Genomic DNA, 65,075 nt, shown 5'->3' on the forward strand with positions numbered 1-65,075 from the left:
ACACCACCCTTTCAACTAATGATGGGGAAACTGAGGCACAGACCAGTGAAGTGACTTGGCCAGGGTCACCCAGGAGGTCACAAAGAACTGGGATAGAACCCAGAAGTCCTGACTCCCAGTCCCCTGCTCTACCCATCCTGAGCTAGCACCGAGGCGTTTCTCTGGGACGGAGGTACTGCAATCCCCGGCGCTCCTGCTGCCCTCAGGGAATTGTGCGTAAAGAACGCGCCGCAGGAGGTGCGGGGGACGGGGGGAGGTTGATGGAAGGGAGGGTCCAACCCCTCAGCCAGAGCCATGTTTCTGTCCCACCCTTCCAGCAGGTCACGCGTACACTGCAGCTTGTTCCCTCCCACGTTAAGGCAAGACGGGAACAACAAATGGCTTGTTATGAACGCTCCATTTCCCATCAGATCGGCTGGCGGCTGCAGCTGCCGACAGCAACATAGCGCTCTTCTAGAACCTTCCATCTGTGAGGAGCTTGACGGATCGGTTCTCCACAGACACACGCACCCCTGTTCACAAGCTGGGGAAGCCTGGCTCACTTTTTGCCGATGGGGAAACCGAGGCAGGGGGCAGGGACTTGCCCAAGGGCACAGAAGATGTCGACACCAGACCAGGGAGTAGCCCTCAGAGGGTTCCTGGCACCCAGAGCTTGTACTCGACGGCATTTCTTGGTTTGTCTAGCATGTGATCACTTTGAAGCCCTGCACATGACCAGTTCCTAAATTCCAGGGGTCCCTCTGGGCATCAATGAGCCGAACAATGTTAATTTGGGGGGGCAACCAGAAAACCAAAGGCGAGGCCACGGGGTCCCCTGCCATCGGATTAGCACAGCCGGTGCTTCATGCACCTCTGCAACAGTTTATAGAGCCAAAAACCACTTGGTGGCCCCATGAACGCCTAACAATAGCCCTGCTCAGGCTCTCAAGAGTGGACACCCTGAATGACTTATTTCCCAGGCAAAAATAACCATGGGGGGAACAGGCACTGGGGTGGCAAAAGGGGACCCTACTATGGGGGGAGAGAAGGGGGAATGGAGGGGACTCAAAATCTCTGGTAGGGGGAAGGAGGTGCACAGAGCCCCTGGTATCACAGAGGAAGGGGGGCTATGGTGGGGGGATTTGGGGACACAGGTGTGAGGCTAGCAAGGCATAGGGGTGCAGCAAAGCCCCAGCCAGGGGGGACCCATGAATGGGGGCACAGCACACAGAACCCCAAAGCAGGAGAAATGGGGGAAGGACAATGGGGGGGACTGGGGGAGCTGCAGGGAGCCCCCACAATAGAGGGAACCAGGAGGGTGGTACCCAGGGAGCTCATTTGAGGAACAGAGGGGTGCAAGGAGCCCAGGCACCTTCAACCAGCTCAGAACAACAGAAGCTACAAAGCCTGCAGCCCTCAAGCCTCACTCCACAGCAGGAGTTACTCTCCTTGTAACACCTCACATGGGACAGTTCACCTGCTTTTCCAGCCCAGCCTCACTCTTACCTGCAGCTTCTACCCAGGGCTGTCTGCTCTGCGGGATCATCTGCATTTCTCCCACAGTTTGGAGGCCAAGGCACTTTCAAGAGACAATCTGCTCATCAGCACAGAGAGGCAGGACTCTGAGAGAGAGGGTGTGGCTTAACCACTCTCCTTTTATACAGGCTGCCTAGCAAACACTCCGCCTATTAGGGTGGAGCTTGGAGCAATCCATCCAATAGAAAATGAAACCAGGTGGATTCTTTGATCCTATTGGCTAGAAGAGGCAGGGATGGCTACCCACCATATTTAAAAGACACAGGTGGGGAGAGACTGGGGAATTGACCAGCTGCGATGTCATAGGAAGCCAGTGGGAGGCCGGCATGGCTGGAAAAATTAGGCCCAAGGTTCCCAGCTGCGTAGAGCACTTGCCCCCCAAGGCCTGTGTCTCCTCTCGCGTGTCCCAGCTGGCTTTGAGGCAGTTAGTTCTGATTTACACCAGTGCCAATAAGATCAGAATCAGGACCACAGTCATTAAAGGGACAGCAGAGTATCAATACTGCTGGGACCGGGGTGGGGAGTTAGTTATTTAGGGGTCTCTGTTCTATTTTGGGGTGTCTCATCTCCATTTAGGGAGTGGGTTTCCCATTTCCCCCCCTGAAACTATTGTTCTGCCCTGTGCCACTGCTAGGCGTCTGTCTGTCCAGCCTAGGTAGTGGTAGCGTGCCCATCACTCTGGTATGAGACCAAGGCCTGTATGGTTTGTCAGGCCAATTGAATATCGTTGACTCGAGCTGATTACTTAGGCATCTGTCTGCCTGAGATGCGTATACAGCCTTCATGCTCTGAGCGTCTCACGTTTACCCTCACCGCGCCCCTGGGAGGCAGGGCAGTGCTGTTATCCACACTGTACAGATGGGGAAACCGAGGCACGGAGCAGGGACGTGATTTGCCCAAGGTCACACAGGACATGTGGGGCAGCGTAGGGACTTGAACCAGAGCCCTAACCACTGGGCCAGTCTTCCTCCACTCAAACTCTGCGTTGGGGGCGGGGGGGCCCGGATGGCAAACTAGGGATGTATTTTTTACGCTAGCCCCCAGCCCTTTGCTGAGTGCTCTTGCATTTGCATTCCTCCCCCCATGTCGAGCAGCCTCTTCCTACCCCGTCCCCCTGCCCCACTGCAGCAAAGCCAGAACCGGCGCCAGAACGCTGGTTAAATCGGAAAAGGCACATGCAGCTTCTCAGCTGATATGGGGTGGGGTGGGAGAGGAGCCGGACTCCTTAACAAGTTAAACGGGAAGAAATAAGACACGGGGCTGCCTGGCTGGGCAGGGAGCCCCCTTCCCTCAGCCCCGCCTCTCCCTCTGGGTCTCCAAGCAGATGGGCCAGGGACCCCCAGCTGCCTCGGCCCTGCAGGCTGCAATGCTGAGACAAGCTGCGGCTTAACGGGGGGCAGCACGGCCCCTTGCCGAGCAGCTCTCGGCTCCATGACGGCGCTGCTTCTCCGGGGTGGACAAACCAGCCATTCCTCCGTCCTGTGGGGCTCTACTGGCAGGTCTGCAGGGCCCCATACGCCATACTCTGCTGTACCCGCAGAACATGGCTACCCAGCACGGGCACAAGCGCTGTGCTGCTGCCTTCGGTTGGGGATATGGGGGCTTGGCCCTGCTGGAATCGGCCCCCCACCCCCGTGTTCAGCGGGGCAGAGCTCCCCACCACTAGCTAAGGATGGGCTGGGTTTGGCGAGCACGCACGGAATAGTCCCCTTGGGGTCAGAGTGCCCGGCGAGCTGGCAGACCCCCCGGCTCTGCTAGGGACTGGGGCGGGCGACACGAGGCTTTGGTTGCAAAGTGCTCGGCTGGGGAAGCACTTGCCAAATAGCGCCCATGGCGTGGGGCTGCTGGCGCCCCAGTTCTGAGCCCGCCACATCCTCAGTGCATAAGCCTGGCTCTTGGCATGCTCAGCAGAGGGGGGGGGGAGGGAGCACTGCTGCCCAACAAAAGCGGGTATGTGGGGGTGCAGGGGGGGTGTAGCGGGAGCCCCAGCCAGGGAACAAACATCTCAAAGTGCCTCCCGCCCAGCTGCAAGGTCTTTGCACTGAACTCGGCTGCGCCAAGCTGGGGCTGGATGGGGGCAGCCTGGTGAACTGACTCAGCTGTAACAGGGCCGGTTAAAGTTCAGTCGCTTTTGTGCCACCCCCACGAGCCCGAGGGAATCATTTCCATGTGACCCCACGTCCACACCAACACTGTCCTGAACCAGTCCAGCTGCACTGCCCGTGGGGTACCTAGTGCACCCTTCCGAGCTCAGCTCCTGGGAGCAGTGCATTCTGGGAGAGTCGACAAGGCTACCAGTGCATTATGGGACAGCAGTGGGAGGACAAGTTGAATTGTTCCAGTGCATTCTGGGAGATTTGTCAAGGCTACCAGTGCATTATGGGACAGTGGTGGGAGGACAAGTTGAATTGTTCCAGTGCATTCTGGGAGAGTCGGCAAGGCTACCAGTGCATTATAGGACAGCAGTGGGAGGACAAGTTGTATTGTTCCAGTGCATTCTGGGAGATTTGTCAAGGCTACCTGTCCATTATGGGCTAGCGGTAGGAGGACAAGTTGAGTCAGGGCAGCGCATTCCCAGTCACACGGGCAGTGCCTGGCTTCGCATTGCCTGCCGAACGGGCACCTGTTCAAACCGGTGACTGGGCCTGTAAGCCAGCTGTGGAGCAGGGGCAGGGAGGGGCAGTCGTCTGTGGCCACAAACTCTCATTCCAGTCTGACGTCCACAGGACAGGCCTGTGCGTTACCAAGCTCCCTCCCCACAGCGATTTATAGCACGGGGCAAGACAGAGCCCCGATGAGCCAGGGCAGTGGCGTTACCCCATCGCACTGGTGGGGAGAGGCACAGCAGGAGGGGCGGGACTCGCCCGAGGCCACCGAGGGAATTGGTGCCAGACATCCCTAGTGCCCGGGCCTGTGCTCACCCCACACCCGGAGTTGTGCGTTGCTTTGCCATTGCTCATGTGCCCCCAGCGACACCAGCTGGGGGTGCTGGCTGGGCGTAGCAATGGAGCAATCACACATGGAACCACAAGGAACATAAATTCCTGGGTCCTAGTGCAACTATTCCACCAGCTGCAGGGAACCACGGAAAGGACCAAGTTGTTTTAAGGGGTCGTCCGGGGCTTGGCTTGCAGATTTGCCCCCTTTCTGACAGCGGTGGTGCTGGAGGCGTGCAGCAAAGTGATCAACTCCCAGCTTGGGGCTTGCTGCTGGCCACAAACGAGCCCTGCCAGGATCTAGGTACCACCACCCAGCCTCAGCCCTGCCAGCCCACATGTACCCCAGGCCATGACCCAGCCACAACCCTGCCAGGACCTAGGTACCCCGGCAATGACCCAGCCCTGCCAGCCCACACGTACCCCGGGCCATGACCCAGCCACAACCCTGCCAGGACCTAGGTACCCCGGCCATGATCCAGCCCTGCCAGCCCACACGTACCCCGGGCCATGACCCTCACCTTGCTCTCAAATTGTGTGTTCCTCTGCTTGTGCCCCTCACCTGTACCTACACTGCAGTGCTGAGCCCCTCGGCCTTCGCCCTAAATCCCTCGCCCTGAGCCCATCCCCTTCCATTTCACACCCCCCCCCAGCCCCTGTCACCAGATGCACACGCACGCACCCGGCGGGGTGAACGTGCCACCAGCAGAGGCAGCGCAGAGTGGGTAGCGGGTCAGCGAGCCGCACGGCCCCGGTGACCGAGGACTCATTCTGGGCTGGGACGGCTGCTTGAGGCAAGCAAATGAATGAGATGCCGCTGCCGCCTCCAGCCACGTTCCTCTGCCCGGGGACAGCAGAGGCTTTGCAGCAGAGCTGGGCCCCGGCGGAGGAACCCACACACCAGCTCCAGGGAGCAGGAGTCCAAGAGGAATCCCGTGGTTAAGGCACAGGTCAGGGTGCGGGACCCCATGTGAGCCCAGGCAAGTCATCGCTCTCTGCCTCAGTTTCCCCACCTATAGAACGTCAGCCTGGCTCCCCGCGTGACCGGGGGGCTTTGAAGCTGAAATACGCCAGTGAGGTGCTCCGGCTTGATTCCCCAGCTCCCAGGGGCAGGGAGGATCTGCAGCCCTAGATCGAGGACAGACCATGGGTCCCCGCTTTCAGCCGCTGTATGATGTTCTGTCTCTCCCCCACAATGCACAGGGGCACTTCACAGCAGGAGGGAGAGAAACAGGCAGCTCAGTGGGGTTTTAGGAACAGTTTTTGGGATGCCCAGGGGCCCATGCTGAATGTTGCCTGCCCCTGTACCCTATACGCCATTGGCACCGGCTCAACTCCCTCTGCCAGCGGCCCTGCCCGCTTCAGCTGCTGCGCCCCGCCCGGAAACCAGCAAAGGGGAGTATGGATGGTGCATAGCCTCCTGGTACCAGAGGGATGGAGGGAGCGGGGTAGGGGAGGTGCAGCCCCCTGATCCCGTCCCCGCATGGCACCAGCGCTGCAGGGCGATGGCGACGTTGCTCGTATGAGAATCCCGACACGCCAGCCCTCCAGCCTTTGAACATCTTCTCTGGGCTGCGCCCCCCTGCAGACCCAGTGAGAGCCGGCAGCAGATGGGGGGGGGGCACATTCACCTGCAACATGCAAATCTGCAGTGTGCAGAGCAGGTGGTGTGGACATGGGACAAGGTACCTTTACCCGGGCTTGAACCCAAGGGCTCGGAGCTGCTGGGAGTGGAGCGGGGTGGGGCTCAGTGCAGGGGGCTCTTCCCCCATACGGTCAGGACTGACCCCAAGTCCCCAGTGCAGTGCTGGAGTGGGCTCTCCCCTCAGTCAGTGCTGACCCCAATTCCCCAGTGCAGTGCTAGCTGGCACTGTGGCGCAGGCGTGACTGATGATTCAGCAAGAGGTGCCTTCCCCCAAGTCGGTACCAGACCCACTGCCCCAGCATAGCATCGGACATGCCACCCTGCCAGAAGAGCCGTCTTTCCCGGGAGGCCCTGCCCGCTCATGGCTATCCTAAGGGCATGGCCTACGTCTCCGAAGGAAGCAAAGTGCCCGTTGAGTGACTCGGTGGAACGCCCGGCAGCTCACTAGTGCCGTCGCCACAATTGGGCTCAGGTGGGGCACTATCAGGGTGGCAGCACCACTGGGCGGGGGCTGACAGCATCCCTTTCCTCCCCCCCCCCCCCCCGTGCCTCAGCCGCAATCTCCCCCGTCTCCCACCCAGCACAGCGCCACGCCCCAAGAAGCTGGGGGTTCCCTCGCTCGCCCCTTTGGCAAGATGCCGTCCGGCTCCGCCGGCAGGTGGGGTGTGTCCAGCGCGATCCCTGCACCCACCCTCACCAGTCGTGGGTGGAGCCGGACGCACCCGGGCCCGCCTGCTGCTGGGCAGCCTGGAACTGGCCCCAGCAGAGGCCGCTGGGAATGGAGGCAAGGGGACACGTGGCATGGGCTGTTTCCCGCCAGCCTAGGGCTGTAGAAAGCATCCCCGCCCTCTCACGCGAGCACCAGGGGGCATCTCCTCGCCCCACGCCAGCCCTTGTGCTTTTAAGGGGGGGGAGGAGGTGGGGCGGACGCAGAACAGCCTGAGGAAGCAAAGGACGCAGGTGGCAGGGCCCCATGAAGCGCCCACAGCTGGACTGCAGGCCGGGAGCACGTGCAGGGCACCCTCCACTCATGCAGCAGGAGCTGGTGGGCAGGGGCTCCCTGAGCAGGGAACGGGGGATCTGCTTCCCCCCACCCCCGCCTGGCACTGCATGAGGCTGGCGTGTTGCAGGAGGGAAAACAGCCCCGGCAGCAGTACCCGCTCCACCCCGCACAGTGCCCAACGAACCTGTGCCTGCGCCTGCCCCCGCCCCCCAGCACAGCAGACCATGCCCCACACCGAGCAAAGGAGGCGAGCGCCCCCGGCAGCAGAGATCCACAGAGAGTGAACTTTTATTTTCAACAAAGACAGCGCCTGCCCCATGAGATAGAAAGGGGGGTGTGGGGAGGGGAGGGGCCCCTCCCAAGGTGGGCTCTGGGGTCTAGGGGATGGAGAGAGCCCCCTCCCGTCTGGGGGGAGCAGGCCGAGCAGAAGTGTGACTAGGAAGAATGGTGCCGGGGGCAGCGAGTGGTGGGGCGGGCGCCCCCCGCGGCGGGCAGGGGGCGGGGCTGCGTCAGTGGGTGTGGGCGTCATTCCCAGGTGCACACGGTGCACTGCGTGAAGAGATGCCCAGGTACAAAAGAGTTCCGAGCCGGCTCCCCGGCCCCCGCACACAAGTCGGGTCCTGCCAGCACCCGCAGAGAGCGGGGCTGGTGGCACTGCCCAGGCAGGAGCAGGTGGGAGGCCGGTTGGCGTGCGCGTGACCCTACATCCGCGGGCGTGTGGGTGTGTCTCCAGGGGGGCGAGTCCCCCGGCGGTGACGACGTCGGAAGGGAAGAGAAGAAAAGAAAGCCCACAACAAAAGGCGAAAGGAGGATGGTGCGCCGGGGAGGGCACGGCCCCCCTGGCACGGGGAGCAGAGTCCAATGGCCAAACGAGGAAAACAACCCCCCACAAAAGGGAAACAAAATCCGATTGTCCTTTTGTTTGCTTTTCCCTTCTGCAGCGTGGGGCTGCCCGGGCCGGGCCCGGCTCACACCTCCGTCTGGAAATCCCCTTCTGACACGTCCAGGTTCATGCACGGGGGCTCCCAGGTGGCGCAGTGCAGCTCCAGCTTCTCCCGCTGCTTGGGGGGCAGGGAGCTGAGCGTCATGGCCTTGAAGGTGCTCCAGGTCTTCTGCTGCTGCTGCTCCTCCGGACTGGTCACTTCCTGCGCGGGGCGGAGGAGAGAGAAGCGTCAGGGATGTAATGGCGCCAAAGCACCGGTCCCGCTGGGGCTCAGCTCCCCCGCTGGGCCTGGGGAGAAAGAGAGCTCCCTTCTCCCACCCTTGGCCTGCTCTCCGCAGGCTGTGATGGCTGGGGGACTGGGGCTGTCTGTCTCCCTGGGGCTGGGCAGCTGGGTCTCTGGGGCATACTGTGATACAGTCATTATTAATAATAGTTTGGCTACTCAGCCTAGCAGCACCTGCAACAGAGAACTGGGGGGCAGGCCCCCCATGCCAGCCTGGCAGTGTAAAGGGGCCTTAGACTGGGCAGGAGCCCAGAGAGCCACCCGGGGCAGGGCACAGCTGGCGTAAGGGCTCTGCACTAGCCCAGGCCCCCGTGCAGGGTTGCCCTAAGTGCACCGCACCACGGCCAGAGGGAGCGCCGAAAGGCACCACGGCCCTGGGCAGAGAGGGAATGAAACGCTGCCAGCAGGATGTTTAGCACCCATTTTGTGCAGCTTCGAGGGGACACGTGAGGGGCAGGGCAGCGGGGACCCAGGGCCGGGCAAGAGCAGGCTGGAAAGTCCCCTGCTCTCCTCTGCGTTCCTGTTCCCTGCGCAGGGACCAGCTAGCAGGCTCAGGGCCAGAGAGCAGATGCTTTGGAAGCCACCTGGAGAGAAGGGCAGGCAGCCAGGGTGCACGGCCAGAGGGCGGGTGGGTGGAAGGCCTGGATGTAGCCAGAGGGCGGGTGGGTGAAAGACCTGGACTAGCCAGAGGGCGGGCAGCCGGGGTGCACGGCCAGAGGGCAGGTGGGTGGAAGGCCTGGACGTAGCCAGAGGGCGGGCAGCCGGGGTGCACGGCCAGAGGGCGGGTGGGTGGAAGGCCTGGACGTAGCCAGAGGGCGGGCAGCCGGGGTGCACGGCCAGAGGGCGGGTGGGTGGAAGGCCTGAACGTAGCCAGAGGGCGGGCAGGCGGGCTGGACACACAGAACAGCCAGAGGATGGGCAGGAGGCTGGGGCGCGCAGCCAGAGGGCAGGTGGGCAGAACAGGGAGAGTAACTGAGGGTGGCTGGGCAGGATGGGGTGCATGCCCAACGGCAGCTGGGCAGGATTGGGCACGAGGGCAAGCGGGCAGGCATGATGGATGGGGCACATGCCTGAGCGTGGGCGGGCAGGATGTGCCCAAGGGCAGGTGGGCAGGATGGTGTGTGTGCCTGAAGGGAGGCGGGCAGGATGGACGGGGCGCGTGCCCGAGGCCGGGTGGGCAGGACAGGGTGTGTGCCTGAGGGCGGGCGGGCAGGATGGACAGGGCACGTGCCTGAGGGGGGGCAGGCAGGGTAGGGTGTGTGCCTGAAGGCGGGTGGGCAGGATGGACGAGGCACATACCCGAGGGCGAGCGGGCAGGACGGTGTGTGTGCCTGAAGGCAGGCGGGCAGGATGGACGGGGCACGTGCCCAAGGGGGGGCGGGCAGGATAGGGTGTGTGCCTGAAGGCGGGCAGGCAGGATGGACGGGGCGCATGCCCGAGGGGGGGCGGGCAGGACAGGGTGTGTGCCGGAAGGCAGGCGGGCAGGATGGATGGGGCGCGTGCCCGAGGGGGGGCGGGGGGCTGGGAGCGAAGCATGGGACAACATGTATCTAAGCCCTGAGGCGCATTAGCATGAGATGAAGATGGAGCCTGGGGAGGGAGGGGCCCCGGGACGAGAGCCAGGAGGCTGCAGGGACAGCATGCAGGGGGAGGGGAGGACACGACACTTAGGAAGGGGTGGGGGGAGGCTGGGGGGGGCGAGGAGGATGGACAGACAAGCTGGGAGGCTTTGTATGAACTACAGGGTCACAGGGGCAGCACCGCAGGAGGCCTTCATCCTGCAAGGGACTGAGTGAGGATGAGGATGAGGTGAAGATGCCGACATGCCAGGATCCCTGCGAGCGGACGTGACGACTCCATGGGGGGACCTTCCGGGGCACAGGGCTCCCGAGGGGCAGCAGCTCCGCACTAGCTCACCCACCCCAGGGAACCCCCCTCCCCATGGGCTGGTGCTGCCGGACCCACGGCTGGGGGTGTCCAGGCACTTACGCTGGATGTGCTCTTCTCCCCGCCACCGGAAGAGACGCTCCACCGCTTCTCTCTCTGCGGGGGAAGGACAGGAAAGGCAGCTGGCGTCAGACACTAAGGCACAGGCCCCCTCTCCCCACGGCTACTGGTCATCACCCATTCAGGCACCTTACAGGTGTTATGGGCCCCCAGGCAGCCCCCCGGCTTGGGGGGAGGGGAGGGCTGCGAAGCACAACGACACTGACCTCTCAATTCGACCATCTGCCTAAGCCCATCGCGAAGGGGTCCCTCCCAGCAGGGGGAGATGAAGGGAACGGGGTGAGGCACCCCAGAGAGACCCCCCAGCCTCTGCAGTCCCAGCCTCCCCAGAAGGAAACGGCCTAGCAGTGCTGGCTGCGGAGCAGCCACTCCGGCCAGCAGGAGGCGCTGCTGTACGTGCACTGGATGCAGGGCGGTCTCGCAGATGTCCTAGCCTCCACAATAAATGTGGTGTGGGTGTTTTAAACACACTAGGTCCGTGAGAGCGCCACGGCAGTCCAGCCCCAGCTTCTCCCAGCAGGAGGCGCTGTGCAGCACGGCTAACTGTGCGCCATCGAGGTACGGATGATCTCGGTGCCGTCCGTGCGAGACAGCAGACACTAGCCGGGGAGCGACAGGCAAGGGCTTCCGCAAAGGACAGCGAGCGGTAGCGGCCTCAGTCGGTAACGCAGCCCTGTGCCCATCCCGCCCGCCGCTGTGTGGGGACGTAGGAACAGATCAGCCCTGCCCGACACCGACAGCCTTACCTTGGCAGCATTGGTAGCAGGTGCCCGGTACCGATCCATCGTGTGGAATTTCTGGTTCAGCTCATGGTAGAGTTCGGAGTGGCGCTTCCTCGTGTGCATGACTTTCTGCAAAGGGATGGGGGGGAGGGGAAACGTACATACGTCTAGTCAGTGCCGCTTCACGGACACACAGCATCATCCCCTGCCCCCTGCGGCCTGCTCCTGGGCTATGGGAATAATGGTGGTTACTTTACTCGCTACAGCAGGGGGAGCTCACACACTGGATTTCTGTAGGACCCACAAGAAACAGTAGCTATCATTGGTTTGTGTCTGACATTTCTTGGCAACAGAGTGGTGGGAGGGACTCCAGCCCCCCGTCACCCGCCCCGGCGGATCGAAACAGTCACACACGTGCAGCAGAGCAAAATGTAGGGGCTTAAATAACTCGGCAGTTCCCCCTTCCCACCAGCTGAAATGACACTGCCTGATTGGGAGCATCAGCTCCTGCCATGAACCTGGCAAAAATATTCCCAGCAGCCCTCCGGCGTTTTAATCAACCGTGAGCGCTCTTTATTGCCTGGTATAAAACTCCTCGGAGCTCAGCTCGGCTGAAATCGGGCCAGGGATGCGGTTGCAGGAGAGAAATAAATAGAGATTTTATTCCCCAAACCCGGACAAGCTCCTTGCAGGGCTCCTCCCCGGCCCCCATATCTCTGCAGAGACCAAGCACCAGCCACCCTCGATCCCTCTCTGCTTCGGGCAGGACGGCGCTCACCGTACCGCGAGTCGCCCGAAGCCCGGAAGGGAGCTCGGTCACCGCGCTGGTGCCAAGGCACCGGGAACCGCCGCACCAACCGCAGAAGTGGGGCGGGTCTCAGCGGCGCTTACCTCAAAATCCAGATCTGAGTATCGTAACCGCTTCCTCTGGGGGTGAAATATACGCGCCGGCCAAAGCAAACCGAAAAGGGGGAGGGGGAAAAAAGAAAGATCTTTATTGGTTTATCTGGTGAAGAGGGGGAAGAGCACACGCCGCGGCGCTGGGGCGAGGGGCTGGGAGAAGGACGGCGACTCAGACCTGACTTCAGCAGGAGATACCCCAGCCTGCAAAAACTTGGTCCAGGAGCGGAGGGCAGCCAAGCTCCCGCTTTTGGCTGGACTTCCCATAGCTGCTCCCTCTGTGCTCGTCTGCGGGACGGCCCCACCGCACGGTGCTGTCTAGGCTCCTCCCCTGCCCTCATCTGCATATGTTAATTAGCCACAGACCCCTGACAGGCTAGCTGATACCTGGGCTGCCCAAAGTGTTAGGGGGTGGGTACCACTGCTATGGCAACCGTTACTATAGCGCCTAACCATCTTTTAATGCAGTTAGCTTCCCGCCCCCACTCTGATGTGGGTATGTGGGTAACGGCTACTACCTCATTTTAGAGCTGGGGATTGAGTGACTGGCCCCAGGTCACACCCCCAGTCTGCGGCAGAGCTGGGACGACCCAACCTGGTGCCCGAAGCACTGGGCCAGGGCAGCAGACGCTTGCCCTGTGCTGGGGTGAGGATCACTCCAGCCCTTAGGACTTTGTGATTCCTCGTTACTAGCTGGGAGGGACGCTAGGGACCTGGGCAAGCCCCAAATCAGACCTGCTTTAAAAGAGAATCCAGCAGGGAAATGTCCTCTAGCCGCACGGCTTCTGTCTCTCTTTGGCTTCTGTCTCACTCTGTCACCAAGAAGTTGAAAGCGATACTAACCCGGCACTCACACCGTGCTGGCGCCTTTCCTCGGAGGAGGTGAAAGCACCAGCCAGGTATTAACTAAACCTCCCCAGCCAGGCCAGGAGCATTATCCCCACTTTGCAGCTGGGTAAACAGTGCAGTGAAGTGGCTAGCACAGAAAAATGAGTGGCAGAGCCAGGACTAGAAGCCAGGAGCTCCGACTCTCGCAGACCCCACTCCCAACAGCAAACAATAGCCACCATTTTGACGTGTCACACAGAAAAGGGATGTGCAAGCGCCCCCTGGTGCTTTGCAGCCAGCAGTTAGTGAACACACACTATTCCCAGAGCAGGGCCTTTGTTTGGGGGGGACACCAGCAATGGGGCTGGGGCTTAGCCAGGGGAACACACTGGCTCCTTCTCCTGTTCAGACGTACACTGGGGAAAAGTAGTGAGCTAAAGGGAAAGTAAATGCAGCAAGGGACAAGCGCTGCATCCGGGCTCCTCCCCAGGGGTGGCACACGCCCGAGCTGGCAAGGAAGTGCTCAAAGCCGGGTCACCGCACGGATGTGCGCTGGGCGGGATGGTCCTGGGTACAAACGAATCCCAGTGAGAGAAGGAACGAGAGCCCCCTGCGCCCAACAGCACTATCAGCCCCCGAGATGCAGCTTCGCACGCCCTGCTGTGCACACACTCGCTCTCACACACACCTTTGCACGTGGCCTCTCACACGCTCGTGCATACGGTCAGTCACACGTGCTCACCAACGTTCACTGTCTCTCTCACATACTCGTGGTCTTGCACATGCAGTTACCACTTGTGCACTCTTGCACACCCACACCTTCTCTTGCACATACACACGTAGGCACACACTTTCTCAACCACACACGCTTGCGCAGCCCCTTGCACACACACACCCCGCTACACATGTGCACACTTTCACGCAGTCCCTCAGCCACCCGGGCAGTGGGCTCTGGGCTCACCTCGAGCGACCCCACTTTCAGGGCGGAGCCCGGCACCGTGCGCGGCATGGTGCGGCTACGCTCTGTGAGCTCCGAGGCCAGAATCTGCCGGACCGTGGGGTGCTGCTTGAACTGAAGGCCGTACGGGTGCTTCACCGTCCCGTAAGGCTGGTTCAAGTTCACATTGATGTGGTCCACCGAGACGAAGCCGGGGTAGGCCTCCGCCTCGGCCCCACGGCGCCCCTTGCCCACGTGTGGCACCTCATCCACCTTGATGTTGAGCCTGCCCTCCTCCCTGCCGAAGGGTTTGAGGCTCACAGTCCGGCGGGGCAGCACCATGTAGTCGCTCTCCAGTGCCGGCTCCGGCGCCCGCATCCAGCCGTAGTCGGCCTGCCGCAGGTTGCTGTCTGTGCACAGGTAGACGGGCCCCCGGCTGTCCAGGTTGACGTCCTTCTTGGCGGGTGGGTCGCTGAGTTCGTTCAGGCCCTTGTGCGTCAGCGTGGGCACCTGCACCAGGATGCCGGTGGGCGGGATGTTCCCTGGGAGGCTGGAGAAGCCCAGGCTTCCCTCGGAGCCGGGGTGGAGCTTGGGATCCTCGTCGCCGTCCAGGGAGATGCGCGACAAGGTGCCCGTGATGGTGGCGGGGTTGCACGCGTTCACCTCCTTGAAGAGGACTGGCCGGGGTGGGGAGAAGAAGAGACATGGGTCAGACGTGGACAGTCAATGTGAGGGTGTCTCCCAACCTCCAGGGACACCAGGATGGGGTCAGGCTGGGAAGGGGACTGGCCCTGCCCTAAGTGGCATTAATACCAGGCTGTTAGCCCCACACGGGAGGGTACCCATCCCCACAGCGCCCGGCTGGCGCTTCCCCACTTAGCTCCTCCCACTTGATGCTAAGCCCCCGCCCCACTTTTAAAGGGATGGCTTGGATCTGTGGCGATTCCTGGCTTGGGGGGTGCGGGAGGGGACACAGCACTGCCCTCCTGACCCTCCCTCCCAAACCACCCCGTGGGAGCGGGACTGGGACCAGGCCTCACCTGTCTGACACGCCAGGTCAACATCCTTTTCAAAGTCTGTCTATAAGAACAGAGAAAGAGGGGGAGAGACAGAGAGGGGGAGAGAGAGGGAGACCCGGAGGGATGAATGTATCACAGGTGGCAAGCAGGGTAAAAGGAGCCACGCAGTGGGGTCCCAGAGGGTCCGGCTACACTGCAGCTGGGGGTGGCGATTCCCAGCGTGGGCAGACAGACGCGCGCTAGCAGTGTGGATGTCACGGGCCTGGCGGTGGCATGGGAGAGCCACTAAGTCCGAGCCCTCCCGACCCGCGGGATACGAACTTGGGTGGCCAATCTGGGCTACCGCCAGGGCTGCAAGGTCCATGCTGCTCGAGCTGAGCTAGCCCAGTCAATCTGCACGGGCCCCGGGCCGCCCAGTCACCCCTGACCCGGCCCCAGGCCGCCCTCTCGCCCCATGCCATCTGCTCGCCCCGTGCCACTCCTGACCTGGCCCCATGCTGCCCAGTCACCCCAGCCTGGGCCCCAGGCCGCACGCTCACCCCGTGCCGCCCCTGACCTGGCCCCAGGCCGCCCTCTCACCCCATGCCATCTGCTCGCCCCGTGCCACTCCTGACCTGGCCCCAGGCTGCCTGCTCGCCCCGTACCGCCCCTGACCCAGTCCTGCTCGCCCGGTGCCACCTGGCTGACGCTCACTCACCATGATCTGCACCTGTCCGTTCTTGCAAGAGTCGGGCGAGTTCTCGTTCTCGTCGCTCTTGCACACCCCGATCTGGCACTTCACGACATCCTGCACCTGGGCGAGGCAGAGGCTGCGGTTACTGCCCTGGGGGTTGGCAGAGAGAGAGGGCCCCTGCTGCCCTGCCCCTCACAAATGATTACTAGGGTCAATAAGCCATCTGGATCCGCCCGGCCAATCCTCACGCCCCGATCTGCCCATCTGATCCCCTAGCCTGGTGCTGAGCCGTAACCAGGGCCGACGGCAGATCAGTCTCCATCTGCTCTTTGAGGCCTTGGACCCTGGGCTGGAGCTGACCGCACAGCGCCGGCTGGAGATCCAGGGGCGTGGGCACTTGCCCGCCTGGAGCTGGACCAAGCCCCAACCCCTGCAGAGGAGCCAGCGTGAGGACAGGGCCCCCTTAGCCCCTCCATGCAGGGGGAACTTCAGCCACCTCTCGCTCTCCTGCATCTTGTGGGACCTCTGCCCTGGCACTGCCATGAGCATCTTTCCTACGCCCTCCTGGCACCTGGGCAGTGCCAGCCCCTGGGCCCCCCGCCCTGATGGGAACCTTCAGCCGGCAGCTGGCCACAATCTCTCCCTCCCTAGCTCTGTGCCCATCTGTAACGCTCTGACCAGCGCCTGCTGCCGTATGAGCTGTTACCTCGGAGATATTTATAGACTGGCCCCGTCTCTCCAGAGACTCCTCTTTACTAGACTCTATAAATCCTACGTCCCTCGGCTCGTCCTCCTGACCCTCCGCTCCGGCCGCCCTGCTTGGCATTCCAATGCGAGGCTGCTGTTGCTAACTTTCCCAGGTGGTTACAAGGACAGAGCCATCAGGCGCTCCCAGGACGGGCCGGAAGCTCGTAACGATAGACCTTGCATGCGCGCTCTCTCTCTGTTTATAGAGCTGCCATTCGCAGTGCATCATGCTAAGATAAATGGGCACCCAAGGGAGCTCCGGAATGCAGACGGATGGGCTCGGAAGGACGCGGTTCTCTCCAGACGGGTGATGGACAGAACTCCATACCCTCCCACCCTCCGGAGCTGGGCGACTCTATTAAGATTTAGTGTTCCATTTGGAGCATAAAGCCGTAATTTGGTCTGGTGTGTGATAGCCGCCTTCAGCCAGGATTGCGGGCTTTGATTACAAGATGCATTCGCTTTGCCTACTGTCTCCACAACAGCGCGTCTACACACAAAGGGCCCCCTTTCCACAGTGGGACCCCATCCCACCCCTGCATCAGCGAAGTGGGTGTGCAAACCCTCAATCCCTGGCAACGGGGTGTGCAAAGAGTGCAGGGCTACTTGTTCCACCAGGTGTGTGGGGGCAGACCCAATGAGACCCCTTTTTCTGCAGCAGGAGTGGAAACCAGTGTGCAGCCTGGGCGTGTAAAGGCGTGTGCAAATCCAGGGGCCGGCTGAGCCACGGACAGCTGGAGGAAGAGAAGGGCAGATGGAACCTCAGCCCACGGATCAGACCAGCAGCACGGATCAGGGCTGTGTGCGTGAGCTCTGAGGGCAGGGCAGGGCAGGGCAGGCAGCGTGGGGCCCCACCTCTCGGCGTAGGAAGCAGTGCACGGTGATGATGACGAAGCCCTGCACCGAGTTGAAGACGGCGAAGAGGACCTGGAAGAGGATGGAGCGCCGGTCAGTCATGGCGAGCACGGCCGACATCCAGGTCAGCGCCAGCAGGGGCAGGACCACGCAGGAGCTCCACAGCGACGCCCTGGGCGGGGAGAGGGAGGGACGAGGGTGAGACAGACGAGCCCCGGAGCCAATCAGGGGGGAGGCTGCTGTTTAAAAGGAATGACAGTCGTTCCCAAGGGAGCTGTGGGAGCCCAGCTGCCAGCGCTCTGGGGTGCTGAGCCGGTGTCCAAAGGGCTAGGAAAAGCAGCGAGTGCTTCCCGCCTGCCCTCCCGGCGGTATTGCTGGCGAGAGCTGAGAGATCCCGCCTGTCGCCCGACAAATCTCCCGCTCGCACGCACAGCCCCCCTGGCACTGTGCAATGGTGCCAGGAAGGTGGCACCGCCCCTCCAGGCACAGCTCAGCCAGTTCCTGGCCTCTCTGCCAAGGCTGCCAGACTGTGTGCCAGCTTCTCTGATGGGGGCACGGAAGAGAGACCCAGCAAACTCGGTTCAGGTAGGCCATCACCACCATTCTCAGACTGACCTGGCTTGGAGCCAGGCTCTGAATCCCATTCCCCTGAGCTGTGCAGCGCTGCATTCCCCAACTGCATTAAGGCCCAGAGTTTTAAAGGTATTTAGGTCTAAATCCTATTGACCGTCAAAGGGATTTTGGCTCCTCAGTGCCTAAATCCCCTCTGAAAAGGCAATTAGGCGTTGCAATGCTGAGTGCAGCAATGCTTAAACACCTTTAAAAATTTGAGCCAAAGAGCCCGTCCCCTCCCGGGGTGAGAAAGACCTGCATCAACTGAGGAAGCTTGTAGCTTTGCCTACGGTGCCCGAGCCAACGCCCTGGCTTGCGTGGATGAAGCATGCAAACTCCTGCAGAAGTGAGCCCGGCTCTGCATGCAGAGGACAGAGAGGCAGGGAGAACGGCTCATGCACTCGGCTCATTCGAACCTCTCCTCTTGCTGCCCTGTTCAGCAGTTGAAAGCTCATTAAGTGACAGGCAGAAGGCAAAGCCTCCCGGAGATTTAAGGAAGAGAAGTTGCAGAGTTGGGAACGGAAAGCCCGGCCTGCCTTGTCTCGGCTAGCTCCGGGGCTACATACGGCCCAAGGCACTCAGATCCTGGCCTTGGATTACAGCTAAACGGTCCTTCCCCCGCAGCGTTAGGGGGAAGCTGAGATAGCGGGAGGAGAATGAAACCTGAGGGCCGGGTCTGATCTCGAATGCGCTGGGCTCCAATTCCCAACTGCTCCATCCCTTGGGCCAGACGTGCCAGGAAGCGCTCAGCGCACGTCAATGAGCTGAGTCATCATTTATACCAGTGCAAAACGGGCGCAAAAATGCCTTTTGCGCCGATGCGAAACCATGGGCAAGGTGCAGGGCAGGGCTGGATGAGACCCACTGCGTTTACACTGGGGTGGCTACTGGTTTGAGTGGAGTCACTCCTGATTTGCACCAGCGTGCGAAAGAATCGGGCCCGCTGGGGAAACCAACAGGAGCGCCTCCCTCCTCATTGCAGGTGACTAGTGGCCTTTCTTCCACTGAGCCCTGTATTCCTGAGACAACGTTCCAGGCGGAACGCTGATGCCAAATGCCGTTAGCAGAGTGATGCAAGATAAGCCAGGGCCGGCACAAAGCATGTGCACGTGCGTCTCTCTCTCGCCATGAATAGCAGCAGCAGAATGAGAAAGGATTCTGGGGGAGGACGCGGGGGAACGAGATGATAGAGCGCAGACAGATTAACCACGCCATGGAGATAGCCAGCTAGCAGCTCCCCTGCACCCCAGCCATGCACGCGGACTGGCGGTCGCGGAGCACGCCCCCGCGCGGGGAGACTCCAGGGGTTCACTCCAGGCCTCCCCTGAAAGACTGGCAGGGATCCCACAAGCCCTGGGAGGATTTTGGATCAGTGGGTGCAGAGAGGAGCCCAATATGAGAGGGTGACGCATGAGTTAGAACGACGTGTGTGGGGGGGCTACAGGGTGCATGATGCATGGGGGAGTGCAGGGGGCTATGGAGGTGTATGGGGGCACATGTGGGTGCAATGTAGGTTTGCCTGAACCCCCCGCCCCATTCCTGCGTTCTCTGCCCAAGCACAAGGATTTTGGTCTTTAAAAAAAGGATTTTTAAAATTGTGCTTTTGGGGGATTTTCCCAACAGTGTGGCTGTGCCGCTCCCCAGGGTCTCCGGCAGCTGTCAGCAACATCGTCACCAGCATCCCAGTGTTAGGGTGAGTGGCACCAGCAGCCCTGCCCCGGGGCCTGGCTGGGAACATTCTCATCAGCTGCTGGGTTCCGCCTCCGGTCACGGAGAGCGAGGGCCCCCTCCCGCGTCCCTGGCAGCCCTGGAGACTGGACTCAGCGTCCCTGGTTTCCCTCGGAGGGCAGCCAGGCCCCCATGGGACATGCCCGCAGCCACCTCTCTGCTGTGATTGCCGAGGACACATCACCCTGGGGATTCTGGTGGCAGGAACCACTCGGCCTCTGGACTGTGACCCACCAACCCCCAGAAACGGACCGTCTGCTGCCACCAGCGGTGGAGAGGGGAACGGCTCTGTAAGGCACGGCCAGCCCCGCTGAGCCGCGGAAAAGGAACTTGCCTAGCCCCCCTTGAGCCCCATGTCCTGCTACCACATGGGGTACAGGCTCCCTGCAGCAAGGACGGGGGATGTGGAGTATCAATCCCCCTCCCCCCCCCGCAGAGCTTTTTAGCTCTTTGCTACCTTCCCGGACTGGCTGCCCTCTTCCATTCACCCCCAGCTGGTCCCGGCTCCCTGCCCCTGCTCATCTCCTCGTCCCCTCTTCCCCCTCACTGATCCCTCTTCCCCCACAATCCGCACCCTCCCCTAGGCCTGGGACCCCAGTCTGGGGAGCTGGCTGCTAATGGCTGCAAAGCCAGCGTCCCCCCATCCCCACGAGGGGCCTGCCCCAGGCGACGTGGTATTTGATGAGCAGCAGTGAACATGCAGGAGTGACGGGTCTCACACACACACACACACACAGGGCCCCACGCCAGCCACCGCGAGACAGAGCCCCAGACACAGAGCCGAGCCGGCGAGCGCAGCAGACGCAGGACCCGGAGCAGCTCCGAGCACACGGCATTCTCCAGCCCCAGGGAGAGAGTTGAACGGCTGAGCGCCCATCAGGCAATGCCCCCCGTGCCCCGGCCGGCGGGAGAATGCTGCGCTCTCAGGTCCCGGGCAGTGCAGCCACACATGACAGCGCGAGCGAGCACAAAGGGCGCAGGCTGAGAGACTAACATGGCGCTGCTGGCGGTGGCGGAGGTCAGGGCGGTGCTGGACACCACGCCGCATTTGGTGCATTTCAGCAGCAGGCGGCCGCAGGCGGGCTGCTTCCAGCTGAGCGCCCCACCCCCCACGGGAGAGCCACGCGCCGGCCAGGGGGCGGGGAGGGGCGGGAAGCGAGGGCACGAGGCAGCGAGACAGGCGGGAGGGGACGGACGGACACATACACCAAGCAAATGAGAAAAACAGAGAGAGAGAGAAAGAAAGAGAGAGATTGTTAGTTGCAGGCCGGCACACTGGATGGTTAGTGACTAGCAAGGGGCCGGCAGCTCTCGCTGGGGGACGGCTGGGGGCTCGGCCCCTTTGTCTGCAGTAGGATCCCCTCTTTCCCTGTATGACGGGCAAGCCCCTCCCCCGTCCGAGTGCAGCTCTGTGACAGTGCGTGGGGGAGAGGTTCGGGAGCCTGGCTACCCTGCTGGTAATGGGTGCAGGACCGTGGGCACTTCTGGGTAACAGACAACGGGGCACAAACTGCCCCCTCGCTGCAGCCGTCAGCTCAGCGCCAACCCCCCATTCTGTCTCCAGAGGCCTCCAGCTAAGCCGGCTGGGCATGGCTGGGGTGCTGGGGTACAGGGTGCCGATGGGTGGCTGGGGTGTGTCTCATCTGGTGGGGGATGTCTCTCTAGATCGGGGGACGGCTCATCTGCAGGGTGGGGATGGTGTGTTGCTGGAGCTGGGGGTGAGGGGCACCCCCTGGAAATCCATACTCCACCACCACTCCCCTCTTAGCTATGTGAGCTGGGAGCCTGCTGAGGACTGGACAGACTTCACTTCACTTGTGAATGGTTGGAGCCGCGCCCAGGTGCAGCCGGGGGGTGCACTGACACAACCAAGGTGAGGAGGGGGCTCTTAACAACCTGAGCCTCCAGCCTCCTAGAGCAAATGGGACATGCACTGCCCAGCTCCTCCTGACTGTACCTGGGTCGCCAAGGGGCAGAGGGTATTACCTGCCTGTGTGTGCCCTCCCACTCGCCCGCCCCACATGGGGGCAGCCCCAGGGGGCACTTACCCGGCCCGCTGCTTTTTGGACTTATCTGAAATGCCGTCCCGAGACATGAGCTTGTTGAAGACAATGATCCCAATGAGCATGTTCACCTGGGTCGGGAGGGAAAGAGACAGAGCCCGGTTGAGGAGCGGGGTGGTGACCCCACACAGGGGACCCAGCGCTAGGCAGCGCCCTCCCCTCCTGCTCCGCCCCCACCCCAGGGCCAGGGAAGGACCGGCCTTTGTGGGGAGTTCAGAGAGATTGTGGGGAGAGCGCAGCGGCAGGCTCTGGGCTGGGAAAGGGCTGGGGTCAGGGGAGGAGAAACAGGGTTGAGGGGGGGGGGGGGGGGGGGGGGGGGGCTCCCTGGGGCTGGGGGGGCGCCGAGGGGGAGACGGCAAGAGACAGGGGTTGGCTCTTTTCTTCAGCCAAAGACGTGCTCCCAAAGAGCAAACACCTACCAGCACGATGACGGCAGCGGGGCCGACGAAGGCATAGAGCAACCCGCCTTCCAGGGACAGCCAGCAGCTGCAGAGGGAACACGGCGCCATTAGGGGAGATGGGATCTCCTCCCTGCCTCCCCACACTGACCATGGCCCGTCTCCTACCAGGGAGCCTGGCTCCTCGCCCCGCAGCCCCAGCCAAGGCTGGTGTACGGGGGAGCCCCTGGAGCCCCAGCCCCCCATGCACCCCCACCCGGGCTCCATTCCAACACTCACTAGCTCGCTGTTCCGTAGCCTTTGGTCCGAGTGAAGCCGACAGAGACTGCAACCACCAGGGCTGGCAAACCTGGCGGGGGAGATGAGACAATGGCCAGGATCCGCCGAGGGGCTCAGCACCCACCTGCCCCACTGACACCAGTGGGGAACCTCCCTCCATTTCCTCCCCACTGACACCAGTGCAGCAGCCCACCCCCGTGGCGAACAACGACAAGTACCCTACTGCCCCCTGAACAGTAAGAGCTGCTAGGAGCAGAGCCCAGGGGAAGATCTGCCCTTGCACCCCCACAGGTCAGCAAGGGCCGTGTCTATAGACCCAGGGAAGCAGCTGGAGAGCAGAGACAGAGCATGCAGTGACCGATGCATCAGCAGGGGGCCCCAAGCCACCCAGCAGCGATGGGGGGCTGGGATGTACAGCACCAGCACATCTAGATGTGAAACAGCGCAGCGACCCACGGCACCTCTGGATTCACTCTGCCCTGCTGAGAGCGGGGCTAGTCACATGGCTCAGGGGCTGGGTGAGGGTCAGAGCAGGGAGTCCTGGCTTCTATTCCCAGCTCTGCCACTGATTTGCTATGCGGCCTTGGGCAAGTCACTTTCCTGCTCTGTGCCTCAGTTTCCCCACCTGTGAAATGGGGGTGATAATCCTTAGCTCACTCGGAGGTGGGGTCTGAGTGTGACCACCATTAACTCACGAGTGCAAGGTGCTTCCCTCTGTTCTGACCACTAGACCCCGCCCCTTCCTTGAGCAGGACCTGCTGTTCGCGGGGAAGGCGAGCGAGGCCTCTTACCCCATCCCAAGCACAGGAAGCGCTTCCTGACCAGGCGTGTGCGGATCCTGCCGATCACGGCCAGGTAGGACTGCCAGGCCTCGGTCAGCACCCAGCAGAAGGACGAGAGGAAGAAGAAATGCAGAAATGCGGCTGTCATGGTGCACACGCCCTGCAAGGAGAGAGAGAGATGGCAATCAACACAGGCGCGCCGCACGGAGGCCTGGGGGTGCTCGGGCCTCTCGGGATCTGGCTCTAGCAGAGCCCTCGGGCATCCCACACTCCCCGGCGTTGTTAATAATGGGCCGGATTCCCCCTGAATTCGATGGCATAAATCAGGAACAACTCCACTGAAGCCAATGGGTAGGAGCGGCGTAAGCCAGAGAGGTGCGCAGCCCAATGCTCTCATGGCTTGGATGCATTGTGCACTCCAATCTTTGGTAACGGGCGTGCCGCTGGCAGACCAGGTGCCAGCTCCTGGCAAGGTTCCCACGGTGAACGTTGACAGCTCCAGAGCTGGGCTCCGTCTGGCTCACCTGTGTGTTAGCAGGGCCCAAACAGGTATTAGATTGTAAGAAAGCTTGTGAGTCGCTGCCCGAATTAACCTCACTTAACACACGGTAAGGTAATATCGCAGCGGTTGTATTCTGAGCCTGTGAACATCACCAGGCAGGAGAGAGACATTAATTAGTGTGACATTAATTAAGCCGATCTTCCCAAAAGGAGAGGTCCATCGATACCAGATGGACCACTGGGGGATGGTGCACCTGGAATTTCTCTGCCTACCCTCCACAAGAGAACAAAAGAGTTTTGTGGCCCTGCTCTCCTCCTCCTTCCCAGGAAGATGAGTCACGCCAGCCAGCCGATTCCTCCCATCAGCTGAGTTTGCAGCTCAGGGCACATGGCAGGAGGGGGATAAAAACCCCAGACAAAAGGAACTTGGTCTCTCTGTGCTGCTTGGAATCTGGGGACCAAACGTTTCTAGGCACACGCAAGAGATCCCCAGCGGCTCAGCCTGGGTTAGCCCTAAGGGACGTGTAGAACACGCTCATGATAGAAGCTTTTATTGCCTTTTGAAACTTGAGATTGTAACTCATTTGTGTGTCTGTTTAACCTTGTCAATGCCGCTCTGGTTTCCTTTTCCTAGCTTATAAATCTTTAGCTAGTTTATTACAGGACTGGCTCCAAGCGTCGTCTTTGGTGTGAGATCTGGGGTGCAACAGGGGTCCTGCTGCAGCTACATCCCAGTCCTGCAAGGGCATTGCATTTATGGGGGGAGTGGATGGTGCATTCCTAATCCCCGGGGGCCACCAGAGCATTCGGCCACAAGGGAGCGGAGTTCACCCTTTGAGTAGAGACCAGGGGCTGCTCTCTGGCCCCCATCGCGGCAGTGTCTGAGACCCTCATGGATTTATCCTCACACCCCTTGTGCAGGGAAGGATTATCCCCATTTGGGGAAACTGAGGCACGAAGCAGGGCAGTGATTCAGCCAAGGCCCCACAGCAACTCAATGGCAGAAGTGGGGACAAAAAACAGGTCCTCTGAGTCCCGAACCAGCGAAAATCATCCACAAGACCCACAGAGCCATCCCTCTCTGAGAGCCAGCACAAGTCAGCATTTGCGGGGAGGATCCCCTGGCAGCTGAATCCACTGGACGTGACAAAGCCACCGTGAACCGTCAACCCCACACTGACTTAATCCAAGTCCCATCTGCCTCTGCAGCCAGCGAGGGAATCCGGGAGAGAACACGCGGCCCTGGGGCCCAACCACGCCACAGAGATGGTATCAGCAGGCAAATGTTTCAGCACACAGTCCTTCCTTACTGTGCAGGGCCAACACACAGCGCTGGGACACACGCTGCTGAGACATGCTCTCACACACATACACTCAAAGCACTGGGACACAGACAACCTCCCCCCGCCCCCCGAGCACTGGAACATGTGCGTACACACACACACACAGAGTGCTGGGACATAGGCACACACACACACACACTCAAACCACTGGGACACAGACAACCTCCCCCCGCCCCCCGAGCACTGGAACATGTGCGTACACACACACACAGAGTGCTGGGACATAGGCAATTCAGAACAGGGGACTGTTCAGCTGAAACAGCAGGATGCATCCATTTAAAGGCCATATCCTGCCATTCCAGGCTGTTCTGCCCACAGCTCTCTGGCTGTAATGCCCCAGGGAAATGTCCAGCAGGTGCCTGTCTCTCTCCAAGGAACACGGCGTGCCCTCACTGAGTGCCCAGCCGGGCAACGCCCCTTGGCAGCTGTAATGGGGCAGAAGCCCAGGAAGCCCTAGGCCAGACTCTCACCTTACTGAGCATATGGGATTGGCCCACCAGGATCAGCACATTGGAAGCCAGGATGGAGACGCAGAAATTCAGCAGGATGATGGAGCGCTCCGACTTGATGAACCTGCAGGGAGGGCAGAGGGAGGCAGGTTGAAGGGGTCCTGGGGCTGGGCCCCTTGCAAACATCCTGGCCTGGTTTCTCTCTAGACCTAAGGTGGAGAATGCAGGAGATGCTATGACGCAATAGACGAATGGTCTAATCAGTCTGGTAGCCCGTCTCCAACAGTGGTCAATGGGGATATGGTAGAGGGCAGCACAGACCTTCACATAGTGCGTGGAGTGTGTTAGCAGGCAGGGACTGCCTTCCTGACCCCTGGCTGGGGATCAGTTTATGCCCTGAAGCACGAGGATGGAGAGTTTATTTTATCCTAGGGAGTGTGACTCCAGGGGCTACCCCATTCATATAACAAATACCGACACTGGGATGAAACACCTGCACTTCCACAGCACTTGGAGAACACAACATGCTACACAAACGTGAACTAGTTTGGCCTTCCAACATCCCTGTGAGGTATGTGAGGGTACGTCTCTGCTGCAAAGCGAAGGTATGACTGCAGCATAGGTAGGCATACCTGTGCCAGCTTTCATCTAGATGGTACCTAGGGTCTCTGGTGGGCTTGTACTCTAGTCACTGGCCTGTGTCACCACATCTACACTGCTACAGATATCCAGGCTAGCTAGATTAAAGCTAACATGGCTATGCCTACCCCTGCTATCATCACAACTTCCCTTTGCAGTGTAGATGTACCCTGAGAGATACAGGGACTGCTTCACCTCTGGCAGAACTGCAGCCACTTCCAGAGCAGAATGTGGCGGCCATGTGAGGGTGCCCACCAACACAGCTCAGAGGGGATTTAGGGAAGCAGCCTATACAATTTCCCTGAACTGAGATGTAAAAACGTTCAATATTAATTTTGGCTCTTTGACTTAATAGCATCCAGCAGCAGAGAGTCCCACAGGTGAACAATCCATCATGAGGAGAAGAAACAAATTCCTTTCCCCCTGCATTTCAGATGTGTTGAGCCCTTTTACTTTCAATTCCAGGACAGAGCAGCGAGCCCCACGGATCTTCTCTGCGCTGGGCGTTGTTTGTTGATAAACCTCCACCCTAACCGTGTCTTCCTCTCTTCCTTCGCAGACCGAGGTGCTCCTCCTGCAGGCACTTCCATGCATGCTCCCTTGTGCACCCAGGCTCCATCGCGTTCCCTAGCAGGGGTGTACGGGTGTGGAAAGGACTGCAGGATTGGGAGCTAACCTGCCCGAGGTGGAGCTTGCAAAGCTGACGAGGGGATTTGGACTCCTGGTTCCCGTTGCAGTGAACGGCATCAGCAATGAAAGCCTCATGCCCATACAGCTCCTAGCACAGGGCCCTGAGCCCGGCCCGAGGTTGCTCGGTGCCACTGTACATTAACAGCCCTCTGACTCTCTCCTCAGGTGGACCCTCCCCCCACATCGCTGATGCGTCTAGCCAGGGGATCTCAGCAGCAAGGGAGAGCCTGATTCTGCTGTCCCTCTTGCTGGTGTAAATGGGGAGCGACTCCGCTGAGCGGCACCGATGCCAGCGAGGCCGGATCAGGCCTTGCAGAGCCCTCCTGTCTGTGCCTCCTGCTTGCGGCCCCAGCAGGACACTACCATGCCCACCATTGTCTTTAATGCGCTAAGAGCTTTGTTCTTTTCCTGGAACAACACAGTCAATCACGCAGGGGCTAAGCAATCGCTTGTTTCCTCCCCACCTCCCACTCCCGACTTCTCTTCCTCCCTCTGCTCTCGGCACACGCTTCCCGGCTGCCCAACCCTCGCTCTTCCCCTCCCACTGCACGTGTCTTCCGGCCAACAAGGCCTCTCTCCCCCTGCGCCTGCTGGGAGCAAAGAGGAGCTGGCAACCTGGGACTTGCCAGCTACCCAGGGCCCCGCTCGAGAAGCATGGCCCTGGTCCTTGCTGGCATCCATCTCTGGGCCTTGCTCCTCCCCCAGGATGCCCATGGCGACGTTCGGATCCACGTCCCGGCAGGTTATGGCCAACTCGGCCACTGTAGAAAACCTTGACGTAAGCTCGGAGACTGACACCGCTCTGGTGCCCCCAGCTCAGCTGGCATCCACCAAACAAAAAGCTATCAATCGTTCCCCCCCCAGCCACCCTGCTGGTGAGGAGGAATTACGCCCTGGCCTCTGGGCTGGTGCCGAAGGACGGAGAGAGAAGGCAAATCCGGGGATGGGGCCGACCTACCTCCAGAAGGTGGCGTAGATCACCAGCAGGGTCAGCAGGGCCATACAGGAGACGGCACAGCCGATCATGAGCGGGACGGAGGGAGTGCCCGAGGGGTCCATGGCCTGCCCAGGAGGAGAGAGGGAGAGAGGTGCTGAAAACGGGGAGGGGAGAAGCGTCCCGCCGGAGCCAGGTTCAGCAGCTGGAAGGAGGGAGCTCCCCCGAGCCACAGCGGGTGGAGCTGGCCAGTGGGGGCAGTGGAGGGAGGGGGGAAGAATGGGTCTCAGCGCTGCCCCACGGCTGTATCACTCACAGTGTCCCTGGGGACCCAGAGGCTGCTCCCTCCCCACCCCAATCCCTGGAAAGCCCAACGTGCCCCAGCACACACCTCAAAAGCTCCTCCCCCAGTGAGCGGGGCACAGCCCAAGGCCCCCTGGCACCAGGCCTCTCTTCCCTCCCCCTCCCAGGGGCCCATTGGCCTCCTGCGCGCTGGGGCTTTGGGGGGGAGGGCGGGGTGGCTTGACCGCAGCCTCTGGGCTGCCAAGACACGTTCCTGGGGGCGCCTCTCCGTCGTCCTGCCAACCGGGCACGCTCCCAGAATACCAATGGCCCGGCGCGGCCGCAGGGAGCTGGGTGGCGCTCGGCTTCGGGGGGGGGAGGGAGAACGCCCCGTCTGTGAGCGCTGGAGGGGGGAGCAGGACTCCCAGACATGAGGCAAGATGGCTCCTTTCACATCCCCTCCCGCCCCTTCCCTCCTCCCGTCTTGCCGCCTGGAAGACCTGCTAATGAGCCTTATAAATCCCACCAGGCAGCCTGCCTGTGACTGCTGCAGAGCACTGATCTCAGCACACACTGCAGTGCGGGGGGGGGGGGCGCCGCGGGGAGACAAGAGGGGCGGGGGGGGAGGGAAGAGTGGGGCACTTCCCCACTCACTGCACAGCCGCCCCCGTGCAAGAGGGTCTCTTCATGGGGGGAGGGGGCCGGGCTTTGCATGATGGGAAATCTCCAGGCAGCCAGGCATGGGACCCCTTCACTATAGCTGGCCCCCCTCTCGCTACGGCCCTCACCACCGCGACAGGGCAATGCCCCTTGGCTTGAATTCCAGTGCCCCAGTGTCCTGCCCCGCCCCTGGGCTCTCCCTCTGTGCCAGGGCTCACGCTCAGCCGGCAAAGGAGAGAGTCCAACGTTTGGGGCCTCGGCTTGAGAGACAGCACCTGGCCCTAGGGCGAGCAGCACGAGCCAAGCAGGACTCTGTACCCATAACCCCGGGGAGGAGAGGGACACAATGCTCTGCCCCATCCCATACCCATAACCCCGGGGAGGAGAGGGACACAATGCCCTGCCCCACCCCATACCCATAATTCCGGGGAGGAGAGAGACACAATGCCCTGCCCTACCCCATACCCATAACCCCGGGGAGGAGAGGGACATAATGCCCTGCCCCACCCCATACCCATAACCCCGGGGAGGAGAGGGACACAATGCCCTGCCCCACCCCATACCCATAACCCCGGGGAGGAGAGGGACACAATGCCCTGCCCCACGCCCCCATACCCATAACCCAGGGGAGTTCAACGCCAAAATGCCCTCCCTCCCCCCGTACCCATAACCCAGGGGAGGACCGGGCCAAAATGCCCTGCCCCTGCTACCATTTGCCCATTACCCTAGGAGAAGACAGGGCCAGAATGCACCTCCCCCGCACTGCAACCCCTGTACCCATAACCCTGGGGGGAGGCTGAGCAGCAGCAGGTGCACTTTGTGGGTGCCACACACCCCCCCAGTGGGTTTCTGGGTGCCACACGGCTTGGGCCCATCGCTCTCAGCACGGGATAAAGCGGCGTGGGCTGGGGACAGACGGGGGCCTGCGAGGAGCACCGAGCCCAGCCAGGAGGGCGCAGGGAGCGAGCCAGAGCCGGGAACGAGGGAATGTGAGAGCAGCAGGGGGAGAGGAGAGGAGAACGGGAAAGCGTCAGCGGAGGAGAGGCAGAGGGATGGCGGGGGGGAGGATCTCGGGAGCCCAGCACAAGCAGCAGCTGTCTCCTTCCCAAGCTCTTCCCTCATGAACGATTCCAACCTGTCACGAGGAACGGGGGGCCCCCCATCTCACCCCATCTCCAGCCAGAGCATCAGCTGTCCCCAGAGCCTCCCTCAGGCCCTGGTAGACAGCACCCCCCAGCATCAAAAAGCCACCACCATCCTCCCACTGGGGTGGGGATGGCTGGTGGAGTTTGTGCACGTCCCAGCCGCGCTCTCCAAGCAGGCAGGGGTTATCGTTACAGAACCCCAGGGATCAGCACTGGGTCCCACCTTGTGGCCTTGTTCCCGTGATGCTTCGGGACCACCCCCTACGATCAGACCCCCTCCAGCTGGCGTTCCCCGCCCGGCAATCCCACCCTGCTCCTGCTGCCGGTTCCCGCTCGGCTCGGGCCCAGTGACAGCTGAAGACAAGACGGGAAACTGGAGGGCGCTGGGCTGGTGCCACCTACCAGGTCCTTGGGCAGCTGGGCGAGGACGGCGTAGGTGGAGAGGTGGCTACACAGGCATTTGGTGTGAGCCGGGAGGGTCTCCAGCGTTTGGCAGCTCTCGGTGTCCCAGTTTCCAGAGCCCGCATCCCTGATTAATGGAACGGGAGAGCAGGAGAGAGAATGATTTTAAATGATCAAACACACAGAGCCCCTCGGCTTCCGAGCCGACTTAACCCTTCGCTGGCGCTGCCCACCCGACGGCCGCATTGGGCCCTACGGAGGGGAGGGGGGGTCTGAGCGGCGCTGGGGCAGGGTCTGGGCGGCTGCTTTAGCGCGTGACCCAGATGCTGGGGCAGAACCCTGCCCTTCCCCCCTCCTTGCCCCGGGCTGCGCTGACGAAAGCCAGCTCAGCTCCACGCCCCCCCATCCCCCTGCTCTTCCCCCCGCCCCCAGACACTGATCCCTGGGGGGGCTGAACACTGCACACAGGGCTGATTTACTCAGGTTGCTGGCTGGGGTCGGGGGTTAAACTCCAGCGAGGAAGGGAGGGGAGCCCGGCCCCAGGAAGGGTGGATGGAGGCCAGCCAGGGGTCAGAGCCAGCTCTCCCACACCCCACCTGGCTTTGGCCTCTTGTTTGTTCAACCCACCTGTATTGAAAGCTAACGAGACCAGAGGGGAATTAAATGAGCCAAGCCAGGCTCCAGGTAAGTGATACAGCCCAGGACGGGGAGCACCCATGCAACAAGGCATTACAGCAACTGCACACGGAACGGCACACCCGCGAGGCTGGGCACGCGTGTGATCCGGGGCACGCGCGGGCTCACAGACACGTGGCTGACTGCGTGCCAGACCACACAAAGGTGTACGAAGCTGCCACTCCCAGCCAACTGGGGACACCCGTCCGCCCCAGATCAGCCCGGAGTTCACCCCGGAAAACCCAACTGCGGCCTGAGCAACGCTCGCCCATTCCGGTCACCTTAGCCAATGGCACAGCTGGCACTGCCCTCCTGCAGAACTGCAGTGGGGGGGGGCGCCCTGTGCTGAGTCAGCCAGTCACCAATGCAGCCAGCAGGGAGATGCCTCTTCACCCCCCTCTCACCCCCCCCCTGCTCTGCTGTTTGGAAAGGCAATGGGAGGGAATGGAGCCGGCTGTACCAGGCCCTTTCCCGGCTCTCTGGGCCAAGAAGCCTGCCTGCCCTACCCACGTTCCTGCCCTGCGTGTGCCGCCGGGGCCAGTCGCGGGCTCAGGAGCACTGGTGCTATGGAGGGTGGGACTGTTTCTGGCCGATACATTTGAACGTACCCACCTTCCTGCAAGCACTATTCTGCCTGGAGGGGCCACCGCACAGGGACGTGCCTTGGTGCCCAGGCAGAAATGTGCAATAGCATCAGCTTTGAAACACAGGACACCAAGGGCCCGCGGGCCCATGTGTCAGGTGGCTGTGCGAAGCCCTGCATCTGGGCATGCAAAGCCAGCAGTGGCACGCCCCACCATGCCCAGGGCTGGAGCCCCCAGGCTCACCCAGTCCCAGAGCCCACGGCTGGCATTTGCAGACGTGCCAGGTTCCCGCACTGCCCATTAGCTTCTACTGGCATGCGGGTGCCCAGCCCCTCTGGGGACTGGGCTCTGTGACAGCAGATACCATGGACGGGCACTGGGCCCCACTGCCCCTCACCTTGCAGAGTCACTCACGCCGCAGCAAAGCACTGCCACATGGTAACGGGGGGTTCACTGCGGTTCGGGGCTGGGGCAGCTGAATGCAGCTGGGGTAAAACAAAGGCACAGAGCTACCCAGAGCTGCTGGTTTAAGTGGCACCCGGGCGCCAAGCGCTACCATGGCAATGTCTGGGGAAGATTTTACCCTCCTCCAGCCAGGCATCCCCGCCTGGAAGCCTGCAGCAACGGGCCCCTCATTACTGCTTCCGGACGGGCCTGCAGGCAGCCGGAGCTGTGGGATCTCCCTGCAGCTAGGGCAGGTTCTGGGCTTTGGTGCCCTTTCTGAGCCGGTATCAAGGCTCCCGCCCCACTGACTGCCCAGCCCTCCTGCCGATTGGCAACTACCCACTCCGGGCATTGGAGAGCCCTTCCTGGGTGCTCATTAGCCATCACTTCAGAGATGCCAGCGATACCCGCTCCTTGCGATGGCAGCGGTTCTGCCTGCAGCTCCCAACGCCAAGGGGCAGGAGCCGCTTACCCAGGGTGTCAATGGATCAGGCCCCAGGCCTGCGTCCCCGAGAACTAGCTGTGCCCCGCCACGTTGGCTGCACAGCGTGTGTCAACTCCAAGCCGGGGAGGCGGGAACTGAAAGCTCAGCCCCAGATTTTGGTCAAATCCAGCCTCTGGCCCATCTCGAGTCCCTCCCCAGCAGGGCTGCACGGGAACCAGTAACCCAGAGCGGGGAAGGCTCTGTCACCCATCCCCGAGCCACTGCATGCCCTCAGGGCCCCGACAGTGGCCTTGGGGGGGGGAAGTCCCTTTCTGGATTGAAGGTCGGAGCGTCACAGCCTGTCCACGGGAGGCCACTGGCTCCCCCTCCCCAACGCCACAGCAATCTGCCCCACTTTATCGCTCTCCCGCCCGAGCGCTGCACGGCCCTGGCTCTCTGCTCCAGCCCGTCGCTAACAAACTGCGTCTGGCAAGCTGCAGGCATCAATCTCCAGCTTCAAGCGGGCGCTAATCAATACCGGTATTAGCAAAATTAACCCACGGCCATAGGGGGCTTGGCCTCGTTCTGGTCTCCTCACTCTTTAAATGCGGACATGACCGCCCGGCCGGGGCGGGGAGAGGAGCCCTTTAGATCTCTCCTTGCTGTATAACAACCCGTGCGCCAAGGATAACGAGATGGGGAGCTTTGCTCGGGGCTCTGCCTGGGATAACGGGAGCTTTCAGCTCGGGGGAGTGGACAGCACCAAACAGGGCCCCCCAGCTGGCTCCCTCCAGCCAATGGCCAGTCCCCTCCCCGAACGCCAATGAGGCTGGGGCGGGGAAGACATCAGAGCAGCGGAGGGATCTACACCCCGTTAACCCTCCAAGTGTGCGGGTGTGGGGGTCCCCTTCTGATCCTCCTCTCTCCTTGCCAAGAAGCCACAGGCTCGCCTGCCTCACCCACAACTCCCCTCACCCAGTCCCTGGTCCTACCCAGTCAACCTGCCTCTCTGCATGGGGCTCTGCAGCCAAGATGGGTGGGTGGGCAGTGCCCGTGGGGCGGCTGGGGGCCTGGGCAGCCTGTGGCGCAGGGGGATCGGGGAAAGTTTGCAACAGCAGGGAGGCTGGACACCTGCCCTCTCCATGTCACCCGCCGTTCCACGGCCCGGCTGACACTGCAGGGAGGGGAGGCGGCTGGCTCTCACCACCCCGGAGGTGCGTCCATCTCCCACGCTCTGCGGCGGGAGGACAGCGTGTAGTGAACGCCCTGCAGAGAGCCCGGCCTCCAGCACAGAGCCCTCAGCTACCCAGGAAAGGCAGGTGGGTGCCAACTCCAGACCCTGCAGGGGGACCAGGCCCAGGTCCGGGTGCAAGTGCCTGCCAGAGCTGGGGAGCAGAGGGGCTGCACCATGGGCAGCAAGGGGCTAACAAACCACAGGGGTCACCCTGACAGAGCCCAGGGCAGGTTGGCATGCAGCCCAGCTGGCAGCGGCTGGAGGGGAAGGAACAGCCTGTGCCGCTGCTGGGTGAGCAGACGGGTGCCGCTCTGCGAGGGTGGGCAGGCTCCAGTCTCCAGGCAGAGGGTGCTGCCGTGGGGAAGGCCGGGGATGGGGAGGGCAGCACACAGGGCCCAGTGCACCTGTTCCATAGGCCCCAGCTCTGGCTCCAGCGAGCGGCAGGCTCTCCTCCATGGCACAGAGCCAGCCCCCCTCTTTGAGACCCCGCCACCATCCAGGGAGCCCCCCGAGAGACACACCAGGCCCAGAGCTGCACTCACGCTTTGGAGTAGTCCCAGGTGACGCACTGTGGGTGCGAGGTGCCCTGCAGACAGACAGAGCTGGGTTAGCGGAGACCTGGGGCAGGGACGGGGACGCTCCTTCTCTCCCCGCCCCCGCTCTCACCCGCCTCTCTCTGGCTCCGGCCGTGGCGGGCGGGAGATACTCCGATCTGCCCCCGTTAGCCTCATGACTACCTGCCCGCCACAGCACGGGCCCCTAGAAAGTGGCACAAGGGAGGGCACCAGCAGAGGCCACGGCATCTGGTGTCTCAGCAGCATTGAAGCCAGGCAGACTGGTAACACGTGGCCAGGGAAACTTCCCCCGCAGACCCCAGCCAGGGGAAGCGACAGCAGCTCTGGGCTGTGCCTCACTTGCCCAAGGTCAAGCAAGGCTCTATGGGTGGGGACTGAGGGCACCGGGGACTGGAATAGCAGGGGTATGGGTTTGGATGGCAGGGCACTTGCCCGGCTGAGAGGAAGGGCGGGCACACAGGATTGGGACTGCAGGAAGACTGTGGGTGGAGCAGGGGCCCGCAATAGCAGGGCATGCAGGAGTGGGTGACGGGTGAATATTTCTCTGCCCTCGTGATGGGGCCCGGCGGACGTCTGAGACCCCCCTCGGAATGCACAGCACTTACATTGAGCATGTGGGACAGCTCCACTGAGATCAGGGGCTCCGTGGGCTTGGTCGGCGGGCGCACGGTCACGGTGAGCACGCGGGACGTGACGGCCAAGGGGCTCCTGTGGAGACGAGGGAACACGCTGGAGCCAGGACACAGCGCAGGACGTTACAGGCGTCGGGACAGGGCTCTCTGGGAGCTGGTACGTCCTGCTGTTGGCCACATGCGTGTTGCGTGTGTGTGTGTGTGTGAGAGCATGTGTGCGCACACAGCGTTGCAGGACTGTCTTTGCTCATGCACCACGTTGTATGAGCTGAGTGTGCATCTCCTTACACACGGTATGTATACATGATAAGCAGTGAAGGGGCCTGACCTCGGGCATAACTCTGGCCCTGGAACTTCCCTGAATTTAATTCCTGTCCAATCTAAAACGCACGTTTAAGAAACACTTCCCAGGTTGATGTAAAAGTTGCCGAGGCCGGAGAATCCACCACCAGCCTGGGGAAGTCGTTAATTACCCTCACTGCTTTCCAGGCGGAATTTGTCTCACTTCAGCTTCCAGCCTTTGGATCTTGTTCGATCTTTGTCTGCTAGACAGAAGGGCCCACTATCAAATTTCTGCTCCCCGCGGAGGTACCTCCAGATGGCGACTGAGTCCCCCTTTCCCATTCTCTGGGTTAGGCTAAACAGGTCAAGCGCCAGGAGTCTAGCCCTGTAAAGCATGTTTTCCGATCCGCTCCCCGTGTCGCTGCATAGCCACAACTGGGGATGGTTTTGCCTGTGCCTGGGCATTGTGTATGAACGTCTGACTCCTTGACCATGCACGTGTGTGTGTAGATACACCCCCCCTCCCTCTGTATGTCAGGGGTGGAGAGTGTGCACAGGTGCAGTTTTGTTTGTGCATGGGTGAAGTGTGTGTGTATGGGGGGGTGTGTATATACACACGCATGTGCCCATGAGTGTACACAGCCCTCTCGGCTGTCCCACATTTCAGACCTGAACTTTCCCCTTCCCACACAAACCTGCTGCTTCTCTCTTTCTCCTTCCTGTTTTCAGCTCCTGACAGCAGACGCAGGCTGGAGGAACCCTTCTTTGAGTGGCACTGGCTCCCCGTTCTCCTGCCTATGCTTGTACAGCAGCAGGCTAAGACATGGGGAGGCGCTGCCTGGGGATGCTACGCTACAGAAACCCAGAAAGGTGCCTGCTCTCATCTGCTGCCCCCTCGCACCTCCAGCGCCCCCCCTCCAGGAACCAAACCTCTGCCCACATATGGCGCCATCTGTGCTGTCTTGTACCCTCCCCCATCCTGGTCCCCACCCCAATAGGGTCCACCCTCTCCCTTACCCGCACTTGATCCTGAACCCAGGAACCAGATCTGCCCAGTGCTCAGTTCTTCCCCTCTCCCCATTCACGCTCAGGACATGCAGCAATAACTCCAGCAGGGTCACAGCTCAGGGCACATGGCTGTGTATCGCCCCCATGCAGGGCCCAGCCTTGTCCCACCCCACCCCCACCCCACCCCATGGCTGCATTTCAATGTAACAAGAGACTCGGGACCCCACCATCCCCTGCCCCATTCAGAAGTCCTGGTTCCTGCCCCCATGCCCCGGCCGGCCAGCCACCTGGGAGGAGGTAAGATGAGCCCCAGAGTGCGGTACAGGATGGCCCCGATCACAAAGTACGACGACTCGTCCATTTCTGCAGAGAGAGGGGAAGGGGACAGAGCAACGGTGAACAGGGGTCCCTGGCTCCGCTCACACCCCAGCCTGGAGACGGGGACACACGTGGCCCTCCTGGAAAGGGCTGCAAGTCGTTACGTGCCCCCCTCTTCCAATGCGCACCCTTCCCCGATGTATCGAACTGGGACTGTTCTTGCTGGGGTGTGTGAATGCTGACAGGGGAGTGTGACTAGGATGGTCTGCATCGGGGGATGGGAGTCGGCCCAAGGGAACATACCTGAGCTTGTAACATGAGAACCCAGAGGGGTTGGAGGTCAGGTGACTCCGGGGCCCGGGAAACTGAAAAGGCTGTGGGAGGGGTCGCTGAAAGGAGAGTGCTGGAAGCAGGCTGGAAGCAGGCTGGAGAGATGGCTGGGAGGCAGAGATGGCTCTGACCCCCCAAAGGGGGGTGGGCTGGCATGCCCTGGGACCCCAAGCTGGACCTAACTGAGGGGGGGCCCTGTTGTCTGTGCCTGCAAGACCTGTCTTGGACTGTATTCCTGTCATCCAAATAAACCTTCTGCTTTACTGGCTGGCTGAGAGTCATGGTGAATCGCAGGAAGCCGGGGGTGCAGGGCCCTGAGTCCCCCAATACTCCGTGACACCCGTAGCCTGGGAATGCAGACAGGCCCCTTCCCCTGCCCTCTGGGCGATGGGGATGGCTCCATCCAGAGGAAGAGGTTACAGTGGGGGAGTGGAAGCTAGGACTCCTGGGTTCTATTCCCTCCCTGCTGTGACTCGCTGGGGTACGTTGCTGAAGGGCTCCGCGCCTCTGTTTCCCCACCTGTAAAAGGGGGTTAACGGTGCCGACCCGCAGCTGGGAAGGGGAAGGGCTTTGGGAGCCCTGCTAAAGCACCACCATGCAGGGGGAATAGTACCCGTCCGCAGCACATGCCAGTCCAGCCAGGTCGGTGTCCCAGGGTGCACTTGGCTACCCAGCCTGCCTCTCTTCTAGTGGCCCATCTCACAGCACAGCCAGCAGAGTCTGACACCCAAGTCCAGCCCAGGGCGTGTCCCCCATGGAAAGAGAGAGAGGGCCACAGGTGACCCAGGTCCACGTCACAGGACGGCCCCAAAGCCCAGCTCGAGGGCAGCCTGTGTTCACCCCCCAGCCAGTGCCAGGCAGATTTTTAATCAACATTAACAGGTAATTGAAAGATTAAAACCTTCACTGGCTCCATGCGCTGGGCTGGGAACCACCGTTTGCACCTCTTTACAGAACAGCCATGGAGAGAACGGCAAATCAACTGCAGCCGCTTGTTTGCATCCGCGTCCAAAGAACCATCACAGCAGCCAAACCAGCTGACACGCACATGGGCACACACAAATATACACGCACACACACACAATCACATGTGACCATGCACACAAGGCACATGTGCATTTGCTCCCATGCGAACTTTGCAATAACTCCACACCCGCACACACATGAACAAGGACACCTGCATCATGCACACGCAGATGGGGATGCAGACACACATGTGCATTTGCACGCCTGCATGCAAACACACACCTCGCCTGTGTGCATACACAAACCCTCCCACCCACGCACACACACGTAATCACATGGGCACAAACACACAGACGCACACACAGCCACCCCTGCTGCTCTCCTCCCGGGGGCCCCGGCCCTGCCTTACCAGAGGAGGAGAGGCTCAACACCGACTTGGGGATGAAGAGCTTGTCCTCCGAATGGCGGGCCCAGTCCTTCATGCCCCGGCGCCCCTTCATGGGGAAGTTGATGTCGCTGGAGACGGCTGAGACGGGCTCTCTCTGGATGCTGATCACTGCCAGGGAAGCGACAGGGAGAAAGGGTCACTTCCAGCTCACGCCTGCCTGGGCACATTGGCCAAGCTCAGGCTGCCCCGGCGTCTCTGCCCACGGGCCTCCTTGGAGCCCGCCTGGCGCAGCCCTGCAGGGGCCACATGCCTCCTGCCACCTCCACTCCCCAGGGCTCCCAGCCTCTCTGCTGCTGCACTGGCCTGGGACCCCTCATGCCCCCCTCAGAATAAAGCAGCCCCAGGCCCTGCCGCCTCCGCGGGCCGCCCCAGCCCGGCCACTCACCCAGGTTGTCGGTAACCACGAGGGAGCTCTGGAAGGCCTTCAGCGCGTCCCCCACCAGGTGGATGAAATCTTCCACCACCTTCATGAGGTGCACGGAGCCAGGGGACACCTGTGGGCACAGAGAGGGGGAGAGGCTACCACAGGGGCCCAGGTACGGGGGGGAGGGTAGCGCCTTGCCACATGCCCCCACTGATGGCGAATGGGGCAGGAAGGACCTGGACGGTTCCAAAGGGTCCCCCCAAATCATCCGCAGGGGACACCCCAAACTTCCCAGAGCGGGGGGGGGGGGGAGGGAAACAGGAGCTAGCGCTGATCCAAGCCATGCTTAGTCTTAGGGGAAGGGGCGGGTGTTGTAGGGAGGGGGTTCTCTGCCCAGGCACCGACCCCAACCCTTTCATCCAGAGACCCCCTCCCCACAGGCGGCCCCCAGCCCGATACCTCCCACCGCAGCAGACAAGGCCCCAGAAAAGCTCCCAGACTAGGTGCCCTCTAGATGGGGCTGAAGCCAAAGGGCCACCTGCTGATTGGGGTGCCTCCTTGCCCCTCCAGCCTCGACAGGGCACTGGAAGGGCAGCCCCACACGCTGGGCTGGCAGCACGGGCACCATGCCACCCCCTGCTCCGTCGAGAGCCGGTCACAGCCACAGTCGTGCTGCGCCGGCCGAGCGCCTGCCTCCCTGGCCGGCTGGCGCCCATCCCTGAGCGGCCAGCTCACCTGCTGGGCGTCCTCCCACTTGTCTCTGTTCTCCAAGTCCACCATGTAGCTGACCACCTGGAAGAAGCGCTGCAGGGAGTGGAGGAGAGGAGAGGAGAGGAGAGGGGGCGTGAGGGGGTGGCTCGGTGACGCATGGGGGCATGGGACAGGGCATAGGCGTCGACTCCGCGGGTGCTCCGGGGCTGGCCCAGGGCTCCCCGTGGCCCTGCCCCGCCTCCCTGCGCCAGCTCACCTCTGCCTCCTCCGCGAGCGCGCCGCTGTGTCCTACTTCTCCCCCCTCCCTCCCACCGCTTGCGCCGTGAAACAGCTGATTCGTGGGGCAAGAAGGGAGGGGGAGGAACACGGAGTGCTGGGGAAGAGGCGGGGCTGGGGCGGGGATTTGGGGAAGGGATCCAATAGGGGCAGGGAGGGGGAGGAGTTAGGGTGGGGACTTTGGGGATGGGGTTGGAATGGGGGCAGGGCCAGGGGCAGGGATGGGGTGGAATCGGGGCGGGGAGCGTGGGCACCCAGCGGCGCCGGAGAAAGTTGGCGCCTATGGGACAGGGGGCTTCCCCTGGCCATGTCTGGGAGCCTCGAAATTCCACTGCCCTGAGAGTACCTGCACCTGCACCCCCAGGCAGCCCTGTCACACACACACCCAGACAGGAACCCCCAGCCCCCGCCCCAGCTCCAGCTGGGATTCTTCCTGGCCCTGCTGTGATCACCTTGGTTGCTCCCAACTGAGTGTCACCAACTCCCCCCCCGCTGCCGGTGGAAGCCGAGCATCTCCACCAGCTCCCCCCGCCCACCAGCTCAGATCCAGGCCAGCTTCGGCTGCTGCTTGTTAGCCCGGCAGCGCCAGCCTGGGGACGGGGGGACCCCCGTGCACGTGGATCCAGAGACGGCAGGTGAAACCACAGAGCCAGACACAAAAGGGGTGAGGACCCCATAACAATGCCAGAGAGAGGGCAGGGAAAGGCAGCCACGCTGGCCTTTCACGGGGCCTGGACCGGGCCCCGGCTCGTCGCGGGGGCCCGCCGGGCGGTACCTGCACGTCGTCGGAGGAGGGGACGTAGGTGGCCCTCTTGAAGGTGTCGGTGACGTTGCGCAGGATCTCCACCGAGAAGAGCAGGTCCCCGCTGTAGTACGTCCTGCGGGCCATCAGCTCCAGCAGGCTGCGCACCACCTGCGACATGCCCTCGCCCGCCAGCATGCGCTGCCCCTTGGCCAGGTGCTCCCGCAGCTTTCCATCGCAGAGGGACAGAGATGGGTTGGGGGGAGGGGAGAGATTACCCAGCAGCAGGGGGTTCCCCAGGTCCCTCTCCCAACCCACCCTGAGGCAGCAGCCGGACAGGAGTCCTGTCTGAGAACAGCACTGACATTCACAGGAGCCACCAGGGTGGTTACCCATGTCCCACCCCCAGCACACACGGCCCCTCCCGGGGAAGTTCCCCGTGTCCCACACCATCGCAGGAGCCACCACTGCAGGGCCCAGGGCCTCACTCCTCTTCCCCCAGGCAGAAAGGTGCCATACCCACGCCAACTCCCCTCCTGGCCCCACACCGCAGCCCCTGAGCCCCCGCGGCCCCCCAAAGGAGGATGTGGGGCTGATGGATTAGAGTAGGGATCAAGGAAATCAGGAACGCTGGGTTCTAGTCCAGCTTCGCCACTGAGTCACTGTTCCAGGTGAGTCACTCCCCTACCCCGTGCCTCGGTTTCCCCATATGTCAAATGGGGATATTGGTAGTCAAGGCATCTCCTTGATCTACCTCAGCAGAGTGCTTGGCCTTGCCGGGGAACGGGACAGACAGCGAGAACGGAGAAGATGGCAACGCACAGGGATAATTAGCATCAGCCCCCTCCCCGAACCCGGGGTGGGCGGGGGAAGGAGCCGGGGGCAAGGATGTTAATTAGGTTCCATTGCAATGAAATATTCATGCAAAGCAGCATTTTCACTGGCAGCTGGGGGGAGCCAGGGGCTGCTTGGCTGCTCTGTACTGGGGGTGCTTTTGTCTGCCAATCCCGAGGGCCACCCGGCTTCAGAGCACACCTTCTCTGGGAAAGGGGAGGGGGCGGGATCGGATGGGGGGCAGGCTGGCTTTGCAGGGGCTCCCCTCTCTCCCTTTAACGAGGCATACGGTGGGGAGGAGCCATGCAAGGCCAGGAGATCAGAGCCCGCCAGGACGGGCATGCCTGCGAGGTGTGCCTGGGGGGCCCGGCGTCCTGCCCAACCAGAGGGATCGCGGCAGAACTGGAGTCGTGGGTCAATCCCCGCTGCCTTGAGCCGCAAATCGCTTCTCCGGCAGCTTGTGGGGTGGGAGAAGAGGGGGGGCAGACAGCAGGGACGAGGCAGGGACGGTCACAAAGGGTTAATGAGTAAGTGGGGGTCACCGGGGTGGAGTCAGCTGGGGGGCGGGGCTCCCAAGAGCGGAGAGGGGCTGAAGGGCTGGGAGAACTGGAAGCCAAGGGAGGAAGGACAGATCAGATGGAGCATCAGCGGCCAGGCACAGGGACCTATCGGCCCAGTGGGAGCCCCGTGGCCCGGGGGGATCAGCAGAGGGGACGGGGCTGGCCCCTGGGAGGAGGAATGAGGCACCATCTCCTGCAGCAGCGACTGTAGCAATCCCCGCCTCTGGAGAATGCCAGATCAAAGCCCCCATCCCCCCCGGCCACTTCAAACCACGGCCCAGGCCCCCAAGCCCCCTGCGGGCAAGCCCTGGGACCCCCCAGCTGGCCAAGAAACCAGAGTCCCCCCAGGAAATGACCCCTGCACCCAGGTGGCTGCCTGCACAGGGCACACGGGGCAACGTGGGGGGTGCTCAGCAGAGAGGCCGGGGCCGGCACTGGGCACAGAGCTGGCCGGGGGCTGGCTGGGCTCTCCCCCTGTGCAAGGGAGTCTCAAAGCAACGCAGCCACCGGCACTGCCAAGGCATCGGGGTGAAAGGTAGCGAAGGTGGCACCGGGGGTGGGGGGAGGGAAGCGTGGAGGCCCGCCGGCGTGTGCACCTACTGAGAGATGTAAGTATCTGTACTCGTGCGAGATGCACCGGGCAAAGCTGGGCACGCCCCAGTACGCCACCCCGTGGGCATTCAGCAGGCACCGGCGACTGGCGGATCCTAGACAAGAGGGGAAAAGAAGCATGGAGCACCCAGCCTGTGCAGCCCGAGCGCCGCAGCCCCTGCCCCCACCCGGCCCTCCCGCCCCGCCCCCCCCAGCCCCAGTGCCTGCAGCCCCTGCCCCCACCCGGCCCCCCCGCCCTGCCTCCCATCCCGCCCCCCCCAGCCCCAGTGCCCACAGTCCCAGTGCCCACAGCCCCTGCCCCCACTCCGCCCCCCAGCCCCAGAGCCCAAAGCCCCAGTGCCCACAGCCCCTGCCCCCACTCCGCCACCCAGCCCCAGTGACCACAGCCCACAGGCCCAGCTCCAGCCTCAGTGCCTGCAGCCCCCCAGAGCCAACGCTCACAGGTCCCCCCAAGTCCCAGCACCTGCCCCCAGGCTCCCAGCCCCAGCAGCAGCCTGCAGCCACCCCACAAGTGCCCTGGGGAAGCCGGGGTGTGAAGCCGGGCCGGGGAATCAACACGTCTAGGAAGGCAGCAGAACTCCTCAGGGGCCCAGCAGCGTTAGCTGGGGCGTGCGGCCCTGGAGCCAGGCTGCTGCCAGGGGGTCCCAGGGAGCAGGCAGAGGCATGACAGAAAAGAGCCTGCTGGCATGTGACTCCCGTAGCCCACGTGCCTCGCCCCCCTCCCCGCTCGGCTCGCAGCCCGGGGGGGGGGGGGAGCTGGGGCGGGGATGGAGCCCCGGCCGCTCACCGGTGGCGTTGGGTGGGCACTTGTTGTAGATGATCTCGCCAGCGGCCGTCTTCTTCCAGGTCATCAGCAGGACATACTCATCCTTGCACATTTCATGGTAGGCTGCCAAGGGAACGCGAGGGTGAGACGGGCCCCCGGACGGCTGCTCTGCACGAATGGGCCACTAGAATGGTGGGGGCATGGGTGCTGGGCGGGACTAGCAGGCGTGTGGCAGGTCAGCTGGGCTGGAGGGAGGACTGGCTTGTGTCAGGCAGACTGGTTTGAGAGAGGGAGCTGGCCGGACGGCAGGCGGGTGGAAGAACAGATGGAAGGAATGCAGGAGGGTGGGTGGAATGATGGACGGAGGGGCAGTGGGCGGGTGGAAGGACAGATGGATGTAGGGACAGCAGGCGGGTGGAAGGACAGATGGACAGACGGATGGAGGGACAGCGGGCAGGTGGAAGGACGGACAGGCAGACAGAGAGACAGCAGGTGGGCGGAAGGACGGTCAGAAGGTGGGGAGGGAGAAGGACAGACGGCTAGAGGGAGCGCAGGCAGGTGGAAGGACAGACGGATGGCTGGCTGGGTGGGTGTCAGGGCAGGACAGGAGGAGGAGCTGGCTGGACGGAAGGGTATCAAATCAGCTGGCCAGAGGGAGGCAGAGTCCCTGGGTCCCATCGCGGTGACAGGCCGAGGCGGGGGAGCCCGTGTGCTGGGCTGGAGGCTGAGCAGGGGTCGGCAGACTCTCCGCCAAGTACCTGGGCACTTCTTCTCGTTGCACGTCTTGACCTCCTCTCCGGAGCCCTCACACGGGTAGCCTTGCATGCCCGTGCCCTGGCACATCCGGAAACGTCTCTGCCAGCCCGTGTCGCACGTCTTGGAGCACAAGCTCCAGTGGTTCCACGGGCCCCACTTGCCATCGGCTGCCGGGGGAGCAAGAGACGCGCGTTAGGGCCCTGCTCCGGGCGGCAGGGGGACCAGACAGACGAGCAAGAGGGACTGCCAGAGACCGGGACACGGCCGCGCCAGCTCAGAATGACTTTAATCAAATATTCTACAGATTATTAAACCCATTAATCAATCGTTTCAGCCTCGTTTCAACCAAACGAGACAAATGTCCCCTCGTGTCCCAGGGTGTCCTTGGCTAATTAGTGCCACCCCCGGTATTCCTGTCCTTTCAGCCCCAACACACCTGCCCCCCCCAGACCCACACTCCCACCCTCTGCCTGCCAATCCAGGGAGCCCAGACAGAGCCCACCTGCCCTCCGCAGGACCCCCTCTGCCCACTGCTAGGCCCCTGTGTGCAGGGCTCCAGCCCCTACGCAGCTCCCCAACCCCCCTGCTTCCCCTCCTGATGCTCCCTTATTCAGTCCATTTGTGGCACCCCCGCAGGGCTGGGCAACCCCCACCCCAATGGGTCAGAGTCCAGTGCCACCGCAGAGTCCAGGAAGACACCGGCGAGGTTCGCGGCATTGGCTTCCCAGCAATGCACAACGGTGGGTCAGTATCACTGCCAACCTTGTATAGATGGGGAAACCGAGGCATGGAGCAGGGAAACGACGCACCCCGGGACTCTCAGCAGAGGCAGGGAACAAGCCAGGCTTCCTGCCTCCTTGCCCAGTGCACCAGCTGTTGGGTCATGCCGCCCGGCCTTGCCACTCGCACCCAGATCCAGGAAGGGGAGCGGGCGCCCTTCGAACTGGCCCAGAGAGCGGCAGGTTTGCAGCACCGCACACTGATCTCGGACCCTGGGGGGGCTCAGCCACCTGGCTCCAGTCTCTGCCAGGGAGGAGCCCCTCCCCAGATGTTCTCTCCCCCCTCTGCCAAGGCGGCCCAGCAGCCTGGATGAGCCACGTGACCTGCCAGGAGCCGGCGCCCCCGACCTTTCCAGGCAGCTCACGGCAGCCAAGTGACATTTAAAGGTCAGCAGGCGCGTGACAGCGTCTGCCATTGCTTTGCACTGGGCCTAACACCCGCCCTCCCTCGAGGGCTGGGTGCACAGGGCCTGGCTGGACCCACCCGAGGGGCTGGGACTGACTGGGGATGGGGGAAGGATCAGGAGACCTGTCCACCCGCATCCCGGGGCCGCCTCACGCAGACCTGCTCGCCCCGCGCTGGCTGTCAGGTGCAGGCCCCATCCTCAGCACTGAAGGGCCACCAAGGTTCGGGAAAGGTCCTTGGCGCCGCTCCATGCGCACGTGAGTCTATGAGCCAGCCCCACCCTGCGCTAGTGCCCGCTTGTGCACACTTCCTGGGATGTGTGCTGGATCCTGGCAGCAACTGACCAGCCACGGGGCCTCGGCAGGGCATCTGCCCCTGCGTGCGCGCCTGAGCGGTGGCGAAGGTTCATGCCTACGTGCTCAGTTCCCGATGCTGCTGGAAGTGCTCGTGCACGGCCGCATTCCCAGACCTGCGTCCCGAGTCCATGCACGGAGGCCAGCTAGCTTCCGGTGCCAACGCGAGCACTCACACAGACGCTTGTGCACCCCCATCTCTCTGGGAGCCACAGTCCCACAGCAGACCCACGATTCCGCCGTGCCACGGAGCTAGCGCTTGAGCCCAGCGGGGAGCCGCAACCGTCACCAAGCGAGCAGGCGATGAAGGGCAGCGATCCCCACCCAGAGCCCTGCAGCCTCCCCACCATCCCGGGGCACAGATCACGGACGCTCAAGCACTGGGGAAGCACATGTGAGCGTGTAGCACCATGGCAGTGTGTCTGAGCTCAGCTCATGAGCGGGAGCCCCAGCGCCCAGGAGACGGTGCCCCCAGCTCTGGACGTACCCTTCCCCCAGCTCCTCTGCTTTAGCTCTCCTAAAAGCTGACAGATTAGCTCTATGGTGGGGAGAGGCAGCCAGGGCCCATCTGTCACCGTCGCCTGCTGACGGGCAGTTCCATGCCCGCTACTCGGGGATTAGCGTTCCTATGGAGCGCAGCTGGCGCCCCAGACGGGTTCACGGGGCCTGTCTGCGGCTCAGTTTAAAGGTGTTTACGCCGAGTCTGGGCCCCAGCCCGGGGCCTGCCATGGAGCAGAGATGCCAGCTGCTGCGGTGGCCACAGGCTAGGAGGGACAGCCAGAGCTCCTGGATGCAGAGATCCCGAGAGAGCAGCTGAGACCAGGCTCAGAGACCCAGGACTGCAACCGCCACCTGGCTCGGGCAGCAGGACAGAGCCCACTCCATAGCGAGCCCCACGCAAACCTGGATCCCGGAGACAGGCCACGCTGCACAGAGGGGTCAGGCAGCTGGGGGCAGCGCCAGCTCCTCCCACTGCACATCAGCTGGGGGCGGCTCAGCACTGATCAAACCCCAACTCACTGAGCAAGCCACGCCAAGTGCGAGGGCACAGGGATCCCCCGACCCCGGTGTAGCATCACCGCTCACACCCATAGTGACGCACGGGGATCCCCCGACATGGCACTGCTGCTCACACCCATAGTGACGCACGGGGATCCCCCTACCCGGCACTGCCGCTCACACGCATAGTGACGCACGGGGATCCCCCGACATGGCACCGCCTCTCACACCCATAGTGACGCACGGGGATCCCCAGACATGGCACTACCTCTCACACACATAGTGACGCACGGGGATCCCCCGCCATGGCACCGCCGCTCACACCCACAGCGATGCACGGGGATCCCCCTACCCCGGGGTGGCACCGCCGCTCACACCCACAGCGATGCACGGGGATCCCCCTACCCCGGGGTGGCAATGCCGCTCACACCCACGGCAATGCACAGGGATCTTCTGTTGCAGCATCGCTGCTCACACCCACAGCGACGCACGGGGATCCCCGCCGCTTGATACGGCACCGCCGCTCACACCCACAGTGACACACAAGGATCCCCCCCAAAGGCATGGCACCACTGCTCACACCCATAGTGACGCACGGGGATCCCCCCACACAGGCTTGGCACCACCGCTCACACCCATAGCGACACACAGGGACCCCCTGCCCCCAACAGGGCACTGACACTGACATCCACCAGAATGCACGGGGACCTCCCAACATGGCACCACTACTCACACTCAGAGCGACACACAGGGCCCCCACCCCCGATGTGTCACTGCCGCTCACACACCCTGCGACGCACAGGGATCCCTCGACATGGCACCATTGCTCACACCCAGAGCGACACACGGGGACACCCCCCGACGTGTCACTGCCGCTCACACACCCTGCGACGCACGGGGATCCCCCGACACGGCACCATTGCTCACACCCAGAGTGACACACGGGGACACACACACACACCCCCCGACACGGCACCACTGCTCACACCCAGTTACTGCAAGGTGGCATTTACCCTCCCAGAGGTGCTCCTGCTCTCCCCCTAGAGTCCCTGTGCAGGCGTTGGGCCCCAACATGCCAGCATCTGCCACAGGTGGCCTGGTCTGTGCCACAGCAATGCCCAGCACCATGTCCCCAACCTCTCTGAGCTCTGACGCCCGCCCCGGGGCCTGTCCCAGCTCCGCCCGAGCCCCCCGCCCCCACACAGCGCGCAGGAGCCTTACTTGGGCAGTCAGGGCTGGTGCACTCCCTGGCGTCGGCGTGGGCTCCTTTGCACTCCGCCCAGCCGTGGCCCGAGACGCTGCATTTGCGCGTGCGCTGCTGGGTCCCGTTGGAACACGACACCGAGCACCGGCTCCACGAGCCCCACTCCAGCCACTGACCTTCCACTGCCGGGGAAAGCACAGGAGAGAAGGGGGTTAGTGCAAACAGGAGCTGGGGGGATGGGGGGCAGGGGCAATTCCTCATGGCCCCGGTTTCCAGATCCGGGCCCAAACCTCGTCCTCCCCTTTCCAGTTATGGGCTTCGGCAACACATTGGCAAAGTGTGCATCATGTCCCCCTCTAGTAGCTGGCCAGTTAGAGGGTAACAGCCTACTACTGCCGCCAGCTAACAGCTGCGCCTAGAGCTGAACCACTAGCTGCCTGTGTTGTGGTGCTCAGGGTTCTGGGTTCGCATCCTGCCTCCCCGCAGTGGTTACGGCAGTGCCGCCCAGGCAGGTGTCACCAGGACTCTGAAGAGCAGGGGTGGTGGCTACTGTTCCCCATGTACCAACGATGCTACCGCTCTGCCAAGTGTTGCCGGGGAACCGCCTGCCGCTCCTGCTGTGGGGCTCTGGCGCTTGTGGCTCTCCCAGCACCCAGGCTGCAGCCATGGGGGGCACACGTTGCAGGGGGACTATCTGCCTTAGCCCCATGAGTGGTCCTGCTGCAGCAGCTCAGTGGATAGCAGGCCACGGCACGGTTCAGCCTGCTCCCAGCAGTTCCTTTCCAGGAACCGCGGAGGGCAGGTAGGGGGGTGTCTGTGGGCATCAGCACAGCTGTGCCCGGGGACCCCGGGCTGAGATGCGTGAGCAGCACGGCAGAGCTGAGGTGCACCAGGAGAGCGGAAGGATCCTGCCCTGACTACACCCCCCCCACACCAAATGAGCAATGAATCCTCCCGCTAGCCCTTAGCAGGGACCTTGCTGGGGGCACAGAGCAGCTGCGACTTCTTCCACACCACAGCCGCCTGCACTGGCTTCCCAGCGGCTGACCGAGCGCCGAGCCAGCCTGGATCTTTCCATGGGGTGTCCTGGAGCGTTAACGAGCCGCCTTGTGCCATGCAGCACCCGGGGAGCGCCAGGAGCAGCAGGCTGGCTCTGCAGGACCCCCACAGGTTATCCAGGCCCCCGTCCGCCTCCTGGCTGACGTGAGCACTGAACTCCCCGCCCCGGCCCCACCAGTGTCCTAAAACCATCGCCATGGAAATGCAGCGGAGCCGCTCACTGGGAGCAGGAAGGAGGGAGAAACTAACCAATGCGGGGCTCAGGGATGGCCCCGGGGACAGGCAGCCCGGGGGATGGATCTGGGAGACAGGCCTGGCTCCTACACGGGGCAGCGGGCAGGCTCAGAAACAAGCGAATACATTTCCTCCCCATCGCTCTCGATGCGCCCCAGGCCCCTGTCGGGATAACACAGCTATTCCCCTGCCCCACGGCTGGTCGCAGCCTGTCTGGCCCGTCAGCCGCCCAACAGGGCAGGAAAGAGTCAACTGGTAACCTGCTGCCGCAAAATCAATAACTGAATAAAAGAGAGAGCGAGCGAGAGGGAGCGAGCGCGCGCTCTCGGCCAGATCCGCAGCTGGTGTGACCACCACCGCTCGACTGCAAGGCGATCCGACCCACTCACTCCAGTGGAGCAGGGCCCTTTGACACCAGCTGGGGATCCGGCCCACTCACTCCAGTGGAGCAGGGCCCTTTGACACCAGCTGGGGATCCGGCCCACTCACTCCAGTGGAGCCGGGCCCGTCGACACCAGCTGGGGCAGTTGGTCTCTGCCTCCCCTCATTCCCATTTCCTCCTGCTGGCTCCTGGCGGGCACCGTAGAGCTCTGGGAGGGTTCCCACCCTGGCACGCCATCCCCCACCCCGGCCACTGCCCAGCTCTGCCCATGAGGGAATTGCTCGTTAGCCCTGGACACAAAGCTACTTACAAACGGCCCGCCTGCAGCCTGCCTGGTGCTGCTACTCGCCAGCTTCCCCCTGACAGAGATGGGCGACACCCACCCATCACGCTGGGTCAAAGGCAGAGCCTGGAGTGACCCGCTGGCAGCCCAGGTACTGTGGGGCAGCAACCTCCACCCCTGGGCCTCTGAGCTAGGGAGACACCCAGGAGAAATGAACAGTGTGCGGGGGGAAGAGCCCCCACGTCCCCGATCTCTCGGGAGGTATCCCAAGGGGCCGTGTCAGGACTCAGCACGGAGATGGGGGTTCCACAGAAAGGGGGAACCCCTCGTCCTCTGCTTTCCCCTGGCCAGTGACGGGGTGGGCAGGAGTCGCCGCTGACAGAGCTACACGCTGCCCCCGCTTTAAAGCAGCAGGTACAGATGGGGTGGCCGCTGGCAATCTCACACCTCGGCTACGTCCGCCTGCAGCCCCCGCCCGCTGGGGAGCTGTGGCTGCCAGAGCCTCCCCGTGCCTGGCACCATTCCCAGAGGGGGTCTACTTACAATCTCAGCTGGCCCACGGTATGCTCTTGCCCCTATGGGGCCCTTTCTCTGATACCCCACCCCCCACAGCACCTGCCCCATGCATCCCCCTTACTCTGCCCTATATTTCACCTCGCCCCATCCCACAACTCCATTCTTGCCCATGGAGCTCTGCCTACCCACATCTCGTGCCTCACTACAGCCACATCACATCACCCTCCTTTGCCCCCGCGCATCCCTCCTCCAGTGCCCCAGGGCCCAGGGTGCTCACGATGAACCACCCAGACGTCTCACAGTCCTGTCTTCTCCCGTTCCTCCTCCCCAGCCCCCGGGGCTCTCCCCCTCCCCACAAGGGGCTGGAATCAAGGCTGTCCCCTGGGGACGCTCAGTGCATGTCACATGCATCCCACATACCCACAGAAATGCCACTTGCTGAGCCCGCCAGGACCTCGGCCAAGCGGCCACATCTAGTGAGACGGCAGCGTTTGCTACCAGCCGCCAGATCACAGGCACCGGCCCAGTCACCCCAGTCGGGAGCTGGACACAGGCCGTTCAGCCCCAGAGCTGGGGAACCTGGGCTTTAATGTGGGCGGGGGCTGTCTGTCTAAGCTGGAGTCACGTACCCCCTCCCCCAGTCACCGCAGCCACCCCCTTCGCACTCACACCTCGCTCCCCTGGGTCACACCCCGCCGGCCTCCTTCTGACCAATCTCCCGTCCGAGTCCCCTTCCAACCCGCTCTCCTAGCTCAGGGGAGGGAACAAACGGGCACGCCGTGTCTGCTCCCCAAATCATCCCTCTCCAGCATGACACCTGCATCCCGTGCCACAGCCCCTCAGTCCGCCCCCCTGCGATCGCCCCCTCCCCCCACACTGCTCCCTGCACTCCGAGCCCGCGTGCCGGCAGCCGAGGGGCGGCCAGGGGACGAACAGTGACCTCCATATCTGTCTCTCTAGGCTGTTCCCATGGGAACCTAACGCACAGAACATCAAAAGTCTTTGCCTTTGATTTCAGTCCAAGTTGGGAACCTAAATACCTTTGAGGATTGGAGTCTAGGTGCCCTGAGACCGCCCAGGGAGGGGGCTGTCTTTTCTGAGCATGGCATGGGGCTGCCGCCGAGGGCGAGGCCACCCGTGGGCTTCGAGGGACGGCCAGGGAAGGCAGGCAAGCAAGAAAGCCGAGCGGGGAAAGCGCGGAGAAGAGCCAAGGAGCGAGTTACTAACCAGGGCAGATTGCGATATTGCAGGGCTTAGTCTGCACCTCGGGGCCCTCGCAGGCCTTCCCGCCGTGCTGCGGGGCTACGCACTGCCGGGTTCTCGTCCTGGCCCCTCGCCCGCAGGTCACGGAGCACAGACTCCACGGGGACCACTCCTCCCACAGGCCGTGCACTGCAATACAGCACACAGCAATCACGCCTCCGGCCCAGCCCGGGCCCAGGCCGCGCGCAGCATACGGCATGGCGGGGGAAGGGGATCGGGGGCGCTCCGTCCCAGGAGTGCAGGCCCGCACCCAAAGCAGCTCCCCCACGGCAGAGGGAAGGGCTGAGCTGCTGCGTGAAAGATCTGGAAGCACTTGTGAAACGGTGGGCTCAAATCCCACCGTGGCCTGGGAGGCATCACAACCCTCGTTCTACGGGTGGGGAAACTGAGGCACAGAGCAGCGAGGTGACTCCTCCAAGGCTACACAGTGAGTCAGTGGCAGTGCTGGGAACAGAACCCAGGAGTCCTGACTGCCACTTCCCTGCTCTGACCACTGAACTTCTCCTCCCTCCCCGGGTGGTTGGTGCCTAAATGCCCTAAGTCCCACCCTCCACCCCAAGGCCTCAGCAGGCAAATCAGAAGCCACCACCTACCATCCTGGTCCCTTGCTGCACCACCCAGCAGATCCAAGTGTGGGGGGTGTTATTCGGCTCTGCCCCCTACAACAGAGCGTCCTCACTTTGGATTTATGGGGCGGGGACAATGGGAGGCAGGAACGTTCTCGAAGATCGTAAGAAATGTTAAGGTGGCAGGGGGGGCACAGAGACAGCGGAGGAACTAGGGTCTGTCTTCCACACAGCCAGGTCAGACTCCCCTCCAGTCCCTAGTCTCACCCCCACCCCCAGCCCCATTACCGTACACCCCCTAGTATAACCTCCTAGCTAGAGCAGGTTAACCAAAGGCGGCCTTTTCCTTAGGGCTGATTCCAAAGGGCGTTTTGGCTGCGGTGACAGCGAGGTGGGGCCAAGCGTGATTAAACGATACCGACGAACACATGACATGGTGGGAAAGCAGCAGAACCCAAGGCCCAGGGGATCTTTGGGTGATGGCCGCCACACCAGGGGTCGAACCGGGGACCTCCTGAGCTAACCGCATGAACTGCCACAGCTGAAGTCAGGACTCCTGGGTTCCATTCCCAGCGCTGCCACTGACTCGCCATACACCTTGGGAGGGGTCACTTCACCTCTCTGTGCCTCAGTTTCTCTAGCTGAGCCTATAACAGACCCACATTCTCTGTGGACGATGCACAGGTAAAACGCCCCCCACTGGGTTACAATGGGCACCTAACGCCCTTCAGGCCTGTCTACACAAGAAACTAATTTAACCTAAGGTGTGAACCGAAACCGATTTAGTGCAAGCCCCTAGTCCAGTTTCGCTTAAGTCGATTAGGAACAGGTTTAGTTGCACCGAAATAACCTGAAATCAGACCATCCACATGGCTTTGCTTCAGTTTAACTAAACTGGTTTCAAAACCTACACCTCTACCCCGATAGAACACTGTCCTCGGGAGCCAAAAAATCTTACCGCGTTATAGGTGAAACCGCGTTATATCGAACTTGCTTTGATCTGCCGGAGCGCGCAGCCCTGCCCCCCGGAGCGCTGCTTTACCGCGTTCTATCCGAATTCGTGTTGTATCGGGTCGCGTTACATCGGGGTAGAGGTGTATTTAGATTAATAAAGTCTCAGGCTAAGGGGGACCTCTGTGATCCTCTGGCCGGCCCTCCTGTGTAGTACCAGCCAGAGAAGTTCCCTGAAATAAGTGCAGCTAGTGGCACCTTCCCCTGCAGACAAGGCCTTGAAAAACCATCTGAATGTCCAGCTGCAATCCAATGCATGCGGATGGATCCACGTGGGACCCCATTGGCTTCCCCAGGACCCTGCCTAGCCGTGAAAATCCAGCCACAGACGCCAATGGCAGGACCAGACACCGATCGAGTTACAGGGTCATGGCCTGCTTGGGACTTATAAAAAGAACTGGTTAATTTTCAAAATTCCAGTTTCTGGTTTTTAAAAATAATTCAGGTTTGTTAAAAATAAAATAGTCAATAAAGGAACTATTGCACTGGTGGGCGGGGGGGGAGGGGAGAGGGTTTCCTGCTCCTCCACTGATGTTTATAGGCCCCGGTGAAACTGATGAACCATGGAGGGGAAAACAGCGAAACCGACTAGATGCAAAGCGCCAAGTTTCCACTGGCGCCACACCTGCAGTCAGAGCCAGATTCGCAAAAGCCCTCAGCACTGTTCATCCCTCACCCAGGACGTCAGGTGGGTGCTAGTGAGTGCTGGTCCCTTTGGAAAACCTGGCCTAAAGTGCACAGGTTAAACAAGCTAGACTAAAGAGAGAGACGTCCCCACCCTGCAGCGATCTCTGGTGTTCCCCGGGACTAGCAGGCTCAGCGTTTTCAGACAGAAATGGGATTTTTTGGGGGGCTGATGCTGTCCCCTCACCGCCTTGCCCTCGCCTGTGCCCAGTGCTAATAGAAACGCTCCCGCCTCTTCCACCTCTTCGCTCGGAGGAACCGAAAAGCATTTCGGGAAGGTGCCCTAAGCGGGGAGTTGGGGAAACCGAGTCACAGCGAGGCAACGTGACTCGCCCAAGGTCGCAGAGGGAGCCAGTGGCAGAGCTGTGAATAGACCCCAGGAGTCCTGGCTCCTGCTCCTGGCAGACGTGGGAAATAAGCGCAGCTCTCTCAGCCTGCCGAGCTCTAACTGCCAGGCAACGCTCTCCTATTGCTGCATGAGCCGAGAAACACGATGTCATGGCGGGGCGGGGGGAGGAGGGCAGCCCTTGTGCTTTACGTTTCCATGGCTCTGCCTGCAATGTCAACATCTCGCCCATCTTCAAAGCCTTTGCGAAGCATCGTTAGCCCTCAGGGAAGCTCGGAGCTTTCTGAGGATCAAACAGCCGCTCGGAGGGATAACCTGAAAGCGCCGGGAAGATGAGGAAAAGACGAAGGCGACCGAGCCATCACTGAGATAAAAGCCTTTGCCCTGGAGAAAAATCTCATCCTGGACTGGGGGAGGGGACACAGCCAGCGTCAGCCTGTGGCTGGGGAGCGCAGAGGGGTGTTATGACATCACTAGCAGACTCTTTCTGCCCACGCTGTCATTTTGCAACAGCCGATAAGCTCCCAAAGGGGGCCAGATGAGACCATCAGATTAGACAGAGAGAGAGAATCCAGCTGCACAGAAGCAAAGGCCCCGATCCTGTAATGACCTCGGCTCCCTGAGCCCACTCGCAACTCATCCTGGGACCGAGGCCTTGGCCTAGGAAGAGGCCAACTCTCAAAGCAGCTCCTACCCCTGCCCCTACGTGACCCCCCTCTTGCTTGTGGGGACCGAGCCCATGACAAGGCGGTTGGGTTTTTTATTTCATTAGCACAGAAAACCTTGCAATGAAGGAAGCCAGGCTTGGCAATCAGACTGGGAAGATCGGGAAGGACCAGAAGGGGAGAAGAGGGGGAGGCCCCTGCTGGCTATGGCCCTGTCTGGCCTAGCATTCAAGGCGTAGTCTGAGCACAAATGTGCTAACACATATGGCAATCTAGGGAGGACAATAAAAATAACACCGAGCCCTTTTCGGCCCTAGCTCCCATCATTATCCCCACTGTATCGAGGGGGAAACCGAGGCAGAGAGCTGGGAAGTGACTTGCCCAGGGTCACCCAGCAGCGGAGCTGGGAATAAAATGAAGGTCTCCTACATCTCAGTCCAGGGTTCTACCCACTAGGCCGCACATGCCAGGCCGGCTGAATTAAAGGCCAGGCTCCCCAGCCCCCAGGCTGTAAATCAGCCAGTTTAGCAGGTGTTAAAGGCCCTCGCTTGTAAGGTGACACCTCAGACGCTGGCCTGGACAAGGCCCCTGAGCAGACAAGCACCACATCAGTCACAGGGCTGCAGCGGGACCAAAATGATGCCTGGGTCTCGTGCTGCCCCCTCGCCCCAGCGTCCTTCCCAGCCTTGGAGCCCCAGACCAGCGCCACGCTGGGCCCAATCCTACGTGGTGCCAAGCATCCCCAGCTCTCAGCTGACATCCGTGGGAGCGGAAGCTGCTCAGGGCAGTTCAAGGGGCTGCCTGCCTGCCGAGCCGAGATGGATCACTGAGCTGGCTGGGACAGGGGGCCTGGGTGCGTCTCAGGCAAGGAGACTTACCCCCACTCGGGAGAAGTTGCCCATCTCCTGAGCTCCCAAAGACAACAGCGCCCCAGGTGGTGGCTGTGCTAGCCCAGTACATAGCCAGGGGATCGGGTGGGTCTGTACTCGGACGGCCAGGACACAGCGCTGTTTTTTGCACACTCACTCGAGCAGAGCATGCCCGGGTACATCTACCCGAGCAGGGAGTCACCCTCCAGGCTGCTGTGTAGACATTCCCTGAGTGTAACAGCACCGAGATGTCCCCAGCAGCCAGGGAACCTGCTCCCAACAGGCTGGCCATGCACAGCCAGCACTCCCAGCTTAACGTGCTGGCTACCTGCACTCTAACCGGGCAAGCCGGTGCCAGGGATACGGGGGCTACAGGCACCGTCCTTCCATACCACTTCACACACCATCTCTATGGGATCCAGGCAGGTGCCGTCCTCTCCCGATTGAATCCCTCCTTCTAGGCAAACACTCGTTCCGACCCTAAAATGCCTACCTCCCTGCTGGGGGCCTGCAGCGGGGAGAGACAACCTGGCGGCAGATTGCTGAACACTTTGGCCATGTCGCCAGCCCTGGGCGTTTCAGTCTGTGCCCAGGGTCAGTAGGGGAGGATCAGGGCACGCTTGCCTCCTTCCCCACTCCCCACTTGCAGGCTTTGGTTCTGCCCTGTGGGTGAAGGGAGCTCGGCCCCATGGCGCTGCTTGAGCCTGCGCGCAAACGTTGCAATGGTTTTTTTGTGGGTGCCTGTCTCCACTCGGAGCTGGGCTGAGAACCCGCCTAACTCACCGCACCAATGTCATCGTCAGGATCATCGGCTTAGAATATCAAGATCCCGGCCGGTCAGTGTAACGTTAGCGATAAATACATCCCACTCACGCACGTCAGCGCCTCGTGCATGAGGCCAACGTTCAATCCTACAGAGGTGTCCCCTGGGGGACAGCATATGGGCTACACCGCATGCCCGGCATGTCCCTCACTCAGGCCACAGGACTAACTACTCTGGTGTAAATGAGAAATAACTTCTCCTGACCGCGACAGAGTCACTCCAGATTCACATCAGCGTGACCCAGCTCAAAGCCCCGTTCCCCATCCCCTTTGACAGCTGGATCAGGCACTATCCCCGTCCACTCTGCACTGCCCCAGGACAGAATCCCCGCCCCGTGCCAGCCCCTCGTGAGGGGCCACAGGGCCGGAGTCTGCTCTCACACGCTCCAGGTCAAGTAGCTGTCCTGGAGCCAGTGGCGTTTCACCCCCTCTCCAGCTGAGACCAGGATCCAGTGGGTGGATCCCAGAGCAGGAAAGGACAGGAGTTTCTCCCTTGGCCCTGAGGACGTCCTGCCCCTGCTCCCCCAGGGGGGATGGGAACAGCTCTCGGGGTGGGTGGGTCACCCACGGGGAGGGAGACCATCACTCCAGCTTAGGAAGAAGGGCAGAGAAGCCTAGGGCCACCCCATCCCTACCACCAATTCACCATCAGGGTCCTGAACCCCACAGCTCGCCTGCCCCGCAAGCTGGGTGCTCACTGAGCAGCTTGGGAGCCCTGGGGTCACCTGCAGCCTGGGACGGGCGGCTTTGCTCCTCCTAGCAATGCAGCATCTCTGCACCGCCATGGAGCCAGTTTGTGCCCGTGGCACAGCCGGGTGAGGGGTGGGGGTAGGGGACCCTCGTTATGAAATGGAACGAAGCGCCACAACTCCCCCCTCCTCACTGCCTGCCCCCCTGTACCTGGGCAGGTGGCGGTGTTATTGCATATCCGCGTCTCCCGCAGCAGCCCGCTGCACAGCGTCCCGTAGGGAGACGAGACGCAGGAGCGTGTGCGCACCTGGGAGCCCTGCCCACACGTCAGGGAGCAGACGCTCCACTGGGACCACTCCTCCGCGGCGGGGTCTCCTGTGGGGAGAGAGGGAGAGACACGCGTTGGCCAGCCGGCCTCCTTCGAAACGCAGCGCACCCCCTGCCAGACACACACACACACACACACGCAATGCACAACTAGCCTGTGGAACTCACTGCTACATGAGGTCACCGAGCTTAGCAGGGTTAAAAATAAAGGGACTGGGCATTTATCTGGAGAGGGAGAGGAGCCAGGTTTACATTGCGGAGGCTTAATAAGCTTTGGGACGGGATCAAAGCCCTCCTGCCCCAGGGCTTGACCTAACCGCTAATGGTTCTAACTCACAGGAATCAGGAGGGAATTTCCCAGGGGGGCAGGTTCTCCTGTAGCTGTAGGGTTTATTCCTCTGAAGCAGCTGCTGCTGGCCAGTCGGGAGCAGGACGCCGGGCCCGGATCGGATCCAGTCTGGCTCGGTTCCTGGGAAAGTGGTCGGGCCGGAAGGCCCAGCAGCTGTTTGGCTGTGCGGGCCCAGGCCTCCATCTCTCTTTCTCCTGTGAGCAGGTGTGATATTGACATTTACAACAGTCTGGCTCTTAATACGCTGGAGGATCCGTTGGAAGTTATTGGCCAGGCCAGCTGTAGGGATATCAGTTTAACTTAAGAGGGAACGTAGGCAGGAGGCCTGGGAAGAGGATTATTATTTGCTGGAGACAGAGAGAGCGGAGATTAGCTGGAATGGGCTTCCCAGCGAGGCGCTCACGTACTCAGTCAAAAATGAAAGGGGGGGATAGAATTCTGGGCTGTTATTGCTAATTACAGGCTGGGGTCTGCTCTCAGCTCCATCGGCGTCAATCCGAAGTAACGTCACTGAAGCCAGTGGACTCGGCTAGTGAAAATCAGCATAAATCCTGACCTCAATGGAGCTGCGCTGATTTACACCGAGTGGGGGTCTGGCCCGCTGACCTCAATGGAGCTCGGCCAACTTACGCCAGCTGGGGATCTGGCCCAGTAGATGCAGGGCAGCCTGGGGTCCGGCACACCTCCTGTTTCGCTCCATGGTACGTGCACGCTGGTGTATTATCTGGAGTGGTTTATTGTCGCAGGGTTGCTGGCGAACAGTGGGGCTGTGCCCTCAATTTACAGCAACTGTAACAATCCATGGCACCTAGGCAGCCCCTTTAATCCATGTATCTCAGGGCCCATCGGGTTGACTATCAGTCGTTTGTTATTGTAGGGTTGCGCATACGCATCACTTGGTTGCTATGAAGCTCCCCGGCAGGAGCGCTGGGGCCGTCCACACCACTGCAGGGCTGGACGCTGGTTTGTTATTGTAGGGTTGCCAGGGCTGCAAACGCTCCTGTAGTGCTGTAGAGGTTCCAGTCCCAAGCCGGGAGCTTTCACTTACTCACAGTTCAGTGCGTGTTCACTCAGCATCTGGTTCTGTTCAGGTCTCACAGCCAGCGAGACACCCAGACAGGGTAATAAGGGCCCGATCCTGCTCCCAGGAAAGTCAATGAGAGTTTGGCTGCTGTCTTCCATGGGGACAGGATCCAAATGGGCTGGGAGGTGTCTGCCATAGGGCCCAGCCTGTTGGCAGGCATTGATCTGACTGGCGGAGGAGGAGGGCTCGTTAATGCCAACCTGGGTACCAGGAGGACGAGCAGGAGCTGGGACAGAGGAAGCCCTGCAAGGGAAAGCTGATCCTGCCCCCTACCAAAGCCAGCTGCAAAGCCCCCTTGGATTCCAACAGGGACAGGATCGGGCCCCTACCCGGGAGCGACCTCCAAGCCTTGGGCATGGCAGGATCCGAGATCCGCAAGCCAGACTCACTGCACCCTGATCACTCCTGCCGATTCCGGCTCCATCCAACTTGCCAGGCACGGAGCCCGCAGCCCATCAATCAGGGAGTGGGGAACAAGAGGCGCTCAAATGACCCAGTTGAATTCGCTAAATAAATACGTTTGAACTAAACAATGAATAGATTTTTTTTTTTTTAATCCTCTAAGGAAGGTGCAAAGAAAACACAGACATGGAGCAAATTAAGTGGGCGCACGGGCTGGGAACAAAGGACCTCGCTCCATCTCCGTCACCGGTGCTGCTGCTCCAGAGACTGCGCAGGGCACGTGTAAATGAAAGCCAGGCAGTTGGTTTTAAACTGTCAGGGTTTTCTTCTTCATTAAAATGCACAGAACTATTATCAGCCCCGGGGCTGATTTATGGGCCAGCCCGGGGGAGAACTGGCTTCCCGTCACACGTAGCCTGCTGCAGAGTGCTGCTGAGGCTGGTCGTTTGTGCCCCTGCTCCACCCCAGAGGTGGCTGCCTTACAACGTTTAGCATTCGGAGAGCACTTTCATGTTCGAAGAGCGGTGCAGACATGAGCTAATTATACCTCACCGCAGCCCTGGGAGGGAGGGAGAAAAACAGTATCGCCCCCTGGGTATTTTTTGTTTTTACACATGGGGAACTGAGGCAGAGGGGCAGCGGCCCAGATCCTCAAAGGTATTGAGGTGCCTAATTCCCAGAGTGACGTGACAAGGCCACACAGTAAGTCAGTGGCAGAGCTGGGATTAGAACTCAGGGCCTCCTGCTTTTTTTAGAACCACCAATGGGGCCCAAACAACAAGCCCCAGCCCCATTGTGCTGTACATATTATTATTCATCATGTTTATTATGGTAGTGCCCCGGGACTGTCCAAACTCATTGCGCTAGGCGCTGTACATACGCACGGGGAGACAGGGATAGAACATACAAGAAGCCGATGGGAAACCGAGGTGCAGAGAGATGAGGTGATTTGGCCAGGTCACTCAGGGTGTCAGTGGCAGAAAAGGGAACTGAAGCCAGGCCTGCTGGAGCCCAGTCCAGCGCCCATCACACTGGGGACCTGGTCTCTGACTGGGACTCCTAGTAATACAAATAAATCATCATCATCAACCCCCGCTATCCCTCGGGGCAGGTTGGGTGGGGCCCTGGCCCTACCGTCTGGCTAGAGAAGTCCCACAGTGCTTGGCTCTGGGCCAAGCCTCTTCCACTCCCAGCAAGCACCACCGGCAGCTGCTGCGTTTGCTTGGGGTCTGGCAGGACTCCGGGAAGGGCCAGTGATGCTGGAACGTCTTCCCCAGCCTGCAGGTAGATTTGTTGCCTCCAGGGGAGGCTGCAAGTCTATTTCCCCCAGATTTCCTGGGGGGAGCACACACCTGTGTGTGCCCGGACATGATGCCCCACAGGGACTGGCTGCCAGTGCTTCTCCGGCCAGCATTGTGCAGGGCACGGTACCTCCCTAAGGAGCTCGCGCCCTGGCTACCCATCCCCGGTTTTAAACACCACCTCACCCACAGAACCCGCCCTCCCAGCACCGTTACCTGTCTGGGCCATATAAACCCCGGGTTCGTCCGCCGACCTCGGCCACTGAGTTTTCACCTTCTGATTCTCTTCCACATCATCGCCTGAAAGGAGGAGAGTGAGACCCTGGTGAGAAAGCGGGGCGGGGCTTGGGGGGGAGGGTGTCTGTGATCTGGGGCTGCTAGAGGGGTCTGTGAGGGCTGCTCACAGCAGCCCTACACTGGGGGAATCCTCCCCACCCCCAGTCACTCGGGGGCTCTTCACGCCATGGGACTGGGGGCCAGAATCGTATTATTATCCCCATTTTACAGCCGGGAACACAGGCAGAGAGAGATTTCCACAATTCGTCCGTGGTCACACAGTGCACATGGGGCAGGGCTGGGACGAGAACCCAGGAGTCCTGACTGCCAGGCCTGTGCTCTCGCCACTAGACCAAAGCCCTATGTGCTGCCCTTAATTCTCCCCCCCCCAGCTCCTCCCTCCCCCAGCACACAGACCTTGCGCTCGGTGCCGGGCTGGAGAAGGGAAGACAGGCGGGGAGAAGGCTAAGCCACCTCCAGATCTCTGAGGAACGTTCCTGTCCTCAGCCGCAGACCTCACAGCTTTTGCCCTGGTCAAGGAACTGCAGTGACCTGTGCACCTCTAATACACAGCAACACACCGCCCTCAGCCTCCGACCTCACTGCCTCACTGCAGGGCACTGCCCCTTGCTGCAGCATCACTGCACTCTGCCTCTGACCTCACTACCCCGCTGCAGGGCACTGCCTCCTGCTGTAGCGTCACCGCCCTCAGTCTCCGACCTCACTGCCTCACTGCTGGGCACTGCCCCCTGCTGCAGCGTCACTGCACTCTGCCTCTGACCGAACTGCCGGGCACTGCCCCCTGCTGCAGCATCACTGCACTCAACCTCTGACAGCACTGCTCCACTGCAGGGCACTGCCCCCTGCTGCAGCGTCACTGCACTCTGCTTCTGACAGCACTGCCCCATTGCAGGGCACTGCCTCCTGCTGCAGCGTCACTGTGCTCAACCACTGACAGCACTGCCCCACTGCAGGGCACTGCCCCCTGCTGCAGCGTCACTGCGCTCTGCCTCTGACCGCATCACCCACACAGGGTGCTGCTTCCCCACTGCAGCGTCACTTCACTCTACCTGCAACCGCACTGCCCCACTGCAAGGCACTGCCCCCTGCCACAGCATCACTGCACTCTGCCTCTGTCCGCACTGCCTCACTGCAGGGCACTGCCCCCACTACCTGGGCAAACAGCCTGCATCTCAGTACACCACCCACTGCCTTGTGTTACCATTGAGCAGCATTCACAGCATCCCAATCCATCACCTCACTGCAGGATTCTGCCGCGTGCTGCTCACTGACTGCCTCTCACTCCATCCAGCTCTGAGCTGGCACCACGTCAGGACCAAGCCGCGCGTGTTCAGGCTGGACTGGGCTGGGTTAGCTGGGTGCCATGGGTGGAACAGCAGGGGGTGGGCACAAATGCAGCGGCAGAGCGAGAGGCATGGGAGAGGACGAGGCCTGGAATAGCAGGGGGAGCTACGGGGCCAGACTGCGATGTATTGGCAGAGCTGGGGACCAGCATCGCAAGGTGCTGCTACAGGGCAGGTCTGAGATGCACTGATGCAGCCGCATGGGGGGCGCTTACCCAGCCCCTGCACCCACCGAACCTGACTCCGGGCAACGGCGTTAGTCCCTTGACACTTAGGAGACCCCATGTTAAAATAAACTCTCCAAGAGAAGGCTGATCTTGCCCGTGCCGAGCTGGGCTCCCTTCCCCCTCGGGGTGATCCGATCCTTTGCACCGTCTAGTTCGCTGCAAAATCCCTTTGCGGATCCCTGAGATTTCATCTGGTTTGCACGCTTCCCTCTGGAGGCCAGGCAGCCAGCAACGCTCATTTCTGCAACAGGCAGCGCCCCCATGACCCAAAGCCACCGTGCAATGGATTTGAGGCGCTCCCGTAAGCACATCCACTCCGGAAAGCAGGCGCACCAACGCCCGTTCTCCAGGTGCTAACCACCCGGCCAGCCGGCTGCATGCTCGCAGTAGTACTTCACTGCGGTAGCGCAGCTCGGCCCTGGGCCCTCACCACCCATCCCGGCTGCTCCGCCCGTGCCCCCCATGTGCCCCGCTGACTCGATAGCCGAGAAGGGGGCTGTGCCCGCCCACCCGCTGGGGTTTGATTTGATGGCGGTGTTCTTCGCTCACCACCTAACGGATTGCTGCAGCGAGGTGCCACAAATTGATGGCTCGGCTCACCAAAAATAACAAGAGATCCATCAAGGGTGCTTAGCGTGAAATTAACAGGCATGTGGATGTGCTCATCAAAGACGCATGTCAGCCGCGGCGGGGGGGGGGCGCCTTTGACTCCTAGCCCCCCCTCCCAGCTCTCCCATCCCCCCCACACCCTCCTCCCCAGTCCGCTCCCTCCCCCACCCATAGGACGACAGCAGACATCTTGGGGAAAGAATCTCCTCTCTGTGCCACGGCTGGAGTGGGGGAGCATGCAGACAGGACCACATTCCCAGCGCAGGGCTCCCTCGACCGCAGGCCTCAGTGCCGGGAGCTCTGCTGAGCAGACTCCCTGAGCTACGCGTTCGACGCCGCAAGCTGGCAGCAGTAGTAGGCTGTTACATTCCTTTGTGGAGCAGCCGACGAAGAGCGACGTGGCACTCGGCCAGCGTGCAGCATGGTCCTTTCCCAGCAGAGGCCCGCCTGTGTAGCTACTGCCAGGTGCATGGGGGCACACAGAGCCCCCCGGCTTCTCCCCTGGGTGTTCTCTGAGCAGGGTGCTTCCCTCTGTGCAGCCGCAGGGGGGAGGGGGATATTAAAAAGGAGCCCTCCATGTACACACACACATACACAAAGCACATGCAGCCGCACAAACACAGACACGCCAGGACATGCACTGCTGCATGCATGGACACACACACGAACATGCATTAACACGCTCATACACGTGCAAGTCGGCATACTGGCTCTAACAACCTCCTCCACTCCCACCCCGAACGGATGCTCTGGGAGGGTTTGGAAGGCGTTCCCTGCACTACCCAGCCGGCTAACAGGAACCAGGCAGCACCTGCCGAGCCCCGTCTGTCAAGGGGAGCGTGCGGGGTTGCTCCGCTCCTGTTATTCCATCTGGCCCAGTGCCGGGTGGTTCGGGGAGACTCTTCAGCAGTGGCTATTGCTTTCTGCTGTGTGCACCTTCCCATCTGCGGCGCCCCCGGCACACGGCTCTGTCGCTGGCCTCCAGGTGCTTCATGCCACAGGAAACAAACGGCAGTGAGTGCCGGCGATGACACTGATGGCACGACTATCCCAGATAATGGTCCTGGGCAGAGACGCTTGGAAAGAGGAGGAAACCCCCACTCCAGAACTGTTAGGGTCCCAGCTGCTGTCAGCGACGGCCCCAGGGCCACCACCCTGGAGAAGCTGGTTTCCAGCAGCGAGAGCTTCCCCACAGCCCCGTCCTGGCAAGGCCAGCCGGGAGTGGAGCAGTGCGAGCTTCCTAGCAGCAGTGCCCCACCAATGGCAGCTGAGATTAGGATAACATGAACTTCCTCCCAGCAGTGCCCTGTGAGAACGGGGCAGCAATGGAGGGCAGAACTGGGAGTGAATCCGTTTCAGAGCCCTCCTCCCCAACCCACCCACCCCCACCAAAACTGGACTTGCCAGATGGTCATTCCAGTGCCTGTCCTATACCAGCACGAGAGGGACCCTTGGCCTCCCCCACCCTGCCTCCCCGTGGGGCAGATGCTGCCACTAGGTGGATTAGGCACCTGCTCTGTCGGTATCTCTGCTGTGCATGAAATACACGCAGGCCACTGACCTGAGCGCTGACTCTTATTGATGCCATAAAGGGACCCAAATTTCCTGACTGTTGCGTCCGACTCAATCTAATCCGTGCCCCGGCGCGTCCCTTTTGGAAGGGCTCCTCGGAGCCGCAGGGACATACGAGCTGGGAGCCTGCGAAGATCTCACCAGCTCTGGGGAGACCGGACGGTGGATAAAGCCACTGGCTGAGGGCGGGTCAGACTGGGGGAGCGCCGCTGGGCAGAGCCGCCCGCTTCCCCACTCGAAACGCTCAGGAATTATGAACGGCGCAGCGAGTGCCCAGAACAAATAATAAATTCACAGGATATACGAGGGCACTTTCCCCACTTACGTTCGACAAAGAAACCAAATTCAATTTCCTTTGGAAAGTACTAAATCCCGGGCTGTCGCTCGGCAGAGCTCCCGCGCCAGGGAACCGGCCCAGCCTGCCCGCTCCCCCTCGGGTCCCTCCCCTGCCACGTCCTGGCTCTGCTCCCCCTCGCTCGGGCTTTTGCGGGCGCGGCTCTGTACCTCGGGTCTCTGGCTAATGGCTCTCTGTGGAGCCGCCTCTCTCCTCTGCTGCTCTGCCCTCACAGCCACGGGACTGGGGCCTGGGAGTGAGGGAGGGGGCTGTGCCGAGGACAGCACTGGCAGGAAAGAAAGAAAGAAAGAAAGAAAGAAAGAAAGAAAGAAAGAAAGAAAGAAGACCAGGATGAGGGAGGAAGACCAAGCAAGATGGACCATTCCTAGAGTCATCTGCTGGGGCCCTAATTTCTCCACCGGGTGTGAGTAACAAGCAGAGACACCTGTGCACACAGGAAGCCGGAGAGGTGACCCAGGGGAGCTGGCAGGAGGCCCTGGTGCAGGAGCACGTGGTGACCCCACGGCAGAGCCTTGTTCCGTGGGCAGCACAAGGCAAGGAGCAGAGGGGACAAGGTCCCACGGGAGACGATTGGCTCCCAAGTTAGGAAACGGCAGCAGATTCCCTCCCCACATCAC

At 61.7% G+C, this 65,075-nt stretch overlaps 1 protein-coding gene across 1 annotated transcript; it reads right to left on the bottom strand.

Moving 5' to 3' along the window:
* Positions 1 to 7,385: 7,385 nt before the first annotated feature.
* Positions 7,386 to 60,350, bottom strand: ADGRB2 (adhesion G protein-coupled receptor B2). Its single transcript, XM_034754222.1, has 29 exons — positions 60,272 to 60,350; positions 56,803 to 56,967; positions 50,904 to 51,068; positions 47,220 to 47,384; positions 43,464 to 43,628; positions 42,727 to 42,828; positions 41,928 to 42,034; positions 39,967 to 40,161; positions 38,940 to 39,008; positions 38,226 to 38,334; positions 37,802 to 37,948; positions 36,066 to 36,141; positions 34,462 to 34,564; positions 33,824 to 33,867; positions 29,921 to 30,047; positions 27,456 to 27,559; positions 25,190 to 25,292; positions 22,885 to 23,035; positions 22,094 to 22,163; positions 21,836 to 21,902; positions 21,402 to 21,487; positions 17,014 to 17,185; positions 15,436 to 15,531; positions 14,760 to 14,799; positions 13,744 to 14,396; positions 11,946 to 11,981; positions 11,079 to 11,183; positions 10,315 to 10,368; positions 7,386 to 8,244 (listed from the first exon to the last, which is right to left on the bottom strand). Exons 1-29 carry the CDS (start codon positions 60,282 to 60,284, stop codon positions 8,068 to 8,070), a joined length of 3,666 nt encoding a protein of 1,221 aa, XP_034610113.1. The 5' UTR covers positions 60,285 to 60,350; the 3' UTR covers positions 7,386 to 8,067.
* Positions 60,351 to 65,075: the final 4,725 nt, after the last annotated feature.

Source organism: Trachemys scripta, chromosome 20, assembly GCF_013100865.1.
Source record: "Trachemys scripta elegans isolate TJP31775 chromosome 20, CAS_Tse_1.0, whole genome shotgun sequence".
Classification (NCBI taxonomy): domain Eukaryota; kingdom Metazoa; phylum Chordata; order Testudines; family Emydidae; genus Trachemys; species Trachemys scripta.

What these genes read in the sequence shown, in the direction of transcription:
- ADGRB2 (XM_034754222.1), bottom strand. An exon ending in ACAGATACTTACATCTCTCA is followed by an intron (nt 40,162 to 41,927) that starts GTAGGTGCACAC and finishes TGCGATGGAAAG; the next exon opens with CTGCGGGAGCACCTGGCCAA. An exon ending in CCGCTGCCGTCATCGTGCTG is followed by an intron (nt 21,488 to 21,835) that starts GTAGGTGTTTGC and finishes CTCCCGACCCAG; the next exon opens with GTGAACATGCTCATTGGGAT.